The following is a 69,193-nucleotide window of genomic DNA, read 5'->3' as shown; positions in this document are numbered from 1 at the left end:
ATAAATGTTCCCATAACTTTATGTTTATGTCAATGTTGTGTTCATAGCTTCATGTTCTGCTGCCAAGTGGCCAAGAAGTCGGTGAATGCAGGTTTAAAACAAACATGTAAATCCTGTTTCCTCTCATTTATTTTTTCTCACACCAGGTTTGTTATTCTGAGGCGTCAATGTTTTTTTTGCAAGAAGCCATACACATTCCAAATTATATCTATTGCTATTGTGCTATAGTGTTGAGTCAGCCAACTCTAAATATAATCTGCTCTACTAAATGGTTGTTATTCATGCTTGAGACACAATCTGAAGGAAGATTCAGCCATGTCACCTCATGCCCTCAACGTTACACCCAAACCAACAGAGAAACGAATCAGACCAGGGAAGTGGCTCCGGCAGAGCTGCGAGCGTCTGCCAGACCACTGTCAGGGATACGGTGCAACGACTAATGAACTCGTGGTTGTGAATGAAATGGTGTGGTTGTTGTGAATGAAATGTTAAATTGGCATCTCAGTCATTAAAAAGTGGGGAAGCGAGAGACATGAGTCATGCAGCCTCGAGCACAATCAAAGCTTCCTGCTCCTCCGTCTCCACATATGGACCCGAAACAGGAGGCTCTGAAACAAGCGTTCAATGCGGTGAACCGGCATAACTCAAGAACAGGATTAAGAACACAATGCGAGCCATCCATGTTGTGTGTAAACATCCATCCTCTGCGCTGTTACAGTTGGCCCAGTGGTTATATAAAAGGTAAAGTGATATCATACTGTGGCTGCGGGGCGCAGAACATGTTTGGTTAAACACAGTCAAAGTGCATTTTGTGCAGCTGATCACATTTTTTTTATTTCGCAGTAAATGGCGTTTGCTTTACTGTTGCAATTCTCAACTCTTCCCGCTTCTCTTTACTGACATCATTTACCCTGAAATTAAGTTCAGAGTATTTAATCCTTTAGATTACAGGTTCATTATGATGCTATTAAAGACATGTTTTATGCTTTGTAAACTAACACTGTATAATAAGTAATTTTCTACCTATTTCTTCATAGATGTGTAAAAAATGTGACTCTGCTAATTAGTGTTTGTTACTAATGAGATGACCCTCTAGAGAAATGACTTCAGTGGTTTGACAAATCACCCCTTCCCTTCCAATAACGGCTCGATTGCAGCTGGTAATCAAAAATCTGTCAGCCAGTCAGTCCCTGCACAGATTAAGATTAAAGCTAAATACATAAAAACGATCCAATTTTTAAATTAAAAAAAACCCCGACTTTCATACAAGGATCTTGGCTGCTTTGATTTTTACAAAAGAGAGAATAACAAGAACATTTTAACATCAGCACCATTTGTTTTTTTTGTTTTTTTTAACATTTACAGCAGAGAGAAACTGACTGAGTCACCAAGTGTAAATGCAGGAGAGGCTGCAATTGCCATTCTGAGGTAATAATGGAAAAGTGATATATTGTAATTTACTGCTGATCTACATGGAATACTAAATAAAGCAGCGTTCTCAGACTTGCTGGCTGATAGGAGAACATCCTTGCTCTTATTAAAGTTAGATTGATTCCTTGAGGCTGTAAAAGAGTGATGATTGAGAATCTCTGTTAAAACCGAAATGAATCCAATAATAACAGAAATTACAGATGCAGACATAAAAAAAAAAATCAAATCGGCTAGTTCCCTTAATGCTCATCAAGCTCAACAGAAATTACCTCATCACTTTACAATTAGTAACGAGTAATCCATTACTTTACCAGTAACGATGCTGCTGTTGTTGTTGACTTTTTGAGGCATATTTTGCCCAGCAACTTTTACGGGATGACTCACCCAAGGCAGCTGTTACGCATGACAAAAAGAAAAAATCAAAGGATAAGGTGGAGCGAGCAGATGGCAGGAGTCAGATAAAAAGGTGTTTGGCGCGAGCTGAGCGACTATTTGAGACGGGGAAAGGGCCACATGCTGCCGCACATCAGGACCATGCAGAGCTCCAGGCTGCTCAGCGGGGCGCTCCTCTGCGCACTGCTGCTGCTCTCCGGCGCCGCTGGAGCCGAGGTGTTGGACGGCGAGTCCGAGGAGGAGCTGAGCCCCAGAGCCCTGCGGGACTTCTACCCCAAAGGTCCGAACCTGACCAGCGAGAAGCAGCTGGTAAGATTTACACCTCCGCTTTCATTCCGCAACCTTTTCCTTTTTTTTCCTCCTTCTTCGTTTCATTATTTTATCAAATCAATTTGTAATTTATTAAATTTCTTTTGCACGTTACTCACTTTGAATCTAAGTGACACTGTGTTAAAACACCGTGACCACCTTAAAATGAGCCAAATTTCTCCATTCAGAAATGCATGAATTTAAGATTTTCACCTTCATGTAACATTTCTCACTTTGTCATAAAAGTTTTGCCATTTTAACCAGAATCTCACCTTTTTGCTGAAATCTATTTTGCAAATGAAAATGTTTACCTTCACCTTCATACCTCCATGTCCTTGCCGACAGACCACAGATTTTCAATCGTTTTGCATTTCTCTTAATTGATCATATGACACTCTAATATGTATATGTCCGTTGTTAAAAATAAAATAAAAATAAAATCAAACAAAAGGTACATTAATGAAGCACGTTTGCTGTGTTTATGTTTCCTGGCAGCTTGGAGCTCTCCAAGAAGTTCTGGAAAAGCTGCAGGCTAAACGACTGCCTATGTGGGAGAAGAAATTTGGCCAAGTCCCCACGGTATTGTTCACATATATCCTATTTATTGATATTGATATTGGTGGCGCAGCAAGTAGAAATGACCCCCCCCCCTCTCTCTCTCTCTCTGTCAGTGTGATGTCGGGGAGCAGTGCGCAGTGAGAAAAGGCGCTCGGATCGGGAAGATGTGCGACTGTCCCCGGGGAGCTTTCTGTAACTTTTTCCTGCTGAAGTGCTTATGATCTGATCTCAACCATCTGAATGTTGCAGTGAGATGGAGGGTCGGAAAAAACTGTCTCTCCATTGCTTTGTAATTACTGTCATATTTTTTTATGATGCAGCCGAGGAGCAGGTGGGGTGACTGCCCCACCCTTACGAAATAAACTATAGTAGTTCTATGATAAGAATATATTTTAAAAGTATATTATCAAAGAAAAACTATACGGATATTGTGGTGATGGACAGGAGATGAGGAAACCATCAAGACCAATAAAGTTACTGTAAATATTCAGAGCCACTTTATGTCTGTAGGAGAACCACAGGATCATTGTTGTGATGTAGTAGGAGCTAAGAAATAACCCATAATGCACAGTAAATTCACCTGAGGACCACATACACACTGTAAAGTCTTAACAGCAATATTATGGGAAAATCATCGTGATTCTTCGTCAGGACAAATCCAAACTGTCTTTTGAACTTTAGTTTCAGATGAATGTTTTGTGTATGACAATAACAGTAATAAAGTGTGGATCATGTTGTTTTGTAAAGCAGTTGAGTGGCCGCTTGTTCTTTTAAAATGTAATAACTCTGCTGGCTTGGAATCAGTTATATAACGCGCATGTCTTGCTTTTTTTTCTATTTTTTTTTTGTTTTTTGTTCATTCAATATTTGAACAATGACGTTGCTGTGACCGCGATCTGTGACGTCACACCTCCCGGGGGCGGCAAAACTGCTCCATTGGGGAGGGGGCTTTAAATGGAAGCTCGTTCCGCTGCAGAGGAAACATGAACCAGAGAGTGACTGTCACGTCTCAGTCACTCTGTCACCACGCCAAAAAAAAAAACCAAAACACTGAGCGTCCCACTCAGGTTCAGAGTGATCTAAAATTAAATATATTAACGTCATATCAAAGATGTGTTTGCCAGTTTCGACTTAAAGTCTTAAACTGTGTTTTACTTTACTGCTTCCTTCACACGGATGTTGGAGCTTCACTGTGCAGAGTTTGTTTTCACATTCATCTGCTTCTTTGTGCTCACCTTAAATCTGAATCCATGGTGGGTATAACACATGTAGGATTTAGTTACATAACTTTTGCAGAACCAAGCTTAATATCAAAACAGGAATGATTTTAAAGTCATCTTGTGTCCAGTAGTTTTGAAATGAATAGTATTTGCATTTATAGAATTTGCATTGTTTTTCAATATGGGAGAAGGATTTTTTTTGCCATAATTTAAAACCATATCAGAGACAAATTATTATTCAAAGAGTATTTTCCCCTCTGGAAGGGATCTTTACATCTGCGTCCCTCCCACCCTGCAAATAACTGAACTACCTGCTCTACCTCCAGAGCTACAGCTGCCCTGCTGCCTTCACAGCGTACCTTATGATTGTAGTAGTGAGACGTCCATGTCCCATGTCTTTTTTCATTATAAAGCAGGTCTAGGTTCTATATTAATACTGTGAAAGTATCAAAGCGCTCAGTTCACAGAGAAATACTCACAGCCTGTGAGCCGAGCTTTAAAATGAACCATGAGGCTCAAAGCCTCCTCTCTTCTGATTGGTTGACTGACCTGTTGTTGCTAGAACTCCAGAGAGAAACCTGAGAGAGGAGATGTAAAACTACACTGATGTTTTTTGGTGCTTAAAACCACAAATATATTTACTTGTGGATATCAAAACTTAAAATATAGGACCTTTGAGATCATCAATTGTGGAATGTTTTCAAAAATTCAACAAAGCTGTCGCCAACTGTTTCGCTTCAACTCTCCAGAAATCCCTCTTATGAGGTGAAAACTGGCGCCCATATTGTGTGTTGTATTAAGTGCATCAACCGTAACGAAAATACAGTTCAGCCCAAAGGTGAACAAATACAATAAAAAGTATTTTCTGTCTGAAATGGTGAGTTCAGTGTTAAAATGGCAGAAAGTAACTCTAAGTAACACTAATTCACTCAAGTTGAGGACTGCAGTGCATTATCTTACAGCTACTGCGCAGATTAAGATTTTACATACAAAAATTACCATCAGTTTAAACCAGCCAGCAGTTACAACAACAACAATCACCAGAACAACATTAAAATTACGCTTACCTGCAATAATGATAATAATAATCCAATAATATATAGTAGCAAAAAGAGGTAAGTGAACCTTTTGGAATTATCTTTATTTATGTATGAAATTTTATGAAAATATCATTCAAAAATTCACAGTGTAGCTGCAAGTATGTGAGGGAACAACATGCAGCAGTGTGTATGCTGTAAAAAGGGCACTGCACACCAACATGGAAACATCATCCCAAAGGTGAAGTAGGGTGGAGGGAGCAGCAGTGTCATGATTTGGGGCTTTGCTGCCTCTGCGCCTGGACAGCTTGACAGCATGTCCTACAGGATAATGTCAGGGTGACCAATTAATGCAGAAAACCAGGTTTTTTTCCAAGGGGTAACTGACTTTTTCTTGTCACTGTTAATAATACAAACTGAGAGGGGCTGTTTTGCATAATGAGTCCTTTATTTTTGATGGTTGTATGTTTTGCTGCTAATATTTATTGCTTTTACTTACGTTTATATATGTTACATTTTGAATCCAGGGCTTTGATTCATAATGGGGTATTTTTTAAATTTAGTATTGCTACTTATACTTAATTAAGGGGGGGGGGGGGTGAATCATTTATCTATCTTTTATACTGTAATTGTAAATATAACAATATATTTCCCATATACCCCACTGACATTAGCTAAAGGCCTGCCTCACTCCCACCAGTGGCTAACATCCTCAAGTCTCCCTGACACTGAAGGTAAATGTAAGTAGCAGTAGCAAACTATCGAGCTTGTTACTTTCATACCTTCAGAGTTAGCTAATGTTAGCTAGTTTCTAACTTTAGCATTAAGTTGCAGTTTAGCTAACTGATGTTAGCTAGGCTAGCTGATAGCGCACCCTCTCATTTCCAGTGCCGGCTTGTCATTTCATTACTAATGTAAAATGTCAAATATCTCATTTTAGCGAAATTCATGAGCAGTGAAACAATGGAGGATTAGTTGCTGGATGCATTTTGACATCAATATAGAGTTTATTATTTTATTTTAATAGTCTTTTGTGTGTTTAGGGTGGTTTAGTCTTTTACCTTTTATAACAGGCTGTTGGTTGGGGAATTGAACTATATTAAAATGCATGTGTGTTGGGGGCTAAGTTATTGTATTAGTGGTGGGAAGTTATTAAGTACATCTACTCACTGTTAGTGCTGTTCTTCAGTACAATTTTGAGGTACTTGTACTTGAGTATTTCATATTTCATGCTACTTTATACTTCCACTCCACTACATTTCAGAGGGAAATATTGAACTTTCTACTCCACTACATTTATTTGACAGCTTTAGTTAAACAAGCATAATAGTGTAAGGACAGTTCACTGAAGCGTGCGCCTGCACCGTGCTGGGTTCCCTTTCCCCCCAGAGGAAAACTCGACCTCGGGATTGTCATTGTATAATTTGCACGCTGCACATGGACAACTGACACTAAAGTCCCTTCTGAGATTTGGTGATTGAAATTATTGTCTTAAGTTACCTGATGTTTTCCTTGACTCCTCACTGATGTTTCAGTTGACTTGATTTTTCAGGCGCTCTGTTTTTTGCAGCTTGGGCAGCATCATCGTATTCCACATCACTGTGCTTATCTCTTATCCAACCTTCCTCTGTCAGCAGTCATCAATAATACAGTGGAGACAAGTACAAAATGTTTACCTAGTCCGTTTTTGCTTGGCTGTGTGTGTGTGTACACTCGGGATGTGCGTGTTATCATTATGGAAGTACACATGGAGCCAAAGGCGGACTGCAGTTTGTGCTGTCGATCAAACTAACCAGACACCTTTTCCTGTTTGTCCTGTTATTTCCTGGAAAATAATTCTATATATTTAATATTTCCCTGACATATAGAGACAAACAACACATTCACACCTATGGGCACTTTAGACCTGCCATTTAACCTAATGTGCATGGCTTTGGACTTGGACTGTGGGAGGAAGCCGGTGTACCTGGAGAACACGCAAACTTCCCACAGAAAGGCCCCAGGGTTCGAACCCAGAACCTTCTTGCTGTGAGGTGACACTGCTAACCACTGTATCAGCGTGCCACATGACAATATCAGCTGGTGCATGTATTCACCAGTCCAACATATTGATCCAGAGTGAAATATCTCCCCAAACACAGGTCATTCCTGGCTGCTGGAGAACGAATCCTATTTGTTTTGTTGCCCCTTTAAACAGGAAATATCTAAATCTCATCAGAAGATTAGCATGGATTTTCCTGGGCATGTTCAAGAAGAGGTATAATGACTCTAATGACTTTTCATCTGGCACCATCATGAGGTCAAATTCTTAATATGTCCAACATGTTGATTTATGTTAATGTTTGTTTTTGTTTTGTCATTTTAGGTGAAATTTGTATGCATTTTTATAGGTTATTTTAATAAGTTATTTATCTTTTTTGAAAAGCATTCATATGTTGTGTGCATAAATTTAAGATTAATCAAGAACACATACATCTCTATCGTTCAGCTTGCCTGCATAAGATGCACACAGCCTCCTCAAAATGGGAGAAAATGAAGTAATAAAGTTTTATTACCTTTAGTGACCTGAGAGTTATTGGTGACTATTTTATATAAGTATAAGTATAATAAGTGCTAGGAAGCTGTCAGGAATGAAACTTGTACTCACTTGCTCCCACTAGATACACTCTCAACATCAGAGATTAGTTTGTGCACACAGCGTAAAATCTTATTTCGACAAAAAAACACTCATCCAGTAGCACTACTACTTGCATTGCTTTAGATTGTTTTGCTGTTGATGAAAACTTAACTTTAATATTGGTCATGTTCGCATGTTTTATATTCAGCCATCCACAGATTGAGAAAATCTCACCATCTTTCCTCTATGAAACACTTTCAGAAACCATTGAACAACTAGAAACATTCATGGCGGTTACACTGACAATAAGACTGTTTATCTTATTCCTGAACAGTATTACTTTCTCCAGACAGCGGGGATTTGTTATTGATTCCTCGGGGGAATTACCTCCAATGCCGATAGAGATTGCATGCGTGGATAAGGGCTTTTTTTCACACATTGACACAGTTCAAACCTGCAGCAATTGCCGATTGAGAGAAGAGATTGTTTGTGTGCGATAATTTGACAGTGAACTACAGAATGAAAAACCGGGATAGTGACGGACAACAGAGAGAAACTGAAAAAGAGGAAGAGGCATGGGATGATTGAGCGTGTGATGGATGGAGACACGAGAGCAGGTGACAAGTGATACAGTCTGAAATAGAGATTACTCTCTGAGAATGACGTTGTTGGGTGTAAACCACACACAATATATCAACACCAGACAATGCTTGAAGCATTTAAATTGATTTATAAAGGTGTGAACAATAATATGTGCACATGCTCACAGACCTCTTGTTGTGTGTCTGCATATACAGTACAAACCTCATGTAATGTGATGGCCATGACTGTTATTATCACTCCTCATGAAAGACACATATAAATAAATCAATGTTGCTGAATGTCATACCCCTCTCTTTACCTGTTACTACCACTATTCCTCTTCTTGTTACTCTCCAATAAATGGAAGATATAATGAAAAATATAATATTAAATCAAAGACAGGACAGTCCAGTCTCTAGTGTTACTAAAACAAATCACATGCAAGGTACCATAATGCACCTTTAAAACACCACAAATTACAATATAGGATTTCAAAAAGAATCATTTACTATCACAAAGCATATAAGTAGAACAAAATACCAAAAATAAACTTAAAGGTATCACAAAAAGCAGTAATTACTACTGACACTGAAGAAAACACAAGGTGGTGAATGAGGTATTACAAAGAATCACAATGTGCCCAAAGTGTACTAAAAAGTACCAATAATAACACACACTTCACAGACATACCAAAGTAACAAGGGCCACAAAGTTACAAAAAGGTGCACCAGAAACAAACCACACACCATAATCAAAAAGTGGCACAATCTGTACAAACTGCAATAAAAGGTTCTACAAAGAACCAAAATAAATAAGTTCTCTTTTATTAAGACTCATCACACGCTACTGTTGTAACATAATGTATAAAAACTACAACAATATGTGCCACAAAGTACCATAATAACACAAAGCGCCTCAAAGTGTTGCAAAAAAAAAAAGTACCACAACCACAAACTACTAAAAATGTTCCATAAAGCAAAGTTTCATTAAGCTGACCAATACACATCACAGGCTCCTGCAAAGTACTATAATCTACCAACAAATATCACAAAGCAAAACAAAGCCTTTGACAAAGTGTATTGCATGGTACCAAAAAAAAAAAAGCCAACGAATGTAAATAAAAGTACCACAAAAAAGTAGCATAACACATCACATGCTACTCCAAAATACCACAGACTATCATGACACGTGTATGTTGGAGAACAACAAGTAAGTACACCACAAAGAATCAGGGTAGATTGAGATACTGTACTTTATGTTACACTGCACTTTATCATTTTAGTATGCGATACTTTATATCAGCGTGTCTGGGTTGTTAGGTAATGTCTCTTTGTTTTGGGACTTAAAAGACCTTAGATCAGTTTACATGGAGATGGATTCATATTTCAGTGGAAATATTAAGTTTCACGTTTTATTACAAACAGAGAATAATCCTGGTGAAGTTACACCATACTGTGCAGAAGTTTGAGGCACTTTAGATGTTTAGATTCTTATCCACCACAAGAACCCATCAGGGAGGCGTCTGATTGGTCCCAAATTAATTCTGCAGCAGAACAACAAGCCCAAACAAACAGCCAGAGTCATAAAGAACTTCAGAGACAAGAAGAACAAGGAGCCCTTCAACAGATGGTCTGCCCCCCACAGAGCCCTGATCTCAACATCATGGAGTCAGACTGGGATCCCATGAAGACACAGACAACAGGAAGTCCCACTGTAAAGTTCAGAATCACATAATAAGCACTGCTGCCCTCTAGTGGTGCAGCCTGAGACCAACTGTATAAAACTATATAAGTATATTTCCAAAATGTGACCTCCATGACATGATACTGTTCGCTGTTTAGAAATTGAAAATACACATTCTATAAGGGTGAAATACAGACTGGGAAGCTTTAGTTGGAGCATGGTTTGATCATATTTATCAAACTGCTAAAAGCTACATTTTGGACATAAGGTAAAGATGCATGTAAAAAACCTTCTCTTTTCCTCACACAAGAATAAAAACTATTGATCTACCTCCTGTTGTGGAAATTTCTGTATAAGGCCGTCTATGAATTGAAAAAAATAATGAATCATCTGGCGAACGTTGATGTCTTCTGAGTTAAAGAGTAACAAAAAAAGCCACAATATACAACACCACAAGTCTGGTCATGTCTGTAGCATTCAATCATCCCTAATACATCTGTGCTCTCGTAATTTTATAGCCATTTAACAAGCTACCTGCCCTCTTCTACAACACTCACAGACGAACACATTGGCAGTTTCTACATTCTGTCATTGAACAGCATGTACAATATAGCAGATGTTTGGTCTGTCTATATCTGATTATTATTATTCTATAATATATTATTATATATTATTATTCTTTCTCCGGTCATACATGCGATCACTTGAGAGTTGCTCTTAAATGTGACTTTTACACTTGGCTGTAAGTAGGAGAAAGTCCCTTCATAAGAGTGTACCACTGCTCACACGCCAACCATTTTTTATTCTGAAAGTTGGTGCTTTAAAGTGTTGTAAGTGTCCTTATTATTAGTTTGATCAAAACAAACCCTGATTTGTACAATCCCCAATAATATAAGGTTTTTACAGGAAGACACTGACATAACCATAAGCTCCTCTTGCGTACACAAACGTGACATGTCCACCTGTCACCACAGAGTAGGAAATAGCTTATTTTAAGCATCAGCCATGTTTCCGGATCATAGTACTGCTCGTGTTCACATTGTCTACTGAAGAATCACAGTGCGGCCATGTGAATAAACAGCCGGGTCAACTGTGTTGATGAGGCCGAAGGCGTCCTGTTGATATAAACAATAGCTTCGTTTCTTCCGTGGGGGGAGGTCAGGCATGAATGTCACTCAAATCACTTAGTTTATAATTATTTGATCCGGCACCGCTAACATCTATTTAACCATCTCTAATGAGGAACTGCGTCATCCTATTCACGGGTGTCTAAACTTGCCAATCATCACTAATGAGAGGCAGTATGTGACATAATTCAACATATAAAACTCCCAAGAATTACGTTTTGCAGTTGTCGGCAATTCTCCAAGTGAATTAAGTTAAATGCTCTGTAAGCGACCGTCACTCCCACTAGATGTCGCACTGAACCACCAGCATTTCAGACCAAAACAAACGCTCCTTCAGCCAAAAAAACCTCACGTCCCCCAGTCAGCAAGGTGTTTCTTAACATCCTCGTGCAGCGGTAAAAGCTGGCCGTCAAACTCACAGCAAGAAGTGAATAAAGTTACCTCGTGTAAACCATCAGCTGACAGCACAGCAACACTGACAGTTAGCTAACTAGCGATAGCAACATGTGCCAAAACACATGCATAGCATCGGAAACAGTAAGTTTAAGCTAACGTTGCCATGTAGCGGTCACTAATGAAAACAGACATTTAGCATCATGTAGCCGTGAAGTTACTTACACGTGGAGGAGAAGAGAGGCCGGTTCCTTTAGCGGCTCCTGGGGCTGTTATAGTCCAGTATTGGCGCCACAGTTGAACTGGGAAAGAAATTCAGCCTTGGACTAAACTGCAGGGGATTTAAGAATAACACTGAGCCGGTAAAAACCATTTATATCTTTTTTTATTAGCCTTTATTAGGCCTTTTACGATTAAAACATGGTTTCTTCAGTGGAGGAAATTCTGGCAGGTAGCTTCAACCTGAACAGTGGTAGTTCACCGCCATCTTACCTGTGGGCGGTGCCTGAGTGTTTATAAACGTGGGAAGAGCCAATGGTTTAATGAGGGAGGGACTCTTACATGCACTAACATGCACGCGCCCGATGTAATGGGAAATAGGTGTAACTGTGACTGTTGCAGGCTGCAGACGGATCTTTTGAGACCTGATACCAAAACAAAGAACAGAGCAACTCAGATCACAACACATTCAGCGGGGGTGTGACTTCATTCTCTGCTCAGGAAGCCACTATATCTTTACACAGGAAATAGTTGTTTGCTGTTATATAATTGTTTAAAATCTTGTTTGGTTTATTTTTTATTAAATGTTCTTTGAATAACTGTGCAGTCATGATAATGCTTGGTGCCGTTCTCTGCAGAAGAAAACCAAATAAACGTGACTTGCTTAAATTATGTTTATTTAAAAAATATATAGAAACAGGACCACTGGTGTAAACGTACAGTAACATAGAACAGTGTAGATACTCACACTTCAATGCAAACCTGTTCAACTTCAACTGGACTGGAAATCAAGAAACAAAAAAATCACATCACAGCAGCACTTTACCCCCAAACACATCATAACTGTACACACTGGATTTAACTGTGTTCAAATGAATATTCTTAATTATGACACCCCAATATTTTCAACATAGTGTGGGTCTGGCTGTTTTGGTTTTTTAATCATTCAAATAATAATTATTTTAAATGAAATAAAATAAAAGCAGTAGCCGTTAGTACTTCTGTGTACAGTATGATGGGTACTGTAGCTGGTCAAGTCATTGAAAAGAACACAAAAGCTGAAAACTCTGCACATATGCAGTGAAATGAAACTCAAACCATCAAAACTTTGCATTACTCTGACCGCAGAAACTCTGTGTGTGGTTATTTGTTAAATCACTGTTCAGAAGATAACAACTGAACTCCTAGTTTTAATCAAGAACTGGACTGACTGGAGCTCGTATTACACAACTTGGATCACCACCATTTCTCTGGCTTAAAAAAGACAAGCAAGGCCCAGTCCTGTGTTAACACAATTAAAGTGCGGATCATTAGGGAATGCAACTCCAACCTGTCTCAAGCGACAACCCTAAAATTGACTGGGTTAATGGGAACAAATATTAAAAAAATATTGACATCTGACATTCCAACAGTCACTTATAGTTACAGAAACTAAAGTATCAAAATAAAGTTTGGTTTGATACTTAATATTCAGGTATGTTTGTATTCTCAACTGGTATGCACATAACAGACAAGTCCATCATGTTCAGGAAAAGTTACAGTGACTGTATTAGTTTTGACTGCATCCTGCTGCCAAAATCTGTACCATGGCAGAACGGCAGGTGATCAAAACTGTAAAAGACAAGTAATTAGTTTGTTCATGTGACTTTTGTTTCCCTTGTAAGTGAATAGTGGTAATCTAAACAAACCAAAAATGCAACAAAGTGAGTGGTTTGGAGTATAAAAAAAAAAAAAAAAAATTGGGACAAATAATCACATAAGTAAAATGTTCTAATTTATTAAGGTGGCATTTTAAGCTGCCTTTATCTTAACTCTTAAACTGTTTCGCCCTCTGACAGTTGAGCTTTTTGCCAGTTTATGGCTGTTTGGCTTTTAAATGATGGCACATGCTCTAATTCCACGCACTTTGTTACACTGTTGTCTATAAAACTTTGTAAAACTGAAAGAGGTGGAATATGTAGTCAATACCGTATAAGATTCTTGGTTTTTGCAGATTTAAGGACTTTGTTTTCCTGTTTTGGTGATTTATCACAGATTTTTGTCAAATAACGAATCACCTTTGTTATGACACTAAAGTAATGTGGGAAATGTGTCATGATAGTTAATGGTCTAGGTACTTAATGATTCTCAAGTCTAGTTGATGTTCAGCTGCATAACAGTTTGGTCCTGACACAGTTATGAATTCCTTCAGTAGCTCCATTCAGTAAATGCCACTTGTCGATGCTCCGACTGGGATCACAGCAGGGCAAATGTCACAGTCTGTCTTCTCTACGAAGAACCATCCTCCAGCTGCTCATCCAGAAAAGGGTAGCTGAGTGCAGGAGGAAAGCCCTGACTCCGAGGCTGCTCGTCCAACAACATCAAATCCTCCACATCTTTCCCTTTGTATCTCCGTCTACAGATCTTTACTGTCACTTTTCGCCCCTGAAAGACTTTTAGGGCTTCTTTGGAAGCCATGGCTCTAGCAGCAGCCTCATCCCGCCCATATCCTGTGCCCATGTAGACAGTCTGACAGCGAATTTCACACACGTGGCCTTCCTTCTGTGTGCGACCTGCAGGGAGGCCTGTGATGTCTTTCAGTGGCACAAACACGGAGGTCAGGGTCTGTTTACATGACTCTACACAGCTACGAAGTATTTCAAAATGGTCCAGGTTGGGACCGAAGCCCCCTGCCGAGACCAACTTCCATGCCACAGCCTTGTAGAGGCGGTTGAAGAAAGGCTGGTGCTCTGCTGGAGCTTGTGGAGGAGGTCCTGCTTTCTGACTCACTGACCGTGTGGCTGTCCTGCCAGGAGGTCGACTGTCAGGCTCATTAGACCCACATTTGGCTCTTTTCACACAGCTGTCAGCATCGCCTTCTGCAAATGATGACACAACAGTTACGACAGTGTTGATTGCACAAAGAAACAGTATTTAATGAGGAAACAGACTTCATGTGTGGGTGTCTAAACAACAAAAACTTGCATCTAGGTAATTACGTTGACATCCTGCTGTAATAGAAAAGAGCACTGAAACATGTCGGTGGTCCATAACAGGCTACAGAAAGTTTGTTGAGTCTTTCCTAGCATCTTATGTATTCATAGCTTGTAAGCAGTCATAATTCTTATAAAGGCTATTCAAGTTAACCAGAAAAACATCACAGATGTGTTTTTACTTTGGGACAGCTTTTCATTGGACTCATTACATTTCCTCAAGTGGAATGGCAAAAAGATTATGTGTATGGCAAATTATAAATTGTCACATGTGTGTTCAATAAACGACATAAGAAGCAAATTGCAGCTTTTAATAAGTTAGTAATATTATTACTATGTACTGTAGGTTGTTGTGCTCATGATAGATCATTTGTATGTGATTTGTTTAATATTATAAAAACATCAAAGGTGGGATACACAACAAAACCAAATATCACAATACAAACTAAAACATTAAAATAATAGTAGTGCGAACATTGTGTATCAATATAAACACCCAGTTGTTATTAGTTTTTCATACTGTGTCCACATGAACTGTTTCTGGTTAACTTAAAAAGATTTCAGCCACATCGTACACTGTACCATACAAGTCTGCTTTATTGAAAATGTGCACTACATTACCAGTTGTCGCACTCCGCTTTCCTTTGGCCATGGCTCCATCTTTTGTTGTTTTGTGAACTGGAGGGTCTTGCACAACTATCCCCTCACCCATATCCTTGATCTTGTCCATTACAGGCTGTGGATAACTGAGAGGGGAAGATAACAAAGACAAGTCACTCCTCACCCCAGGGCCTCAATCTGCGATTTCAGAAGTTCTGCTGTGTCTGTGTGTCTTACCTGCAGCCGAGGAACACGTGATTGGCCCAGACCATGGACAGAGAGAGCAGCCTGTCAAGACTGCTGCTGGGGACTCCAGGCTCCACTGTGGGGAAAGCCTCCATGTTTCTCAAGATAAACTCCCTCCGAGCGAACCACTGTTTGTTGCTCTCACAGTAGCTCCTGAGAGTTTCGACCCACTGGGCCAGCTGCGGGTTCTGGCCCAGGTACTCTGAAACTATTTCCTCTCCGCTCCTCTCCCCCGCCATCCCTGCAATAACAAACACTGGATATAAGAAGCATTGAAACCCCTCACTCGATCGTTTATTTGTGTAGCATTCAAGTGAGTACAGCTAGCATGAATCAGACTAATTAAGCCTAACACGTCTGCAAAAGACTTGATGTAGATGTGAACCTACTACTCAGCGCGTTAGACTGCGTACAGCTGTGTTTTGTTGCCTGGTTGTAGCATAGTTAAGCTAACAAGTAAATGTTTTCCAGAGAGAAACTGACTTTAGCAACTAACTAACAAACGGCTAGCCGAGGAACGTTAGCTCAACCAGAGGCCACGCTAACAATTACAACTTGCTGTCAATCGTAATAATAATGTGAGTAACAGTCTACATGAAGTCACCATTTTATCTTGTAACATACCAAGCTTTCTCTGTTGCGAGGTGTTCCTAGCTAGTTACATGACCGATTGATGACGCAGGAATTACTTTTTGTGCAAGGAACTACATTTCCCAGAAGCGCCGCGCTAGCTCAACACTTCCACGCTAACTCTCGCTTAAGATTCGTTTAAGCCTTAAATCAACAACGGTTCCGTTGCTATCGTCACTTAACGCCACCGATCCGAATAAAAAATAATAACAGCCGCTTTTAGTTTTGCGACACTTCAAAATCAAAGCAAACTATAAGGGAGGAAAGCACGAACCGGTGGTGAGTGCTAGCCACCAGCACTCGCATATATCCCGTGATGCTTTGGATCGTGACGTCTCTAGCCCGCGACAGCTCAGGCGGCAGTTTGTTTTGGTGTCTGAATGAGATATTGTATTTTCCCAATTTTTTTTTAATCAATTCAAGCTGAATTAAAATGATTCATGAGCTGTTGCTAGCGTTAAGCGGATACCCGGGGACCATTTTCACATGGAACAAACGCACAGGTTTGCAGGTAATACTGAAAACTGTGATACAGCTACGTTTCTGAATTAACTCGCTATGAATTAACATAGCATGCTAACGGTAATTTATAGTTTTTAATATTTATCTTTTTAACAGGCCTGTCATGTTGAAGTGACGATATTGTCTTTGTATTATAGTTAAGGTTAGAGAGGGAATACTTACTTCAAATACTATATACTTCTAGTAGGTACAGCTTGCTAAAACTAATGCAGTCTAATTTAATTTTGGAGGCTGCAGTTTGGAGTGCTTGCATTCATGAGGGCAGGTGTTTTTAGTATTCTTTGCATCACAATAACATTTGTGAATTAGAAGCACACCGAGTCTCTTTTCGAACATGAACCATGTTGTTTCACCTGCAGGTGTCCCAGGACCTGCCTTTCCTTCACCCCAGTGAGACCAGTGTCCTCAACCGGATCTGTAAACTGGGCTCAGATTACATACGCTTTACAGAGTTCATAGAACAACACACTGGCCATGTGCATCAACAAGTGAGTCCCTGTCCTACATGATAACACTTTTACACATTTAAGATGTAAACTGTAAGCTTAATTCATTGTATCAGTTCAGTTTTATTTCTACGGTTGGTATTTGGCTGCATCTGAAACGCAGTAAGTTATCTTATCTAAGACAGGGTTTCTCTGGTAATAATACAAACACATCTTACTCACTTTATTCTTCTCCATTAAGCAAATTTCCAAGAAAAACTGAACACATTATTAACCTTCCTTTGATTTCTCTTTCAATTAGTTTCAAGCATGTGGCTTTGTTTAGGAGTGTTGTTTAGTCCAATGCATAAAATGAAAAATTCACATAATGTTGTTGTGTAGGAACATCACACGAACCAGCCCAACCAGACTGGACTTCATGGAATTTACTTGCGGGCTTTCTGCACAGGGCTGGACTCTATGCTGCAGCCGTACAGACAGACCCTGCTGGACCTTGAACAAGAGGTAAAAATGATGACACAGCCATTAATAATGAATGGTGAAGCATGTGAGAAGATGCTCATTCAACTTGTGTATATGTTTCAGTTCCTTGGAGATCCACATCTGACAATATCCCATGTGAATTATAAGCTTGACCAGGTAAAGCATTATTTAAATGCCTAAGGAGATAAATTCTAGTCTCAGTTGAAAGTCTTTTACTTAAATGTCTTAACACCTTATTTTTTCTCTCAAGTTCCAGTTGTTGTTTCCCTCAGTGATGGTGGTGGTAGAAACTATCAAATCACAGAAGGTAAGGAAATGCAAATTAAGGGTGGTGTAAAGTTTTCACACGATTGGGAAAATATTTCATCAGATAAATTCATACAACCACAAGTTAGCCCAGTAATTCCACTTGAACCTTCTCCCAGATTACTTAAATTAACAGAGGGGTTTTTTCCAAGTATCTTGTGGTGAAATTGTGCACAATTCCATCCACCAAAACTGAGTAGAAATGCCAGAAAAAAAAGCAGAAGCATCATAAAAAAAAGTTTGAAATGTTGGCATATTAAAAAAGACAGGATGCTGTAAAGGCTGTTAGAAACAGACTTCTCAGATAAGACCTCCTTTTGCTTTTTCTGCCGTAGATGAAGCATTCATGTCATGTTGCCATTCATTGTTCCAGGGCTCCACTCCTCCAGAAAGCCTCCAGAATGCATGTTCACCAGAGCAGCTGATTTAAAAACACAACAGGATACACATGAATCAAAGAAATCCATAAAAAGATAAGACAAAACACAAGTTCTTTCCTAGGTGGGAATCAGCAGTGACATGCCATAATGGGCTTGTTCCTGGTGCTCAATTAATTATGTTATCTTGTCATAGTTGATGGAAATTCACACAGATTTTGTGGAAATTTGGTAAAAATTTGCTCAACAAGCTTGTAGTGTAACTCGTTCATGTATTTTATGCAAACTAAATGAACAAAAACACTGACTGAAACACAGCATAAAAGCTGGGGTTGCACTGAGGGAGTGCCTTGGAGGCCATGACTTGAAAACTAGATCTCCTTATCTAGAATAAAAGCTGGGTAAGAGACCTGACAGGTGTGTGCTCTCTGTATTGTGTGTGCTGCTGTAGATCCATGGCTGTCAGATCCTGGAGACGGTGTACAAGCACAGCTGTGGGGGTCTTCCTCCTGTACGCATGGCCTTAGAGAAGTGAGTCAGCTCCATTTGGACTATAAGAGTTGTGTTCTCTTGTGATGTTTTTACTGATGCAGGGGCATCAAATAACCTTGTTTTACTAGATGTTTTGATGGCGGATTTTAAATAATGGCTAATTGATTTTTATTGTTTGTCATTTAACATGGGTTGGTTTTTTGGCTACTCTATAACAACAGTAATATAATACAACGCCACACAATGTTGAACTAAAACACTTGAGCAATGAAGTCTGTAAATCAGTCTCAATATATGTCAAACACAGTTTAATCCAATGTTAAATGTTTCATAGGCTACATCTGTCCAGAAATAGGCTGGACTACTATATTAATGTTAAATAGAAATATAACTTAATACCTGTAACTGGTAAGTACAGCCTTGTAGAAGCATTGTAGAAATTGTATGTTTATCATTTTTTGTGTGGTTTTATTTATTTAATTTTCAATTTTTGCAATATGAGTTTGAAAAACCTTTTGAAAATATCTGAATAATAGATACTTTAGCTACTTTAAACTAGTTTAGCCTGTAGTTAAACAACAACAACAACAGAAGAAGAGGAAGGAGAATGATGGACCCTCACACTCACTAGTTTCCACTCTGGTGTCAGTTCTGATGACACATACAAGTCATGATTGACAGTCCACAGCACTGTTACTTTAATGCTAAGCTTAATCATTTTTAGTGAGAACTCCAAACTGTGGGTGATTCCAAATGAGTGGAGGAAGGAACTTAAATGTAGTGTAATATTGATTCCTGCTCTTTGAAAAACTACTTTACTATTTTATGGCTATGTTTGAGTTGCAATGTGTATTGTATTGCCATATCACCTTATTAATGCTAACTGTGTCACACTAAGATACCAAAACAATTCTGCAGGATTCTTGCAGTGTGCCACGGTGTGATGTACAAGCAGCTGGCAGCTTGGATGTTGCACGGGTTGCTGCTGGACCAAAGCGAGGAGTTTTTCGTGAAACAGGGGCCCAGCGCTGGAGGAGCTGCTGCCAACCAGGAGGAGGAGGAGGAGGACCTGGGACTGGGAGGCCTGAGCGGGAAACAGCTCAGAGAACTACAGGACCTGGTGAGAAGCACAGTCAGAGACACAGACCCATATCCAACACTGGGGAAGAGCTCAGCGCACAGTTTTAATCAGAGTCTTGATTATGTCCGTCTGTGTTGTTGTGCAGAGGCTGATTGAGGAGGAGAACATGTTGGCTCCATCTCTGCAGCAGTTCTCCCTGCGAACAGAGATGTTGCCTTCTTACATTCCCATCCGAGTTGCTGAGAAGATCCTTTTTGTGGGAGAGTCTGTCCAGATGTTTGAAAACCACAACCACAGCCCATCTCGAGCTGGTATTGTACTATAAATCTAAGCCAAAATCTTGTTGAAGCATAATTTCTTTTTGTCACTAAAACAATACCACACATGATTGTTTGTGTCTATTTCAGGCTCCATACTGAAGCATCAGGAGGACATATTTGCTGCTGAGCTGCACAAACTCAAACAGCAGCCTCTTTTCAGCCTGGTGGATTTTGAAAACCTCATCGATCGCATCAGGAGCACAGTGGCGGAGGTGAGCTCGTGTGGTACTGCATAATTTTCTTTTTTTAACTGAATGCCATGTGACCTACCACACTCGATGTGAACAAATTAAAATCTCACAATCTGAATGACTTGCAGCATCTCTGGACTTTGATGGTGGAGGAGTCGGACCTGCTTGAACAACTCAAGGTTTGTGCTCATCACACTTAATTCTGGATCGTGAATCAGAGCAAAATAAACAGTGTTGTTGACGTTTGTGTTTTTCCCACCCAGATCATTAAAGATTTCTACTTGCTGGGTCGTGGGGAGCTCTACCAGGTTTTTATTGACCTTGCCCAGCACATGCTGAAGACGCCCCCAACAGCCGTCACTGAGCACGGTAAATGTTCATATGTTTGATTAAAATGTGTCAAATGTTTTATCTTCAGTAGTTACTTTGCACAAAAAGCATGTTTAGTTGTTTAATTGTTGCCTTGGTCTTAATACCATGCTACATATTGGGAAACATAAAAATAATGTAATTAATGCTGGCTCTCATGGTCGCCATGGCAAAAAGGAGGCAGTTAACCCCTAAGTACTTAGAAGTAGCAGTGTCATGTTTTTATCTCAGAAGTAAAAAGTAGAGATTTAAAAAGTTGTTTGGATCTATTTAGAAGAGTAGAATAAGTGAAGGTTTGTCTCTTTAATTAGATTCCAACACATTGTCAGATAGCATTTAACTAAGGCTCAGTACAGACACAGCAATGTTGCAGCAATGATGCTAGCCCCCACCAATGTCTTTATACTAATGTGAGGGTGAAAGAAAACTTTGTCATGGCCATGTAGTTAGCTGCAAAACAATGTTCTTTCTCTAAAAGGTTATTAAATCTTATATGTTGAGAAAATATTGTATTCTATTTTTTTGGACTTGTGTCCACACCCAACTGTGATGCTTTGAATTATGTTTCATCAGCAGTGGGTGTGAGGCCGAGCATGTAGCAGCTGCTAACTGGCAGCAACAGCAGGATTCTTTAGTTATTCTCTTGCCTTGTTGAGCCGTGCCTGCTAACTGTTCAACAGCGTTTTAAAAATAAATAAATGAACAATAAATAAACTGGTTCCTGCTCATGGCAGAGAATGCACAGTGTATACTGATTATTCATTCAGCTGTTGAATTAACCAACAAACAATCGACATGTGCCATAGAATAAAGATGTTCTTTTTTTTTTTCAATTGATGGAGCAAATATGACACAAATCAAAAACATCTCACTAGGGACAATGTGTATTTCAGTTTTGACTCATCAACTAGCTGTGGGAACACTTGGAAATACAAATGAAAATAAAAATAAGCAAATGCATTTTAATGTCATGTGATTTCTGTTCCACAGATGTAAATGTGGCGTTTCAGCAGGCAGCTCATAAGGTGCTACTGGACGACGACAACCTCCTGCCTCTGCTGCACCTCACTGTGGACTACCAGGGCAAAGACAACAAAGGTGTGCAGCTGAACGAAGCTCGTTTGTATGATATGAAGCTTATTTAGGAGAGTGAGGGAGGGAAGCTTCCAGATGATGACGTGTTAACAGAAGTGAATATAAAGCAGGAAGTTATCTTTTTGCTTTGTGTTTAGAGCCATCCAGTGGTTTCATCATCGAACTGAGAACAGCATTCAGCCTTTTACGAACCTGCCAGCAAAATCAGTCTCCAACTGTTTTGATAATGATCAAGTTGTTCATCAAGAAGGATATTGTCCAATTCAAGCTTTTGATATGTGACAACTTGCCTCTTATCTCTCTTCTGTAATTGTTATTTCAAATATCTTTGTGTTTTGGGACTGATGTCCAGACAAAACACACAATTTGAAGACATCACCTTCAGCTCTGAGACTGTGATGCTCATTTTTCACTACTTTCTTTTTGACAAAGTTTAGTTGTAAATATAATCAATGGTTTAATTGAAAATTGAAAGAATCATTATTTTATCCCAGTTTTCTGACATAATGTTGCAGCTTCTGTGCACGAGATCTTTTCATATTAAAACAAATGCTTCAGATCAGTCACCAATCATTACAGCCAAACCAGAACCTTTACACACACTGGAAGATTATTATCTGACTCGTGTTGTTGTTCATGAGGCACAGTATCGATTCTGAGAACTAATTCTCGTTATCTCTGTCAACAATGACTGATTCAATTAGCATCCAAGAGCAGTTGATGATTACAGCTGTTTTTTTCAGAGGGGTCAGGCCCCAGAGACGGAGCCACTCCCCCACAGGACACCTCCCCTCGTGAGATCCCTCCCACAGGCTGGGCGGCTCTCGGCCTCACCTACAAGGTCCAGTGGCCGCTGCACATCCTCTTCACCCCTGCTGTCTTGGAGAAGTGTGTACCCATTTGGTTTCCTATTGTAGCTTTAATTCATTTGTCTGGTTATTCTGAGAACAGCTGGTGAGCGCACTCTCCTCTGTGTGGTCAGGTACAACGTGGTGTTCAGGTACCTGCTGAGCGTGCGGCGGGTGCAGTCACAGCTGCAGCACTGCTGGGCTCTACAGATGCAGAGGAAACACCTCAAGTCCAGCCAGACAGATGCTGTTAAGTGGAGACTACGCAACCATATGGCGTTCTTGATCGACAACCTGCAGTACTACTTACAGGTAACAACAGAGGGAGGGGCCAGGTGTATAAATGATGCGTACGAACGCACATTTCCCTCAACACAAGTAAGACTGTTTTCTCTTACTGGCTTTAAACCATGTGTACACTCGGTTTTAAAGAGCAGCCCTGCCTCCAGTTGTGGCCTCATATCATTTCTATTACATTACTTTACATTTCCAGAATCCACAAAGACTCTTTTGTTGCCGAATGAAAAACACAGTCCGCTACATGAAGGTTTCCTCCTGAGACCCCATTGGATCATCTAATGGGGGAAAAAAAGAGCCGTGTGCAAATCTGTACTCTCGGTTTACAAATCTGAGAGTGAGAAGGTTCTGGGTTTGAACCCCTGGGCCTCTGGCCTTTCTGTGTGGAGTTTGAATGTTCTCCCTGTGCCAGCTCGGGTTCTCTCAGAGTACTCCGGCTTCCTCACAGTCCAAACACATGCACATCAGGTTTTTTTCCCTTACTATACAATGATATACATGAATGTAATAAGTCATAAAAACTTCATAGTACAGTAAGGCCTAATGTGCATGTCTTGCTATGCAATGATCTTTTATGACTTACTGTACTATGTTTTTATGCGTTACTATACGATGATTTATTTATGGGGCGGCTCAGCAGTTCAGTGGTTAGAAGTGTCACCTCACAGGGAAAAGGTTCTGGGTTCGAACCCTGGGCCTTTCTCTGTGGAGTTCACATGTTCTCCCTGTGCTAGTGTGGGTTCTCTGCGTTCTCCGGCTTCCTCCTACAGTCTAACAGACATCAGACAAATAGACATTTAGACATACTAAAATACATGTTTCTATGAGCTAGACATATATGTCAATATATGATATTGTTCCAATTTTTTAACAGGTTTCATATGTAATTTTTACATATATAGGCTATACTTTAAATGCATATGATTTTACTTCACATGTACATATATTTCATACATGGAAATTCAACACATGTACATATATTAAATTTGCATATGGGAATTCCTGAATGTAAATTCAGATCTTATGTTAAACACTGACGGCATTAAAAAGTCTATCTCTTTGTTTTGAAGGGGTGGCGTGGTTGTTGTGTCCTTACCAATGCTGAGACCATACCTGCGCCCTCAGCTGAGGCGTTTTCACTGGGTTGTTTTCCTGCTGTTTGTCTTCAGGTGGACGTCCTGGAGTCTCAGTTCTCTCAGCTGCTTCAGCTGATCAACTCCACCAGGGACTTTGAGAGCATCAGACTGGCCCACGACCATTTCCTCAGTAACCTGCTCGCCCAGTCCTTCATCCTCCTGAAGCCGGTATAAATTCCTAAGCCACATCATGCTGGATTTTACCTTGCTACTAAAATTCATCCTTATTTCTGACAGAGACTGTCTGAATGCTCCTGTCCTCAGGTGTTCCACTGTCTGAATGAGATCCTGGAGCTGTGCCATAACTTCTGCTCACTGGTCAGTCAGACTGTGGCTTCTCTAGATGAGAGGGGGACGGCTCAGCTTGACATCCTGGTCAAGGTAGAGTCACTTCTGTCCTTATTTGTCTAATGTTGGAACATGTAAAAAATATCTCTTGTTAAACACGACTACGGTTGAATTTCAGGGCTTCAGACGGCAATCGTCCTTACTGTTCAAAATCCTGTCAAGTGTGAGGAATCATCAGATAAACTCTGACCTGGCTCAGCTGTTACTGCGACTGGACTACAACAAGTACTACACACAGGCTGGAGGCACCCTGGGCAGGTAGGATTGTCATATCTCAAACTGTCCTGGTGCAGAAAATTTAACATACCTGATACTCAAAGTAAAGCACAGTGGTGCACATGCTAACTTCTAAACTGAAAATAAAAGTTTTTTAAAATTCTCTCTTTTCAGCGTTTAAAAGCAAAAAGGATCAAGGTTTGCAGATAAGTCATCTGTGCCAAACTTTCACACTGGACAGAAGAAAATATTGTACATAACTCCCTCCAGTCTTCTCCGTGTTAATGTGGCATGTCTGTTAAAATTATCTTTAGAAGGATCAGTTCATCCAAAATTATGAAATCACATTTCCTCAATCTCTTCTAGTGGCATCTGACTGTGCATCCTTTTTATTTTAGATGATCAAACATCACCTCGATACAACAGGAGGAAGAAGAGAGAACAGCCAGAATTAGATTTTTTTTTTTTTTAAAAAGACAAAAATCTTCAGAAGCGATGACCCCTCACTGTGAACAGATGTCATTTCTTTTTCCAGTGTTACTCAGTTCTTGTGACATCTGTCCACAGTGAGGTCTTTGGATTATCAAAGCTAACTTTCTGTAAGGCTTTATTAAGCCTTAAAAACTGAACCAAGCTTGAGCATAAAATCTGATTTCAATCCAAGGTTTAAAACTTCTCTGTACATTAAATTCATTGTTCGTGGAATAGATTAATCACAGGAATATTTTTTATTTATTTTTTTATTTATTTTGCTTTGCAGCTGAGACTTCTGTTAAATATGAAGCTGACTCAGCAACAAAGTAAATAGGCGCATTTCCTAAAATGTTGAACTCAGGCCGAACTAATTTAAACCTGCTTTATGAAACAAACTTCAGCTGCTGTTGAATTTCTAAATGTCATTTTTCAGTGCCATGAGCAAACGAAATCCCACTCACCTCCACTGTTGTGTGATGAGGCAGAAAAAACACTTTTGTGAAGTGAAATCCCACGAGGATCATGAGTGAAATGTTTTTGTAGTTTGGATGATCTGATCTTTTGACTCCATGCTTCTTGTATAAACTGTAAATACTAAAGCCTTGTTGCATGTACCATTTTCTGTAGAGAAAATAAATTTAACTTGCATTAAATGAAACCAGGGTCACAATTTATTATCCCATAAAAACAGACAGGATAAAGTTATATACAGCAGAGGCATGCAACAGAACTAATGTTGAACATTTAATATGGTCGAAGGCATTTTGCACATGTGGAGTCAGATTAGGACGAGTAGTCGTGGTGATACTGAGGCTTGCTGTGGAAACCCACGCGCTCCCCACTGATGACACTCTGAATGAGCCACTCAGGAGACACCAGCGGGACTTCCTGCGATGTCACATTTTTCTCTACCAGTGGTGGACAGGCATGGTCTGTCACCACAACGTCGTACTTGCCAGCAGGAATGTCTGCAGACAGATGGGGAAACACAAAGTCTCACTTACAGCAGAGTCACAGGACAAAGAGTTTGACACATGGTCTGGACGTCTTGTTGTGGATTCTGTACCTGAGCTGTCCTTGTCTCCCTGGAAGTGTCGGACGGAGGAGCCTCCACCCATGGTGATCAGCTGGGCCCAGAGCTCCACTGGCTTCTCAAACACTAGAAGGACCCGCAGGGCTTTGAATGGACTGCTGCGGGGATGCCTGATAGGAGAGAACAAAAATATGTATTTAAAGCTGAGTAAAGATTCATCAATTGAAAGGGAAAATAATCAACAACTAGTTTGATTATCGATTAGTCATTTTTCAAGCAAAGAAAGCGAAAAGTTCAACACGTTCTCAGGTTTCAGCTTCTCTTTGTCATGTGTAATAATAAATTAATATCTTTGGCTATGTGACTGTTGGCTGAACAAAACCAGACATTTGAAGGTGTCACCTTGGATTCTGCAAAGTTATTTCCCATGGTATGTACACGACTTTCCTGTTTGGAACCACTAATCCATTTCTCGTTATAAAACTGTTGCTGTTTAAGAAAAAAAAACAGTAATTCAGTGTGGTTCGTGTAGGAGCCACATTTGTATCTAGTGTCGGCTCCATCGTTTCTTAAAAGCTTCAGGTTGTGTATCTGCTTGTTTTCTGACTTAAACATGAACACGAACCGCCTGCAGCAGCCTGCAGCAGCCTGCAGGAGCCTGCAGGAGCCTGCAGGAGCCAGCAGAGGCCTGCAGGGGCCTGCAGGAGCCAGCAGGGGCCTGCAGGAGCCAGCAGGAGCCTGCAACGGCCTGCAGCAGCCTGCAGCGGCCTGCAGGAGCCAGCAGAGGCCTGCAGGAGCCTGCAGGGGCCTGCTGGGGCCTGCAGGGAACAGACTGATTTGTCAGTTCAGCAGAGTGAAATGCAGGGAGGGCGTTTTTAATGATCCGGTTTACTGTCATGGGTCATCTTTGATGCTCAGTTCATTTACAGTGCTGCTTAACTCTTGAGCTGAAACGATTCGTTGATTAATTGATTAGTCAGCCAATCAAAAAAAAAAAATCATAATTTCAATCAAAATCAATGAGAAAATACCAAATATTCTGTTTCCATGTTCTTAAATGGCAGGATTTGCTGCTTTTCTTCACCATAGATCATTTTAAACAGACTTTGTTTGGGTCTTGGGCTGCTGGTCAAACACAAGAAGACGTCATCTCAGTCACTTTGGGTATTTAGACACTATTTGACATTTTACAGACCAAACAATGAATCCATCAATCACAAAAATAATCTGCAAATTAACTGATGAAGAAAAGAATTAGCTGCAGCCTTATGACACACCTGTGTTTCACCTATCACCAACAACAACTGATGTACCAGTGACAGCAGATGTAAATTTGTTTGATTTGTAGGGTGCATCAAGAATATTAAAGTTTATTAACATGTACAATCTCTACAGTATTTATTTGATATTTTCATGCAGAATAGTGATTATAATTTTATTGTGTCATCCAAAACAACAATGAGGACGTGTCAGATGGCTACAGTCTTTATGGGATTAAGGGATGAAGTGGTGGGAAAGAGTTGAATAATAACTTGTACTGTGTAACAGGAATATTTCTTGATCCACATGATTTAAATCTGAGGATTAAAAAAAATACCTTCATCACAGCAGGATTTTATCTTTCACTCTAATGATAACATGAGAGGTTAAAATCCACCCAGTGAAAAATAAAGGACCTAAAAACAACACAAGGCGAAGCTTCGTCGTACCATTCTACTACGGCGTCGTCCAGCCCCACACCGGCAGGCAGCAGGTAATTCCTGTAGTTGAGCAGCTTGTTCTCTTTGCAGCAGTCTCGCACCCAAATATGTGACACGCACGGCACACCGCTGGCCAAACACAACAGGTACTTCCTGGTACGGCAGTGCTGGTCTGCAATGAGCAGGCTCTGGTACGCTGCCTTACACTGAGGAGAGAACCAAACACAGCAGAAGAAGAATATGGAGACAAGTGCTGAGTATTTGTCACACTGAAATCAAGACCACATCTTCAACAATATGCATGGAGGGTTGGGTTAGTATAGAAGTATGGAATAATAAACATGATAAATCTAGACTAAGTAAGATGATAAATACAGCTTTAATTAAAAGTGTAAAATATAATGAAACTATTCAACAAGTATCGCGGAAAAATGTAACACTGTCATTAACTTGTATGTTTATGTTGTTGTTGCACAAGTTGAAATGAATGAGCAGGTAGAGGAATAAATGCTGATCTGACATCAGCTCCTTACAGTCAGAATCATTTACAGATATAAATACTGTAGCAATAATCTGTCTGTGCAAGTTCTCATTCGTCCAGGTCATAGTTATCTCTTTCTCAGATTAAATCGAAGGCAACTGGACTTGTATTTGTCTGTGGAAGACGTTTCGCCTCTTATCCAAGCGGCTTCATCAGTTCTTATGTATTGGTCTCTCTAGTCCGCACTAGTCTGACCAAGAAAGTGGAGTAGGACCCAGGTATTTAACCTCTTGTGGGTGGGTCCACCAAGGTACCTGTGAAAGTGGTCTCATGTAGACGACCGTCGTTAGGGTCAGGTGACCCTGTTGTTATCCCGTGTGAACGACAGTTGTTAGGGTCAGGTGAGCCCCTGGTGGATGACGATCGTTGAGAGTCGTCTGAGGTTATGTTGTTGACTCTCCTGGGTACCGATGAAAGGGCGACATTGTAGATGGGGGATAGATGGTGTCGCAGACCCCCTCCTCTGTTTAGCGAAGGCCTCTCCACTTTTACATAGATGGCTTCCTTGACTCCTCTTTCAAACCATCTGTCCTCCCTGTCCAAGATTTCGACATTGCTGTCTTCAAAGGAGTGTGCCTTTTCCTTTAGGTGGGAGTAGACAGCTGAGACAGGGCCTGAAGAGTTTGCCCTTCTGTGTTGGGCCATACGTTTGTTTAACGGTTGTTTTGTTTCCCCAATATATAGGTCATTGCACTCCTCACTGCATTTGACCGCATATATCAGGTTGCTTTTTTGATTGTGTGGTGTTTTGTCTTTGGGATGTACCAGTTTCTGCATTTATCTTTCATTTTCTCAGCATCCTCCGTGTTGGTATTTTTCCTGGAGCGTGTTGTTGTTTTGCCAAAAGTCCAACTCGGATAGCCACAAGTTTTCAGAGCTCCCTTTAGATGTTTATGTTCTTCTGCTTGGGCCCGAGTGGAGGTTGGTACGTTGTCAGCCCTGTGTTGCAGGGTTCTGATAACACCCATTTTGTGCTCCAGTGGATGATGTGAGTCAAAGAGTAGGTATTGGTCTGTGTGCGTGGGCTTCCTGTATACCCCAATGTGGAGGCTCCTGTCCTCAGCAAGGTGGACATCACAGTCAAGGAAAGGGAGGTGATTGTCTTTGACATCCTCTCTTGTGAAATTGATGTTCTTGTCCACTGAGTTGATGTGTTGGGTAAAGGCTTGTAGATCTTGTGTTTTAATCTTTACCCATGTGTCATCCACATACCTAAACCAGTGGCTTGGTGGAGTTCCCTTGAAGGAGTTGAGGGCCTTTCGCTCTACCATTTCCATGTATAGATTGGCCACAATGGGGGACACAGGTGAGCCCATAGCACAGCCGTGCTTTTGTCTGTAGAAGTTGCCGTTAAACAATAATAACATTTTCAACTACTTTGTTTTTAAGAGCACTCACCTGTTCTTCATTGAAGTCAGGCAGGATGAAGCCTCCACCTGCCAGCAGCTGGGACTCTGTGTACGCCTTGTTGTATGGACCTGTCTGAATGTAATCTGTGAGGGGGAAAATATACGAATTATCCTACAATAAGTAACAGAAGCAGGAAAGGAAGCTTCAGCCTGTTCAGCATGCTGCATGCTGGGATACACTGCAACACGGTCACTGTCTGCCTCACCCTCCTCATCATCATCGCAGGTGAGTTTGTTGGTCAGCCGGTCGATCTCCGACGAGGCCGTTAGCATGAACGCGAAGCCCATGAAGAGAGACGTGTTCTGGGGCAGCGGGCCGTGAGTCTCCGCCACGCCACACGACTGACCGGGGAGATCTGTGCCGCTGCCGGAGGTGTTACACACACCGACTCGCTGAGCTGAGGACAGAAACACACACGCATGTTGAAGTAGAAAACATGGGAACAGCAGGGGTCAGATTAAAAGAAAAGTTTGTTTTTTTAAAGGATCAGTTCACCCAAAGTACAAATGAAAACTATTTCCTCACTTAAAGCTTTATTTAGCCAGGAGATATGAAATGAGATATGAGACACTTTTGAAATATTCCCTGTGAAAGCTTCTGAGAGTGTGAGTCAACCAGAGGAACAGGTGCAGAAACATCTGGACAAATAAAAACCATTAATGTCAAGTTGGAGACAAGTAGAGAGAGAGAAAATGTTTTTTGTGATTTGACTGAACCGAACGTTTGAGCATCGAACATGTGAACAATGTATTAAAATAATTCTCAAAGCAAAAACACCCGTGAAATACACCTTGCATCCTCCCTCCACCTGTGGACCAACACCATGTTAATACTGGTGGCTCGTTATTAATTACCAATTCAGTCTCAGTAGCAGGCGGCAAACAGCAGCAGAGGACGGACACGGGTCATATGGAGGTCAACATGTCTCAGTTACACTCGGCACAAAAGTCACACATCATTGATTCCACACAATACATAACGATCTAAAATCATCACTACATCAAAAACTAAATTTTAAAAAGTATAATGATAAAATGTAATAATAAATAACTTTTCTAAAAACCCATTTAAAAACCAAGTCATCATTTCACCTACAAAGCGCATGAGGAAGTAAAACTTAAAAAACTTTATATTAAAGTCCATTCACACCAGAATGTTTCAAATCTAAAACCGACTCATGGCTCCACTGACGGCCGTCTTTACAAACAAGCCTCATTTAGCAAGAGTAAAAAATAAAAATAAACGAAGGATAAACTTCTCATAATTATCAACTGCAAATCCTGATATGAAAACAACCCCCCCGCCCCCCCCAAATCCCCAGTCAGATGTGGTCATGGTTGTGGTGATGAGGTCTCTGTACCGGCTCTGGCGCCTGGACCCCTGCGGCCTCTCTTGGCCGGCGTCCTGTTGTCCTCAGAGGTCATCAGCTTCCTCTTGCCGGAGGGGCCGGGGGTACGGGGGCTGCTGGAGGAGCTGCGGTTGGGAGTGTTCTGACCCCCGGGGGCCACTCTGCGCCTCCTCTTCCCCTCCACCAGGTTATCTAAGGAAAACAATAAAACCACATGAGATTAATATTCGTGTTTTGAGAAAAATATCTCAACAAGTGTTGGATGGATTGCCAAGTGACACCTAACGATAGTACAAAGACTGTGAAGATGATGATGTGAAGAAAAACAAAAAAATCTGTGCATTAATTAATAATGAAAATAATCATTACTTGTAGCCCTAATATTAACACACATTATAATAACACTAAGAAACATCAGACCTTCATATAATCAACCTGCTAAACATCAGCATATTAGCATCAGGAGCAGGTTTCTGATGAGCGTCTGTACTCTCTCTCTTTTTTAAAATCTAATTTGTAATTAGGGCGGATTAACCCACGCCGACACTGCTGTGGTGTCCTGTTGGCTAAAGGGTTCCCCTCCGCTCTGTTAGGACACTACCTGATAAAAGGAGAAACCCCCTCGGCACCGCCTCCTAAGTGCTCTTCATTTTTTGATTCATTTTCTCTTGACTGAGCCAAAAACACAGAAAAGCTCATCATAAAAGATGTGTCAAAATCTGTGTCCAGCTGCGGTCGTCTCACCCAGACTGATGTCGGAGGCCTTGGCGAGGGGAGTGGAGGGCTCGTAGGGCCCGAGGCTGTGCTGCTCCCTCAGCTTGTTGCCCTGCTCCAGAGAGAGGATGACTGAGGTCCTGTTGTACCACTGCCTCTGGCCGTCCCGCTCCACGCTGTAGAACAGCTCCTGGCCCTCTGTTTTATGGCCCCTCACAACACCTGCACACACCAGACGTTGATACATTGGTACAAACTGTATATCGATATTCCCCCACGGACACTGAATATGTCAATGCACGTTTTTGTTGAGGTAGAACAGCCAACTGAGGATCTGTGCAGGAGGAACTCACCTGTTTTCTGTTCTCAACAACCTCAATATTTTCTGTTCTCACTGAGCTCAGATGTTGTTCTGACCCATAAACCTAAACCTGGATCCTACACGCCCCTCCTCTCCTCCCTCACCTATGCTGAAGTACTCGTCCTCTAGCAGAGCGGTGACCTCCGTCTCCAGGGGAATGGGATCACACAGCAGGATGTCCTTCCCCACCACCTCGCACTCGTAACCGTCGTCGAATCGCAGGCGGAACCTGCCCTCCCCGGCGTCTTTGATGATGCGGCCCGAGTAGAAGTAGCCGTTGGACGACCACTTGGCCACCACCCGCAGGCCGACGAAGCTGCTGCCGGCCAGGCTCGCCTCCTCCGGCGACGACCTGAGGGAGTCGGAGTGGCTGGGGAGCTCGGCGTCTGTGGAGCTGATGGGGAGGCGTGGGGGGAGCATGCGGGTGTAGGGCTCGTCCTCTGAGGAGGACTGTGGCTGGCCATGAGCACCAAGTCTGTGCAACGGACCAACGCCACCTCCCCTTGAAGAGAAACACGGGGTCTGATCAGACACTGATTTACACGGCTCCTGCTGTGAGAACGCACTTTTTTCTCTGTTTTTAATCTGTCTAAAGATAATTAGTATTTCTCTCAAGTGGTTAAATTCCAGGTGATGTCTCATATGTAGATTGGTTTTTCTAATGGCTGCCTCGACTAAATTTATTTAACATCTAAACTGAAAAACAGCCATAACTCTCACATAACCCATTAGGATTTGTGCCAGAATTTTGTTTGTTCAGAATTCAATACATTCAATAAATAATCTTGAAGTGGAACCAAATGCATCGACAAAACATCTCGGTTGTGCTGTTAGAAAAATACTTTTGTTCTGTGATACGAGATGTGATTGAAGATTTATATTCCTAATCTGAATGTAAGTGCTGCTGGTATATATATGAAAACGAAGATTCTGTTTTCTGCACAATTAATTAACAAATTAATTAAGCATTTATTGTATATCTTCTTCTTATATCTCATATCTACCATGTAAAACTAATATCCGACATGTCCGTTAGTATTCTATGATATTCCTTTGTGGTTCTTTTTGTTTTTATTATTTTTTGTGATTTAACTTTTATCATTTATCACTCCACACTAACTGGCTCTAACATCTGGATTCAGCAGCGTCACAGTACAAGATTTTGCAGCCGTGACTCTTTGTTTTGTTTCAGGCTCTTTTTCTCCAGCAGCTGTTGAGTGTCTGCAGGCAGGTGACGCAAACACAATCTGCTCTTTATAATAAAATGAATAAAACAAGAGTATTTGCACATTTTCAAAGTGTTTGTGAGGTTTATATTGAAAAAGAAAACAACAGTAACAATACACTGCTGTTTTTGATTCGTAGCTAATTTGGAAAATTAATTCTGAAATCCGAATATTTGACTTTACTTTTTTAGACATTACTGTGGAACTAATTGGTTGATTAATTGATTAGAAAGTCATTTATCAAGAAAAAGTTTTACTGGTTCCAGCCTGCGCTTGTGTTGCTCCTCTCTCCTCACTGTTAACTGAATATCTTTGGCTTTTGGAAAGTTAACAGCAAAGCAAACAACCTGAAGACGTCACCTTGAGCAGCCAGAACTAAAGAATCGACATTCACACTAATTTAAGACATTTCACAGACAATAAGCAAAAAAGATGAATCAATCATTGTAAAATCTGACTGTCGAGATTCACTGACAGTGAAAATATTTATTAGCTGCAGCTTTGAGTGAGAAGATTAGGTACAAGGAGATTAGTGAAAAGCGGAAAAGGAGAGTGTTACTAGGGTTCAAGCAGTTTGCTTGTTATCACTTGGTTTCTTGATGTGCAGGGCGAGCCTCAGGGAGGACTCACCTGGACAGGGAGGAGCGGGACGGAGGTCGGCCCCTTCTAGCCCTTCCTCTGGGAGTCAGTGGGACGAAGCCCCGGGACCCAAGGGTGCCGTAGCCTCTGCCCTTTGTGATCACTGACCCTGCCCTTTGACCCCTGTGACCCCTCTGTTGATGCCCACCTCCCCTCCTGGGACTGCAGACACACAGAGGGGACGAACGGAGCCGGTCAGGTTGCACAGGCACGGATCTGGGGATGCTCTCAAAATGAAAAGCCGACCCGCTGAGGAATGAGGGGTATCTACCGACCCCAGACTCATGCCTGGAAGCAACTTGTACCTGCAGCAGGCACGGGTCAGTGAACCACTGAGAAATTATGGTGTTAGGGTTAAAGTCAAAGAAGGTGAAGGAGTGACACAGGACTCAGCATGCAGCTAGCAGACAGGTGAAGCAGAGAGAACGTAAGGACAGCACCGAAGAGAATCCACGAGAATTTGACTGACAGTGTGGAGGTGGAGGTGGTACCTGAAGGATCGGGCCCCTCGGCTGGGCGGCATCATGAAGTCCGGCCTGGTTAGACCGGTGCTGCTGCTGGTTCCTCCCGAACTGTGCTGCAGGCTGGAGGCCTTGGACGACAGAGAGCTGATGTCAGCCAGGTCACCGGAGTTCACGGAGCTGCTGCCCGTGCGGCATGGAGAGATGTCGCTGTCCAACACGTGGCAGTCCACCACTGGCTCCTCGCTCTCCTGGTAACATCGACAAAGATCAGTGATGCTTGAGCCACAAACATTCTGAGTATGTACATCTTCAACTTGCGACCACAGCTGCAAATCATATCATATCCATTTAACAATAAATGCCACAACCAGACAGAGTCTGCAGCCATGCTGGCAGCCTGCAGAGGGATAAGAGGTGTAGATAATGGATGGATGGAGCCAACAGGAAGTCAGCCAGCTCCCCCAGTCTCAAGTCTCAAGACACACAAGTGGCTAAAGTGGCTCAGCTGGAGAAGGACTCTAGTTCACATCCTCTGAAGTGAGGAAGTGCACACGGCGCCAGTTCTCCTTAATAAGGGTTGTGTTTATTTGACTATTTTGTTTTTAATATTTCTCTTGCCAATCTCCCTCCCAACTTTATAACAGTGCAATACTGAATCTGTGGAATATCATTTGAATTCTTAGTTTCCAGTCCACTAAGCAAAACTTAACGCAGTTTAATGCTGAGAACACACTGCATATGATGCGTGTGTGTGGCGACCGCATCACTGAACTGCTGCAGAGAAACGTACGTGTGTGTGTGTGTGTGTGTGTGTGTGTGTGTGTGTGTGTGTGTGTGTGTGTGTGAGAGACTGTGTTGCTGCTTCTACCAGCTCTATCTCTCCATATAGAGTTTGTTGGCTACTAGAGAGTTGGATTTCTTTTCATTCTAAATTAATTTCAGCAGCTGCCTGTGTCCACAGTCAGCTGCTGAAATGGTGCAAGAATATATTTATATCTGCTCATGCCCGTGTCATATTCAGATTCAGCCTACACATACACAACTATACTATATCATATGACATCAACAGGTCTGATGCACGTGTCAAGCTCTAACCATTTAACTTGGGCGCCAAAATGTTCCACAGCCACGTGCACGCCGCTCATCTGGTGTGTTCCTGGCTTATCCGACCAAAATGCAACAAATCTGACTGTGATGACGGTTATAATGTTCAGTTTTTGTTGTAGAGAGGTGTTGATTCAACTTAACGCTCATTTTTGCAGGATGTAGTTTGTGGTGTTGTTGAACTGAGAAGATTTTCAATGTTTAGTCCAAATACAATTCAACAGCACCACAACCTTTAAAATGACCACACGCCTCAGAGGCCTGTCGGTCGGACAGAGCCAGAAACGACCTGATGGTTACCTCGGTGACTTTGCGCTCCACCTCTTTGCCGTCCTCGTAATACACATCTGTGATGATCCGCGTGATGGTGGTCCGCACTTCCTGGATGGTGCGCACGTGTCTGCAGTGGGAGGGGCCTGCAGTTCTTCTGAAGGACGGAGACTCTGGTTCACCCTTTTAGACGAAACGAGAGAGCGTCAGATGGACAGTATTCACAGACAGACTGTAACTTCCTTCTCTTTATACACCTGGCTCTCCGTACCCTGCCAGCTGGGGAGCGCAGCCCCGGGGCGTCGAAGCTGGTCTGCTGGGAGACTGTCCGCTGACGGAGCTGAGACACACAGGACAGAGCGATCAACACCACCTTGACCTCAGACTAAAGCTCCACACCTCATGTTAGCACTGCTTTAAGTCTCATTTCTTATCCTGACCACACTGAACAACACTTGAAGTGGTTGTTGTTTGAGGGGAATTCACTTCTACGTATGGATGACAACTAACTCCTATTTCTATGGAATTTAAATGAACATACTGTAAGACACTGAACACAAAAGCTGTCGCAAAACTCCTGTGATGTAACGTGAAATGTGATTTCTTCAAAGTTTATAAACCATGAAGTCAAGATGAAATGTTATGAGCTCTAATTAACTTTATCATAAACTTTGTTTGTACAATAATTTAAGGTAAAGTAAATCATCAAAACAATGTAAAAAGCTTTACATCAAAACACCTGAGAACATATTCAAAACTCAAAATCAACCAAACATATTTCAGACTCTTTATGACCTTAATTATGAGTCAAAAGATAAAACATTTGTTTCATGACCTGCAGGCGACTGGGAGAAGTAAGTCCCACATGAGATTTGTTAAAATTCCACAGAAGTGTAAAAGAAATTTAAACAAAAGTTTCATCGACTGTTGTTTGTGTCTTATTTCCTCTGTTCAAGTAAAACTGTGGAGATCTGTGTAGATAAAGTGGTCACCGTGTCACGTGACCTATAGAGTGTTAGTGCTATAGAAGAATCTGTCTGCCTGTTGACAGTCAGACTAGTATGTTAACAAATTTTAATTAGAAAAAATTTAATAAAAATGATTACAATGCCAGCCTTTAATAACCGTGTTCAATAATCTTTCATTAGGAGTATGAAGAATATGAGTAGTCCACAGACAGCCTTTACACTGGCACTGTGAATCGTCCGTGCTGTGGTGTTGTGCACAATGACTGACGAACCTTGTTGGACGGACTGGAGGTGATGGTGTTGTCAGAGTTCTGCTGTGAAACCACCCTCTGCCGGGCGTCTGTCCTGTTCGGGGTGGGAGGCTCTGAAACTTCTGCCGGTCCTCGCCTCTCTTCAGACGGCTCGGCAGGGGTGGGAGTATTTATGGGCTTCTGCTGCTGCACCGCTGCCAATATTTCCTTCTGCGAAGGCTCTGATTGGCTGTTAGGGAGGCTGTTGCATCCGCCTGAGGACGCCTGGGAACTTCTCTGTGGTGAGGCGAACAGCTCCCCCCTGCAGGGATGTTAAAAAATTGACAGATGTGACACTGTGAGACATCTGGCTGATGACCAACAACAATATCAGATGTCAATATTAGAATCTACCCACAACAATGAACCATGTTATCCACAGTTATTTCTGTCAATCTTCGTGCCCTTCATGAGTGACTGTCTGAAAGTGTCCGGTGTTACATCCATATTGAAAATGATCATCACCTCTCTATGATGAGAGGTTGCCTTCACACATGGTAACTCTGCCCTTAGATTGATGAAAGTCGAGTTAAATCTGCTAAAGAACAGCTGACGCTGAGCTCGACACGGTGAATAAACCCTTTCACTTATGTAACAATACTGCTGTTCCTCCGGCACCGCCCCAAGGCCAGAGCTTGCATTTTTTGCCACAATTGTGAGAATGCATATCTAAATAAACTGTGGATTATTAGTATCAATCATTCTCATTTAGACCGACATGCAAAGAACACAGTTCTCTCAACCATTTCCTGCAAGAAACAAGCGGATAAAAGAGGCGATTCAGCTGCTGCAGACACTTTGTAAGACGTCCTCACTTTGCCAAAGCGTGAGGGCAAAACTACACCTTCCTGCTCCACATAACCCAGGAGAATATGCACATGGTGCAAAAAATAACAGCCTCACCTCCAGCATCCAAAAGTAGGTCTCACACATACAGAGTGTGGTAGGCAAAGTAGACCTATTTCTGTCTACTAAAATACATTACAACAGGGGAAATCTATTCATACTCCCCCAGGTCAAATGGACATGTGAGGCTTCAGCAGAGCAGCAGGCAGAATCTCACCAGACCACATGTGCATGGAGTAAGTCTGAACTACAAACCACACAAATACAAGTTACCCTCCTGTGTTAAATTCTTGAGGGTGAAGTCACAGTTTTTCAAATCCTGCACATGGTGGGGTTAAAAAGCCGACCAAAGTGGGGCAACACTGCTGAGAGCACGGGGCTGGCAGTTTCCTCTGGTACCCACCGTGTCTGTTATGTATTACATACAGTCATGTAGGATCAGGGACATGTATACAAACACACACACACCAAGTCTGACATTTCTTGCCCCTGTATGACGCCTTGTTAAGACAGCGTTTGAAAACAGGGTCAGGATGTGACAGAATGACATCGGGCTCTGTGAGGATGTGGTTACCTGACAGGTGTAGAGTTGCCTGCGGGATGGCTGTCCTCCTCTGCCTCCTGCTGTCTGTGCACCTGCCTGACTCGACTAAACACCGACGGGCTGCTGAGACATCAAACATTAGCACTGTTAGACTTTCATTTCTATCACCAGCATAATCAGCTTCTGCAAAGAGATTGAATGACTCATTAATACAGGCGACTGCAGGGACCAGGGCTTTGACAGTTTGAAGACCAACCTGAAAATGCAAACTAAAAATTAAACTAAACTAGTACTAGCACTAAAAACTAGTACTGAGCTGATATTTTAGAGTTGAAAAATAAACTTGTCAATGCTCCGGTGAACATAATGGAGACACTGTTTCTTAATTACCTCGGAGTAATCTTTGGCATTTCTCCATTACAATGTCTTTTTCATGGCCATCACATTCTCTATGTGAATATCAATATACCTGCAGTTGACAGAAATCAGCTGATAATATTAATCGTGCCAATATGTGAGTCTGATTCTAAAGGATTTGTAGATTTTAAAAAGACGCCTCCCTCCTCCAGACATCTGCAGTGAGTCAAGTCTCATTAGAAGAGGTGAGCATTTTCATCAGTGAATGGACTCCATTTATATAGAGCTTTTCTACTCTCATCGACCGCTTAGAGCACTTGACTCTACAAGCCACATTCAGCCATTCACACACACACACACACACACATTCATACAGCGCTTCTTCTATCACTCACACACAGATGATGAATCAGGGGCAATGTGGGGTTCACTAGTGGAGCCAAAATCAAGCCACCGACCCTCTGATTAGTGGGCGACCCCGCTCTACCTCCTGAGCCTAAGCTGCCCACCACTTGGACCGTAAATTATTACCCATGATTCTGAGTGCTGCTGAATGAGGCTGCGAGACATTCAGGGACATTCACAGACAGCCTGATACATCAGTGTGAACGAGGCTTCAGCGGCTGAAGAACTGAACTGCAGAACGCCCTTCAGCTACTTCTCACTCTCAAGGGACTGAAAGCAAAAGCAGAAACACAGTTACGAAGGAGCTCAGTTAATAAAGAGAGTGGAAAGTTACCTGGTTACAGCCTTGGAAACAGTGGTAACCTTGACGACAGATCCATCCTCCTCTGATAGTGTTGGCTCTGGTGGAAAGAAATATATTACTGAGAGGGTTACGAGAGAATGCTGCGTCTCCATGGATACCGTCTCGTCACTGCTCAGAAGATGCGCGCGCCCCGCGTGGAGCACGAGGTTCTTACTCTGCAGGCTGAAGCGCTCCGAGCTGCCCTCTTCAACGGGGGTCACCAGCTTCATCCTCAAACTCAGCTTCCCGTCCCCCTTCTCCGCCGTGTCCTCGCCGCTCTCCCCCGACACGATGTCACTGGCAGCCATCGCCACATCCGCAGAGACGTCACCCACCATGTCTGACTTTTCAGAGAAGGAAGTGATCTCTGGATGGAAAGAAAAACATGGACGTGGTTCGCCGTCAGATCACGTTACGCTACTTGACATTGAGTAGAAAAGTCTGTCGTGCAACTCAAGTTTGAACGCACCAATGGGAGTGCTGTGTCTCAGCGTCTGCTTCAGCTGGTTGATCAGAGGGGGTGTGGCACCAACAGCAGGACCAATCAGCTCCCCTTCTTTGGGAAGTGTGAAGTGGAAGGAAATTTCTGCAGTAGAAAAGCATCATTAGAAACAGATTTGATCTATTTCAGTATATTGTTCCCATTAAAGCCATTAACTAACAGAGACGATGTTTTTCCAGCTCTCTGGCTGTCACCTCTCACCTCCAACTCTCAGCCCTATTAAAATGATTCCTTTGATGTCACCACTACTCGAGGCTGATAAGAGCCAATCAGTGAGTGACTGTGTGTCTACTTCATTGTTTTCCAACGGTCTCTGTTTTAGGCGTTTGAAAACTCCAGAGTAGTGTGGACACCAGGAGTAAACGTAGTAACAGAGATGCGTTTTAAAACTAAAACGTAGTAGTGTGGATGTAGCACTAACCAAGTGCTGGGAATCACTCTTTGCTGACTGTGAGATACAGGACGTCTGCACCCAGCTCACCTCCAGAACTATCACCGAGACTCTTGTCTTTGAGCCCCTCTGGTTCAGGCCCCGCCTTCTCAGTCTGGGAGAACCTATCAGGAGCCGCGTTCGCCTCCTTCGTCTGAGGCCGGGACTCGTGGCCGTTGGTGGAGGCGGAGACAGTATCTCTGATTGGCTGGGAGCTGTTGTTCTTTGACTGTGGCGTCACGTCTTTCTTCTGAATCTGGGAGTCTCTCTCGCTGTCTGTCACCACGATGACGCTGTCCGCTCCCCCGTCTTCACTGTCCTCCTCCATGGGCTCAGGAGACAACAGCTGGCTCTGGGAAAGAGCCAGAGCCATTCCCGAAGCCCCGCCTCCCCCTGCACTCTCCTCCTCTTCCTCTTCCATCACCACCTCTTCCTCTTCTACGTCACCCTGCTCACGCGCACCCATCACGTCTTTGTCCGTCTGGCTGTTACCAACCTTTCCACACTGCTGTGATTCTACAGACTGGCTCTCTGCAGTTCCCCCTCCTCTTACATCCACAGAACTCTTCACCACATCCACAGCAGATGTCTGAGAGATCATGGACTGTGAGGGCAGACTGCAGGGTGTAGTGTCTGAGGGCGTCTCCTGCACACAGCTGTTAACAGTCAGATCAGAGGCATCAAGCTTCGGCTGAGAGCAGGACACCGCGTCAGCAGAGCTCACCTCTTTGCAGTCACTCTTACTGTCTTTTACATTCACATTTTGTACATTCAGAGAAGTTGCTGTCTTTTTGTGCACGTCGGACTTTTGCAACAGATTGGTCTGTTCAGCCTTGGCACATTCGCTGTGATGCTTTGGTGATACAGCAGAGGTGGAAGCTTTTGAACTGGTGGCGGTTTGTGATTGTGAGGGGGCGCCGTTGCTCTCGCTCCTCTGATCGCAGCGTGAAATCACAGAGTCGCTGGTGTCGACGCCGGGTGGCTCTTCCAATTCCTCGATCTGCGTGGCCTGACTGTCCTCTTCAATCTGTCTTGAGGTCTGCTGAGCCGGACTACACCTCTCCGTGTTCTCAGAGAGCTGCAAAGGCAAACTGAAAGGAGTCGACTCCAGATGTTGAGACGGTGTCTCACGAGGCAAAGATGTCGACTTCTTCTCCGACTGCTGTGGAGCCTCCTGGCTCTGTGTGGGAACAAATACGTCCTGGAAAACAGAAAAAAAAACAACACAAGGTAAATTATAGACTGAGGCTGCAACTACGACCTGACAGAAAGATCATATGACAATCTTTTTGGATAGAATCACAATCCAATTGCGAGTCTCCTCACAGATTTAGTTGAACTTGTGATCACATCAGCTGTTGGCCGGACAAGACAATCTGAAGATGTCACCTTTGAGCTCTGGGAAAAATTTGATGGGCATGATATTTTACAGACTCAACAGTTAATCAATTATTTTAAAATTTATCAACAAGGAAATCAATTATGAAAAAAAGATGTGTAGCAGCTCTAAAAGTAATAAATATATAAATAAAGATGCTAACTGATTAAACAGAATAGAAATGAAGCACATACATGAGAGAAATCTGGCTGGGAGGGTAAAGAGATATTGCGCTCCAACACAAAACCAGGGGAATTCTGGGATACAGGCGTAGAAGCGGATGGGTGCGGCTTAGAGGTGGTCTCCGTTTCCATCGGCTGTTCCTCCCTGTCCCCTGCTCCATCTTCTGGGGGCAACGAAGTATCCATCGGTTCATCAGCACCTGATGAAGCAAACAATTTTTATTTTAGCTCTAATCACCAGCCGACTTGCTCTCAGATTTAAATTCAGCCCTTTAATTTAGTCGTTTACCGTGTTCATTCTCCGGTCCGGTCGGCGAGCTTGGAACAATTAAGGGAGTGTGGGTGAAGTGGTCTGGGGTTGGAGCGACATAATCGACCGAGCTCCTGGGATAAAGGAGGCAAAGCATGAATGAATATCGTGTGATTTACTGGGCTGACCTGTGTATGGATGGATACCAAGCGTACAAGCACTCTCATGACTTACTGGGACAGACTTTCCTGCACCAGTGATCCCTGTCCAGAGAGATGCAGCAGTCGCAGGGTGTGGGCAGGTGTCGAGGTGGGGTGACCCTGCTGCTCTGGCTCGGACACTGTGCTGTCAACCGCAGCACCTGAGAGCGACACAAAGGTGACGCGTGACTATAGTCCAAGTTTCAACTACTATAAAAGACAGCATGTGGATAACTGGACTGACAACAGCACTCTCCTGTAAGAAGTAACCCTTAAAACGACACAGACACACAGGTTTTAGCCAATCTGCTACAAATCACTTGATCATTTCCACAGTTTTGTTTAAGTGTTTTTTCTGTCATTCTGATGCTTTTATTTTGGTATCAAAATGAACAAACCTTCTTTGTTTTTGTCAAAAGTTTGGTTATCCTGTATGTAATTTAAAGATCTGCCCATTTGATGTTCATGTGCTGGTGAAAAGCTTTGCAAACCAAAACTTCAGTGTCAGGTGCCAAATGACAAACCTTGTTAGAGCAAGAAATTATCACATTCCCTTGAAATACATCCATGTTTTCTCACCATTTGTCTCCCTGATTTAATTATCTCACAGTATTAACCCTCAACTCGGCTGCTGACTGTTAGGTCTCAGATGTTGAAGCCTCCTCTCGGTATATAAATACATCACACTGGAAAGCTTATCTGATCAAATTATTCAGACAAATAAAAGAATGTCAGTGGTCTTCATGCTTATCTCAAGTAACTCGGGTTGATTTTTACTCCACAATGAAATGACTTTATATTCAGTGAATGGTTAGAACGAAGATAAACACCAGCATGATCCTGTAAGTACCTTTGTGTGTGCCATGAATGTATGAAGGTACCTGTCTTGTCAGCGTCGAACAGGTCCTCCTGCGAGGACAGGATCTCAGAGTCATGCCGGTCCTGCTCACCAGAGGCCTGGAAGCCCTGCGAGTGCAGCAGAACCTGGACACTCAGCTGCCTGCCCGACTGACCCGGAGAGTCAGAGGAGCTGCTGGAGCTCACCTCAGATCTGAAGAAGCACAAAAGACTGTCAACACTCGCTCAGCATGTGCATCTCCACTGAATGTAGAATTTAAAACACCACACGGACATGTACCTCACAGACTTGCTGTCCTGACTCGCTGAAGTCCTGGAGCTGATGTTCTGCTCTGCTGCTGCTGCTGATGAAATGCAAGTACAGATTACACTGAGTCTTTTAAAGCTTTAGCAGCTACAGAGCTAGATGTCAGTATGAATACTGTGATCAGGTACCGGATAATGAACTGTGGCACCCTGCAGTCATGCTGCATCCAGTGGGATTTACAATTTATTTCTGCTCTAACCCACACACACACTGTACGTGTATGCATTTTACCAGCAGCATCATAGTATAAGTTAAGTGGTTGTGTTGGAGCAGGCAGGAATTTGTAGCCGTGCCAGGGGATATTTTAATCCTGTTTATACTTCATTTATGCATTATGAGCTGATGAAATAGTTCAGACGGCTGCAAAGCCAAGTGTAAATGACACTGAGACGCACTGGGAGGGTGACAAATTGAGAGAAAAAACACACTAAGTTCCTCAGTAACAATCTATAATGCTCCTTGTCACTGGGATCTGGTAACTGTGAAGGCCACAGCATAACATTCACATCATTTGCATGAAACCATAGAGTAACCACTTGTGTCCTATATGAAAGTTTCTCCACTCATCTGTCGAGGATTTTCCTTTTATCTGTCACACGTCAGTGGCCTTCAAACTGAATTTCTCAAATTACCCCAGTACCAGGCCCGACTGCAGCCCTATAAATGCTGAAATCATTTGAGATGTGCATGTTCTCTCTATCAGTTCAAATGAGATTAGAGAAATACAAACAAGAATAAAAAAAGACAACATCTACAAATAAAAGTCTTAATACCTGATTTGGTGCGTCTCTCACTGTCTGGCTGAGGAGTCATGTCCTCCTGACTGTTCACCTCTTCTCCACGCAGATCCTGACTCTGAGAAAGCTCAAGAAAACCAAACTGAGAGGTCCCTTCTGAAACACAGACATACAGACGTCGTTATGTTTAGTAACACATGAGATAAAATTTCATGCTTTACGTTCTATGATGTCATGCTTCCTTAATATGTGAGAAGACCTCCTACCCTCAGACTGAATGCAGTGCGTGGTAGAGTCAGCTCCAGAATCCATATCAGTTTCCTCTGGTGCACACCTGAAACAACAGGAAGCAGAATGAAAACACTTTATCGCTCTCTGCACTTGAGCAGCGTCAGTCTGCAAAAAATGCCACATACTTCTTTTTGTTTGCAGGAGGGCAGATGTCCAGAAGTTGACTCTCCTCCTGGAACGCTGAACTCGGGTTGGCTGCCGTGAGGATCCCTAAATAAAGAATACAGCAGTGTTATTTTTGTGTATATATATATATAAAATAAGTGATATACTGCATGTGTCTATGCTATATCCATGCTGTTATAAAAGCACTGACCGGGTTCAGCTAGGTTGTTACTCTGGGAGCTCTCTGATTGGCTGTCAGTCTGAGAGCATCTGCTTCCTAGTGGTGAAGATATCAGCTCCTGGGAGAGAAAAAAAAACCCTGGGGTTAACCCTAATCCTAACCATGTTCCACAGAGCAACAAACTGTCCAACACACGACACACCAAGTTAGTTCAAACAGTCTTTATTACATAAAAAGAAAAAAATGTTTTGCCCTTGGTCTGGTTTTATTTATTAGTTTTATTTATTTACTCGTGACCCAAAAAGGGGCAAAGAACAAAGTTTGGATAGATAACTCAGAGGCAAGCAGCAACATCACGTGCAAAACACACTCCAAGAGACATACAGATAATAACGAATGACAGTAAATAAAACAGCAAATTTAACTAAATAAGATCAAAGGGCTGCTGTGAAATGGACACTCTACCTTTTGCTTCCTCGCTGACAGGAGGGGGGGGGATCAAAATTTCAATGCCGATGAGCAAAAAGGCTCAGAGATTCAGATATAGCTAAAGGATCTGGCCATCTGGGGTGAGCACTGCCACCTCACAGCACAGCAAGATGGTCTGAACAACCAGCCTGCTCAGGCCTCCCTGTCAGGAGTTTGCATGTTCTCTATATGTCAGCATGGATTTCCAGGATGCTTTCAGAGCTCAAGTTTCCCCCCCACATTCAAAAGACAAGTAGGTTAGATGAACTATTAACCAGTAAATAAGTTTAAACAGTGCAACAAATACTGCTTATACACTGATGCATAAGTACTTACAACTCAAATATAGACTTTGTAATAATATAACACTCATAAAGGGCTATTGTTCTGCATAATGGCAACTTTTGCATTTATCACTTTAAGTGCATCTTGCCAATACGTCTGTACTGTTATACTTAATTCATATTTTTGGCTACAGGACTTTTACCTGCAGTGGTGCATGTTTGTGGTATCGATAGTTTTACTCAAAGTATGTGACCATTTCTTCCACCACTGCTGCCCAGTAACCTACATTTGTTTGTCTTATTGTGCAATAAGTGCAATTACTGTTTGATAAGTAAAACCATGGCTCAGCCTGCTCATAATCGCAAGAGTAGACACTGTAAACAAAGAGTCTTGGAAGTTAGTTACTTGGTACGATCAGTTTGCAGCTTACCAGAACTGGGCTGCGGGCGGTGGGCTGCAGGCTGGACAGGCGACGGGCCAACAAAGCTCGGTAGCTGCTCTCGGGGTCGTCCTCCAAAGCGACGCTGTCCGGCTGAGAGTCCTCCACGATCAGACACGGGTTCTCGGGTTGAGGCAGGCTGGAGTCCAGATCACTTCCACCGGGATCCATGAGGTCGGGCTGAGGACAGGAGTCGGGCGGGTGTTAGCTGCCCGAGCAGCAGTGAGACAACGAACGCAGGTATGTGAGAGCAGAGCAGGTCATTGTTACCACACACTACCCGGTGGTAGCATGTTAGCTAAAGTAGGCTAGCAGATGGTGCTCCGCCCAACAACAAAGAAAGTCTCTGCCCACTTCAGAGTCGGCGTGCACCGAAGAAACCTCACCACACATACGGAGCCGTGTCGTTTAACCGAGAACTTAATAAGTTACCAAAGTTTTAATTCATTTATTAATGTATCCAGATTCTTTCTGTTTTCTTTAAAAACTAAACACTTCCTCCAGCTCGGCTCCGCTTCTCGCGGCAAAACTTGCCGGAAGCGATTTCATTGGTCCATGTGGGGTGACGACATCTCGCGAGAATGTTGGTTAGTTTTAAGGTTGCAGGGTGCTTTTTAAAAAATGAATTGTTTATTTTAGTATTTGATATCTTTTTTACAGGTAAATATTGATTGTTTACTTCAGTGTCACTTATTTTTACATTTAATATGATTTGAAATGATGAAAGCACCTTGTCGCCTGCTGAATGATGTCTAGTTTAGTATTTTCTTAATTTCATTAAATATCAATATTTTTGTAATTTTAAATACTATGATGCGTTGCCCAAAGAGAAATCTTATGAAATAAAATAATCAGATGTTTTGTTTGTTTAACTTTCATACATATGTCTTACGTATGGTCGGCTATCCCTTTGTAAGTTGTCTTTTGTTCAGATAATTCAATAACCTTTTAACTATTGGTTTTAACTATTGGTAAATTACATGCAACAAGTTCAATTCTTCATTTATCCCATCTGCAGTAAATGCTCTCAATTCTAATACATCTTTAACTGCCTCTTGTTTCCTCACTTTATTTGATTCTTCATATATTTATGACACCCTGTATTCCGTAATGTCTTCAGTTTTGTTGTTTATTTTTCTTGTTAAAGACACTGCAAAGTTTTACATGTTATACTGTGCAGTTTTACAATCTGTAATGATAAATCATATAAAAGGGAGAAATCTAGGCCACTGCATCCCGCAGTGGGATCTGAGAGACCTTCATGGGTCCTTGAGGCGCTTCCAGGGACTCCAGCAAAATGATATATAGGTTAACTTTTTCACGATCATCTCCCTCAGCTTGAAGAGTCATTGAGTGTGTCTGCATGTTTTAGTGTTTTTGCACAGATTTCTTTCTGCCTGCTGTTACAGCTCCTACATATGCCCAGCTATCTGATTCCATATTTTAATCATTATTGAGGCAAATTTGAAAGAAAAATCTTAACAGAAGGGGAGTCTTGCAACGTAGTCACTGCATGAGAGTCTAAGGTGTAATGAAAGAGCATCTGAGCCACTCTTTATATGAAATACCAGACGGACACAAACTCTGATTGACAGATTTAAATCAGGTCCATCTACTCTATTTGTCTATCACAGTACCACAGCGTACCCTCCTCCTCTCCTCTATGTTGAAGTCATCACAGATATGAATCTCTGTCCGTACCCGTGAGTGTGACTGAGTCTGAGAGATTAAAATTGCCAACAAGCACAGGTTAGATTGGATGCATTTCCTAATGAGCTTTTAATGGTGTGATGTGGGCTCACAGCTTTGAAGATTAACAGGCGGCCTTTGAAACACGAACATTACTTTATCTTCATCATTTGACAGCCCCAGTTTCCATGGAGACACCACATTTCCTGTAACACAGCAGTCTATGCAAATACAGATCACAGACGTAGCCTACTATTAGCAGAGAAAGTATAAATCACTTGACTGATTGAGGCTACTGAGAGAGTGAGTTGCTGCTCAGCAAGTCTTAAAAATCTGAACCGAAAATCAAAGTTGCACTTTACCGGAGAAAACACCTTGAGTAAGTCATCACTGGCACAGATGCTTTAAACTTAACAGTAAAGTTTAGCTACCTGCTGTATGAATACATTTTAAAGGGGCATTAGAAGGATGCTGAAGGTATCACATGATATCCTATGGCAGGCACTGTGATGACAACACACGAGATCAATTACCATGATGCAGAAGGTCATTTTAACTCTGTACAGACAGAATTCAGCAACATCACTGTTTTTTTTTTTTATAGAAGGGTACAGATGGTAGTTTCTCTGCAGGTGTGTGCAGAACCCAAATTTGCATGATTTCAGCACACAGATGCTTCTCTCTTTGCAACCTGTTTGTGTGTTTTTCGCCTCTGGGTCTATTTCTATTTTGCTCCAAGTCAGCTGAAGGTGCATCCTGCCAAACAGCAGCCATGGGCCTGACCACAGCTCTGCTTTACAGGAAAGCAGCAGCAGCAGGGACATTACTGACCGGCATTTCAATATGGAAACACCAAGGTGGAGACATCCTGGCCGGCAACAATGCAATAATGAACACCTGATTCTGCTCAAAAGCCAGATGTAGTGGCTCTATTCATGAAAACAAATCTTAGGAAATATCATTTGAATGGATGCTGGTGGGCTTCAGCCTCCTGGAGGCAAACGTATTACCGACTGGCACCGCAAAGTTCAGCGTTACGTCGTCATTTCTGCAGGTCGAGCTGACACCCACATTAAGAAATGCGCAGCCACTACCCAAAATGTCTAATCTGAGCCACCTCTGCTGGAGCTAACAGACACTGAAACACACACCGGGAGCATATGCTGCTGTATACGCGGTCCCAACCAGCCACTGTTTGTCTCTATTTCACCGCAATGCAAAAGAAAAAAAAAAAAAAGAAACATAAAGAGCTTTACCTTGGAAATCAATATGTCTGCGCTTGGCTTTTCCCAATTTGTTTCACTGTCCCGTTGGTTGCAATAATAACGCGTCCAACATCGCTCAGTCCTCCCTTGCCTCTGTTTTGCTGAGAGTCAGGGTGTGGAATACACACGCATGGCACGTAAAGATGCAAAGGCATTTTTTAATGTAGATACCATGCTCATTTCCTCCGGAGTCAAACTCGGCTGCCTCACACGGACCGTCATTACGATTAGATTCATTTAGAAAAACTAAAATTTAACTCCGGCATTTTTTCCAAACTGTACTTCAGAATAACTTTTTTAGCAAAGAAATAAAATACATTCTACTGTCAGACGTTCAGTGTTTTTACGTGTGATAGAAAAGAGTCAAATTAAACTGAAACATATGAAATTCTTGCATTTGTAATCGGTCACCCAGCTATGTCCAATTCATATAAACGGCACGTTTGTATTATTCTAAAGGCAAATTTATTCCATGATTACATCTAATTGGACCTAAACTTTGCAGATCAATTTCATAATGTGTGTTAATAAACCGAAAAAACGGAGGGATTTGAAAGTAAAAATAAATAATAATTTATATGCCCAGCTCAGTCAAAGCAAGTAGAGTTTTTAGTGACAACAGTTAAAGTGTTCAGTGACCCCCCCCCCCCCATACACGGTTGTAAAATATTATTATATGTTAATATAACATACATAAAGATTTTAAACTGAATGTACATTGGTGCTAAATGAGCCAATAAGAATCATTTGCCAGTTTAATCATTAGATTTTCATAAGGTCACATCACACATTTTCTTTGTCATTGTCTCATTTCATAATCTTTTACAACCTCATTTAAAACAAAAACTCTATGTTTAATTTATAACAATGCTTCTTCAGCGATTCCAAAGAGAGCTGATTTCATCTGTTATCAAATTGTTTGCAGTTGAACTGAAATGATTATTATTATTATTATTACTATTATTATCTGTAATTGGGTTCTTGGTTTGCAAACTGTGGACATGTATTAGGGAGGGAATGTGCTCCTGTAGCTCGCCGTGTTTCCAGCAGAGGTCAGCAGACGCTCTGGAGTGCTGACTCACTCCTGGTAACACACACATCTTCCCGAGGAGGGAGATTTTCTCAAGGAAGAGCCAAATTAAAGCCCACTGTCATCCATCACCACAGCAGGAGATGTCAGTGCACATCAGCCACAGCTACAGTACCAAAGCCTCTGGAAAACAGGACATGTGAAGAGGAGCCAGCTTTGAAAGGGACAGAGCAGACGACAGACCCATTAAAACCCAGGATGTAAAGTTACTTGATGTAGGAGGAGATTTAAATGATTGAGACTAATCATACAGTATCTTTTCCTATTAGAGTTACATTTTTAGGAGAGGTTTCTTCTTAAAAATAAGACATTTTAATCACATGTATGTTGTGAGAATGAAAAGAAGAAGAGATTTCTGTATTCTGTCAAATTCTTGCCTTGATTTCTTTTGCAGAGGGACGTCCAGTAGCATCACGTCCATCATCTTGCAGGAGAAAAAGCAGGTTATCAAGTAGCAGTGGGTTCATGCTCCAAACACACTGTATTAACAGGAAGACAGATGATGTGAAATATACTGTAATCTGCACTTCAGCACACACTCAATCTCATTTTGCACAAGAGTCTACATGCACACTAGTCTCATTGAAAATGCTAACATACTGATGTTTAACAACCATGTTCACCATCTTAGCTTAGGGCATTAGCATGCTAAGATTTGCTAAATAGGAATAAACATATGGTACAGCTGAGACTGATCGAAACGTCATTAGTTTTTAAGGGATTTTTGCCATAAAACAAAGTCAGGTGATCACCGAAACCAGTCGATCAATCAATCATCCTCTGGTGACCATGACTGTTTGTACATGTGTGGACCAAAGTGGTAGACTGAGCAACACTGGATCCCTGGTGCTATAGCATAGGTAAAAGCTCGTGGCTTAAATCTTTATGTATATCTTATAATTAATGTAATGTTGACCAACTTTCCCTCAGACCCTTTGGACAATCACCTTCTCATTAAACTCTAACAGTGAGTAAATGAAATAATGCTGAAGGAAGTTTGTGTATAACGCATTGCAAGTTCATGGTAAAAAGCTTCAAGATAAAACCATCACAAAACCTCAGTGGGGCTATAAGTTTAAATTATGTGTCTAACAACAGCTGCTAACTCAAGAGAGGTCTCATATCAGCAGATGCTAGAACAAAAGAAGCAGTTTCTCCACCCTTGTATGTTCCTTCTCTTTGCTCCAACTTGGAGTGCAGGGCAACTGTCATCCATCAGCATCCCCATAGAAAATTTGTCATGAAGTCTCAAGTGCAAATATTTTTAGCGCCGTAGTATGAACATTAAAATGATCAGTCATAGGTTACTTTTCAGAATCAGTTTCAATCAGGAGTGCAGCTGTGGTGGTTGGTCCTGTGGTACACTGAGGCAGGTTAAATCTGTTACTGAGTGTGCACACATACACAGATTTATACTGCCCAATTTGTTTTGAATGTATTTACAACTTGCAGCTTTTGTGTTGTAGAATGAGTTTATTCAAATGTCTCGCAAAGCCTAAAATAACAGCTTTCCTCTGCTGACTGTGAGCCTTTGTTGTCACGGTTACTCTGCACAGATGAGGCATTGTTTTTACTCCTGATGGGAACAAAGAGCTGTCAGTTTAGTAACCAAAGCACATTGCCTGGTACTTGCAGTGACACTGATATAAATAGAACCTTTGTGTGCCACAAAACATCTTATTTTCAGTCTCTTTTGTCAGGCAGCGAATTTCAAAATCAGAACAATACGAGGAAAACTGTGACACTGTGACACTGGTGACACTCAGTAACCTCCAAAAATCATCTTTAAAAACAATTCCCTGCTGTAAGCGCTCACTGAGAGTCGTGTGGATGTTTTCACACATTTGATTCTTGATTTTTGATTTTTAATAAACTGAAAAGTAATTTGTCAGTTACATAGTTCATATAAAAACATCTTCACTGTCTTCTTCATCATCATCACCCTCTCCATTGTCCACATCACTGATAGTGTGTTTCAGCCATGTCATATAGAAAATATGATCCAACATAAATTTTCATATCCCTCTTTTCCTCTTGTCCAATAAAACGTTGTGACATCAAATAGCCACATAACCTGCGAACCAATCACATATTTACCAAGCATGGAGTCACGCCCACCACTCCTCCCTCCTCATCCTGCATTGTCATGGTGCTTGCTCCGGATGCAGTTGTCATGGAGATGGAAAAGGGCTCAGTATCCACTGGTGGCACTGTTACCATGGAAATCCCCACCGCAGCAGCTGCCTCAGTGGAGCGAGCGGAGCCGGAGGAGTCCGTTCAGCACCATGGACAGCACCACGCCGCAGCTGCATTCCAGCACAGAAACTATCGCATGCTGATTGTGATCGGAGAGATTTCCAGCAGCTATCACCTCGACACTGCCAGGACACAGATCACACAAGGTAGGTCAGCAGAGGAGCGGTCAGACGCCCAGAGGCTGCAGGGAGTAACTTCTAAGTCTGAGCAGAGAAACCATTAACATGTTAAATTCACTAAAAGCTTAACCCTAACTGTCAGAAAAAAAGTACTTTTAAGCAGATTCAGATATCTGAAAGTTTAAATTTTCTAACATAAAAACGTTATGCCAGTCATCCAATATTCGTAAAATGTGGCAGCTTCAATCCCCGACACTTTGATATTGTCAGAAAAAGGCTTCAGTTTCTTATAAGCTGTCAAGAAGAGGAAGAATTATTACTGATCCTTCACTAAATTAAAACTACAAACATCATCATATAAAAGACTCCGGGTAAAAGTCCTGATTTCAACATGTTAGTAAAGTAATAGTACAGGAAACCAGCAGTATTCATTACGCAGAATGGCTCCTTTCAATTTGATATTTTCTGTACTGTTTGATAAATTGTTTATTGTTACTGATTAATACATGAAAGCAGCATTTTATTGTTACAGTTTGTCAATGTGGAGCCACCTCTAGGTAGTTTATACACCACTGGGTAATTTAACAATATAGTTCTACATCATATTTTATAAGATCATCATATGTTTTACATGAAAAAATATTAATCTGAAAAGAAAGTAGACCTGCACTGAGTGAGCGAATACCTCTGCCCAGGCCAAATCGTACAAAGTCATAGATCTTAACACCATAAATATGAAGAAACTAGAATCACTACCTCGTGGTTGTATCCCTCCGCCAACCACCCAAGTTACAGGAAATGTGGTCAGAATCTCGCCTTCCTGATTTACAGCATTGAATAATAGCCGATAATTTGCAGAACATTATGATGTCACAGTGAAGTTGAAATTTGACCATTTGGATATAAAATGTCATCGCTTTATTTAATCCTTATAGACATTTCAGTTAGATTGTGTCATAATTAGTGCATAAATTTGTGAGTTATGGCCAAAATCATGTTTTGTGAGGTCACAGTCACCTTGACCTTTGACCTCTGACCACCAATGAAATTCCCTCTGGGCATTCCTGATATATTGCATTCACAAGAATGTGAGATCACTGTGACCTTGACCTTTGACCTTTGAACACCAAAATCTAATCGGTTTGTCCTTGAGTCCAAGCAAATGTTTGTGTCAAATTTGAATAAGTTCCATCGCAGCGTTCCTGAGATGTTGTGTTGACAAGAATATGAAGGATGGACAACCTGAAAACATAATGCCTGCAGCCCTGGCTGTCGCCTCTCTGCCCCTTTCACCAGATCCACACCAAAATTTACTGGATCCTTCTTTGGTCCATGTGACGGGGGAAGAAAAAAGTAGAACATTTTCCTTTGACATATTGTGAGGTTGAAGTATAAAGTATCATAAAATGAAAATACCCAAGCACTTAAAATCTGTATTTAAGTACAGTACTTGAGTAAAAGCCATCAACAAAATCCCATGATACTGCATCAAGCTGAGTCCCAAGCTCCCCAAATTCCTCAACATGTTTTTGGATATCTGTAAATAATAATTTTCACGAAACCTTAATTTACTGTGTGTAAAATGTGGCAGTGTTGCTGAATATTTCGTGCACCCCCAGTCAGACACTTCCACCGTTTCCCCTTTGTTTTAGTTGTAAAAGTTATTTCACTAACTCCCTGTGAAAACTGGAGCCTTGTGACAGATTCTTCTCAGACCAACAACTCCAATTTTTCTATGGAGATACATGTGTGAGTGTTTAGTTTAGACATGAGGTCACTCTGTTGTTATTGTTGTTGCATTGTTATTTTACTTACTATAAACTGAGGATAACGTGATATTCAAGGTATCAAAAGGAACAACAACTCCCATTCACCTACTGTATAAATGCACAATCTAGAATCAGTTTTAAAGGTTTTTAGTAGCCGACTGCATAAAATGACAGAGGACCTCAGATACTGACTAAGAGAAAGGGCCATAGGTGTGAGTCAGGTGATTCTCTGATGACAAAGGTACTGTCAAAAGAAGCACAGTCAGATACTGAGTATGTCCCACTTTTGATGAGCACTGTTCTTGTTCTTTTTGTTTTTTCAGGTTTGCGCTCCTGGAGTGTTGATCTGACTGTTTGTGACCTGAACAAAGAGCTGCAGCTGTTTGAGGCCAGGCACACCGCTCAGTTTTCGGCAGAGGTCAAAGGTCAGTCGGAGTTCATCAAATTTCTGAGACTATGTTCAAACTTGTTTTGCAGCAGTTATGTTCCAGCGAGTACAAGTTGTTTGTGCGACACGTGTCCACCACCATCGATCTGTTTTTGTCGCATGGGGACGGTAATTGCCAGCTCTGAGTCGTGATGGTATCAGAGTCTATAGACGGAGGGATTTAATATGTTGCTGCCTGCCTATCATCTTATCGCCCATGTCCGTTCCCCTGCAGCCAGTCTGCAGTCGCTCTGACACACAGAAGATCAGATTGCATTCAGTCTGAGTTTGACAACATGTCCTTTCTTCGCGGCGTCTCTATTGTCCCCTTTTGTCCACAAATGCTTTGGATGATATCTGGGGAGCTGGAGACGGTACAGCTTGTATTGATCAGGCTCTCATATGCAGGCCGCATGTCAGGGTGGGAATCAATGAGGGCCGAATGTGAGAATCAACACTATCTGCTGGGGGAATATGAGATCACGCCCTGCGGTGTGGAGTGAATGGAGCCAGTGGTGATGTGGATCTGTGTGTGAATGTGTCTGCTCTCTGGATCAATGCTCAGTATTTACAGTGAAAACACTTGTGTCACCAGAATTTACTGTGGCATATTCAGCACATACTGAAGCTTAGTTGGGTCACACAACAGCTCAGAAGAGAGAGAGGATGTACTGAGCTGAAAAAATGGAACTGAGTGTTCACTGAGCTCTGAGCAAGGACTTTTAAAAAAGCAGATAGATCTTGGTGCACATCTATCCTCCCACACGGGTCTCCGGCTGCTAGCGTTATGTAAAGAGTAGAAATAAGTGCGTCTGTTTGTTGACATCGGTGCTGTGTGTATGTTTGTAATATACAAGCTTCACGAATAGCAGTGTCTAAACATTTCATAATCAATCAGTGGTCGATAGAAATCTATCTTAAAGGTGTACTCCAGTGATTTAGTCTTGCACTTCCATAAAGATGAGGGACTTCAGAGAGACAGATAAAAAAAAAAAAAAAAGAGTCTGTCAGAGTCTGTAGTATGATGGATCCTACATGTGGATCCGCTGTGCCTCCGTCCGGAGCCACAGAACTATTACACAACAGCTGAGTAAGACTCAACCGAGCCTGATGTGTGAAAAAAAATCTGTGGAGTGGCCCTTCAAAGAAATGAAGGACTGTTTGAGACAAGGTTCTAGTGAGAGTAATGGCGTGAACGTTACAGGCGGTGATAATAAACCCCTAAGAAATTTAAAGGAATAGCCATCAGCTTTTAAGGTTGCGTGGTGAACTGATTCACAAACAGTTGCTTATTTACACATCTAGCAGTTACAGTGTGACATTATAATTCACGTGGAGTCGTGTTTGTGTCCACCTGATGAATCTAAGTCCAGTACTCTCTATTAGCTCTGTTTTTAGTCTCCACCAGCTCCTGAGGGAAATATCTAACTCTAGCCGCTAAACGCTCCACTATGTTCACCAGCTGCTCTCTGACTTTGTCCTTCTGCTGTTTGTAATGGAAACACTGAAAACAGCTGCATGATGCAACTGATAAAATGAACTGCAGATTCAGGTGTTCATTCATTCATTCTCAATGTGCATTTGAATTTTTAAGCACAACTGGCTTTTGTAGAATGAATTTCAAATGCGAGCAGCGCCACTTAGAGTTAGTTAAACTTGTGCAATTTGTAGTTGTAGCTCTGCATAATTTCCCATTATGTCATTGTCTCGGTATCACAATCCGCTTAGGGTGCATAAATTGACAGCCTCCTGGATCTTACACTTGTTTTAACACCACACACCAGCATGTTTTCTCTGTGGCTCCATGCGGCCTGTTTTAGCTGGAATATTTAACATATTTAACGGGTCTATCACCTTTCTAACATCCTCCAAGTAAAGGAATCATTACAGTCTGTGATTTCACTCTCATTGTCCTGCTTTATTCTAGCTTTCCTGGAAATGCCATGAATAATTCAGCATCCTCCATTAATTACCTAATTAAACTTTGCTAATAAATAACCCAAATTTCCATATTTCTTTCAGTCTCGCGTCTGTCACAGATTCAGACTGTTTCTCTGCTGTGAAGCCTCCGCTCTCTCTCTTTCTGTTGGCACGCTCTCTCTCCTCGTCACGGTGTATTTCTCTCTCTCCTGATGTGGTGATATCACTGAAGCACAGGAAGACAGAAGCTCTCTGAGTGAGGCAGAGATGCAGAGATGGCTGGCAGAGAGCATCATCCATGCTCCACACTCAGCAGGCGAACAGAAAGGCAGGACACTGAACTGTGTGGAGAGTTAACCCTGCCGCTGAAGGGACCTGTCTTTTTAATATACCTATTTGTATATAGGTGTACTTATACCTTGAGTTTCCTCTGGATCTTGATATATTCGCCATATTATCATTATTTTTAGCCATACTTTTGGCATGGCTCTATGTCTGTTCGTCCTGCCTGAAACATCTCAGCAACTATTAGCTTGATTGACATGAAATGTCATTCAAGGTCCTTAGAGGATGAACCCGAGTAACTCTGATCCCCTGAGTTATCATGCGGTGCTACCATTAGGTCAAAGTTTTCAGTTTTCTGGTGAGATTTCTATATTGGATAGATTGGTACAAAAGTCTGAACATTCATGATCCTCAGAGGACAAATCTGACTTTGATGATCCCCTGACTTTTCCTCTAGCGTCGCCATGAGGTTGACATCTGTGGTTCTGAATCAAAAATCTCAGCCACTGTGCCATTAAATTTGGTTCAGACATTCATGTGCCCACATGATGAATTATAATAATAATCTGGTCATCATCATCAAAATTAGTATTTGTCCAACATTCTGGTTTATAACCAAATATCTGTAAAACTAATGACGCTCCCATCAGCCTCAGTTGTACTGTGCTAAGTGCTAATTAGCGAATGTTAACATGCTAACACACTAAACATTATTATGATTAACATTATATCTGCTAAACATCAGTATGTTAGCATGCTGGCATTAGCATGTAGCTCAAAGCACCATTTACATTTCTATCTTCTAATACACAGATGTATTTCGTCCATCGTCTGTATTTCGACATCATATTTATTCCAATAGGAGTCAAATCTGTTAAAGAGGTTCTTATGCGGCCAATACGACCTTTTTGTAATTCCTATTTTAAAAATATCTTAGATGCACTAAAGTAATCTGGTTAGTGTCTGCTTCCTGCACTAATCGTATTTCGTAAACATCGTGTTAACAAGAAGCCTGATGTCTGTAACTGAGGGAGAGATTACAGGAAGAGAAACCCAGTTCCTGCAGAGAGGATGGATATCTTGGTCATGTTCAGAACTTAATCACATTTACATTACAAAGGGCGTTGGAGAGGTGAAGTGTTGCTGTGACAGCAGTGTGGCAGAATGACAGGAATGATCTTTACTCATTTTGTTCAAGTAATCCAATGCAAAGTCAAACAGAAACTGACAATGAGTTAAATAGGTCAGTTTACACAGCCAGGTTACTGGTTTCTCACTACAGAGGCTCAAAACAAAACCTAACAAACAGCAGCACTGTCATCTGTCAGAAGTGCACTTATAACGTACAGCTGTGTGTCTTTCTATGCCCAGCCAGTTCACACAGGTGAGGGTAATTAAAGCAATGCACCTGGCCACAGTGTGGAACCACAGCAAAGAGTCTAAATACGTTAGTAAATGAGAGATTTCAGTGTTTGATTTTTAATACATTTGCAAAAATGTCTAAAAATATGTTTTCACTTTTCATTATGCTGCTGAATGTACATTTATGGGCAATTTTTATCAATTTATTGAAGGGGTCTGAATACTTTCTGAAAACAATGCATATCAAAAATAAGGGAAGAGTGAAGCAATGAATCTAGTTACTACTGGCCTGCTGCATGTATGTTTCACATTAACCACATTATCATTATACATATAAACACTTTCTCTGATTTCATGTCTTAATCCGATTTATTGGTTTATTGTGCGTGTAAACACAGTGAATGAGGAGCTCTGGAGGATTAAGTCCGTTTCTACTACAGAAAGTTGCTATTGATTCTTCTCTCTTTTTGTCTTTGATTTCTGGTTCCAAACTGTTCATCCTGCCTCGCTGCTCACACTGACTGAATCTCATCCAGCTACAGTGTTGAAACTCTTTGCAGAAACCTCTGCGGGTAAACACGGAGCTGGATCAGCACATGAATATAGAGATGTGAGCAGCAGCCTAAAGCAAACACAGCGTGTCCCTCAGGATCACCAGCAGACTGCTGCAGTAATCTGCACAAGCACGCACACACACAAAAACACACACACACACATATATATATATATTGTATTTCATTAATGTAATGTATTGCAGTAATGTGCCTGATTTGTCTAGACGGACTGTGGATGCTGCACATCAACCTGTGCAGATTTCAACATCTGAGTAATTTAATATGATGTAAGAGATTAGTCATGCATTGTCGGGTTCCAGAAAACTGCATTAGAGCACATTATAGAGTCCATTCTCTTTCTCATTCATCCAAATATTATATCAAAGGTGTCGTCATAATAACAAACATTTTCAGCTAATGTTCATTTTATTCCTAACATCAGAAAAAAAGGTATTTAAAGTCTATAGTGCAGGTTCTATGTTGTTATGTTCTATGTCCAGAATAGCTGCTGCATGATGGAGGGATCAGAACAACGCAGCATCTCTGTGGATGCAAGAAATATATATATTTGTAACAACACCACAGTGATGCTGTGAGGCTGTACCTTGGCACAGTGAAGCTCTGAGTCCTAACATCCTAACATTTACCATGCTCACTACCTTACTTTGTTGTAGCTAACATTAACACAAGGTATGATGGGAATTCCATCAGTTTTGCAGGTATCTGGTCATAAACCAAAAAAACTGGATAAACTGAACATTTTTTCACCTGAAGAAATTCCACAAAGTTATTACAGTTGATTCTGAGGAAGACATGAATGTTGCAAGTATGCATCCAATTATTTGTTGAGACATTTCACTAAAAATCACAATTGCCAACCTCATGGTGGCAGTAGAGGCAAAGTCAGAGGATCATCAAAGTCACAAGGCTTCATCCTTTGGAAGACCATGAATGTCCGTACAAAATTTCATAGTAACTCATCTGATAGTTTGTGAAATAATTCTGTGTCTGACCGACACTGCCAACAGTGAACAAGACCCTAAGTCTTGATTTGCTCTCGACCCGAGTTGGATCTGATTTTGTCTCCGTCTGGATCACACCAGGTTTGTCTACAGCCAAAATAAATCATGGAATAAACGACATGAATAACCTACACTGTTGTGTAATCGTTAAATAAAGGTTTACAGAAGGTTGATTATGGCTTCAGGGATGCTGGTTCAGATCCGGTTCGGACCAGAGGGAAATGAGCAGGTACAGTAACACTTCAGTTTGACAGGGCCGGTCTCAGCTGTGCCATTTCCCGAGTGAAGTGTTCTTATTTTGTCTCTAACAAAGCTCTAAGACTTTGATTTCAGAGAGCTTTGTTATTTGACGGGAGTGATGGACACAGACACAGGGTCGAGAAAATAGCTTTAAGTAAAAATAAAATAGAGTGCAGAGGGAGAAACGAGAAACAGTCTCAGCCAAAGCAGCAGCAGCGAACATCTCTCACTGAAGTGCAGTTTTCTGATTTTGATTTAAAAGGATGAGGCTGGTTTTATTCTTCAGTACATTTCTCTTAATGTCGGCAAATCCCATGAAAAAATGATGCATTTGTCAGGGACTATCTTCAGTGGCGGACTTACTGCTGCACATCTCAGGCTTGAGTCAAAGTAAAACTATAGTGTGTGTGTGTTCATGTTGATGAAGGAACATGTCACCCAGTGCAAGAGGGTGACGGTCTTATTTCTTTTTTTTTAAGTAAGAGGAGAGTAAAGGATATCTGAGGAGCCTGTATTCTGGGGGAAGTGGGTTGTGCTGCTCTCCTTCAGCTTCCAGGGTTACACTTGGCTGGCTCTTATTGACATCAGTGGTTTGAGTAAAAATGAGTGAACTGAGACGCTAATCAATGTTTGTGTCAGGGGGCGGGGGGGGGGAGGGGGCACTGAATGTGGAGCGAGTAATAGCTCAGTAATTGTGGACCTGAAGGCGCCGAGGCATGCTGTTCTGATGCGAGAGGCCAATAAAAATATGCTGGTCATCCCTATTAAAAGGTTTCATCCAGTTCTTCCAAGAAGCCATGTGTTTATGCTTCACTGGTTTCTATATTGCATTTACGTTTGAGTGGAGCTCTGTTCAGCCCAGAGGAAACACATTAGCTCACACTTCTTGACGGTCGAGGATGAAGAATGAGATAAGTCGGTTCTGTGTTCGTGGGTTCGTTGACAATGCAAAAGGTCACATTGGAAAATTGATCAGATTCAAGCAGTGAAGTGGGTGCCCCACCCCCCTCAAATCGAAGGTCAGTCTTTCTGAGGCGTCCTCCAGCGGCTCTTCTCGTGAGAGTGATGCTCAGAGGATTTGGGGAATTCAGCCCTAGCTCGTGTTTACTTTGCAGGACTGGCTTGCCTGCCTGTAATTCTAAAGCTCCTCCTCGTCTGTGCCTTGAATGCTAATTCGCAGCTGGTGGAGGAGTGCACAGTCATCATGGCTGACAGGCTCATACACAGAGAACACAAAGGAAAATCTATAAGGCCTAGAAGGCAGGACGACAGGCTCCTGTGATCAAACGGGATCAACTGGCTTCCACTTACAGCAGAAAATGAAATCAGGTGAAAGATCAGAAGTTCATCAGCGTTTATAAATGATCTGAGATTGATGATGTTCTTATATTCGGACCGACTTCTGACAAATTCTCCTTCGGCGCTCACATTATCGATCAAAATTTGTACAAAGATCTTATAAATAGACATTAGAGAAGCCGTCGAGCTCGTCGGCAGAGATAGGACAGATTGGGTCCGGGGCAGAAAATGATCATAACAGACAGAAAAGCTTCCTTGCATGAGCCATCCCGCTGCTTTCAAGTGGGATCAGTCCTCGAGCTTGAGTGACAGAGACATTTTGCATCAGCATCACATTAGAGTGAAAACGTGTGTTGTAGGAAAATAACACCATTCAGTGCCAGCGTTTCCCTCCATGCTCGAGCCCGCGGACGCCGATGTGGAAAAGCTCCAGCAGCCACGACCTCCCTGATGGGTGGCATATGTGCTGAAGGACGGCCAGTGCCCTCGGGGTCTCACAGGCATCCTGAAGGCTTCGCTCAGCCTCTCTGCAGCCAGTGTGTGCATACACACACTGATCTGCCCTCACACACAGGCACAGGACAGACAGACTGAGGCATTGGGGTAAATGTGATGAGGCAGTTAAAGGAAACATCCACCCAATAAAACTGTAGAGGAGGAGTTTCAAACATCAACAATAAACTCTAGGATTCGATGTTACTCATTCCTTATCTGTAACCATCCGTTGTACTTCAAATCCTGTCACTGGGTACTAATCAAGGGCATTCTGGGAAATGTAGGAACTCATTAACTGTATCAGAAAAAGATCACACTGGCATGGCCACATTAACCTCCTCAGGGGTCCCTGGGCAAGAATCAGCTGTTGGCCCCCTGCTGACCTCTGTTCACAGCTGAATTGAAAAAATGAATTGAATTTACATTGAATTACATTGAGACACTCAGTGGCAAAAACTCAAAACACTCCTCGTCTTCCTCAGTGTCTCCAAAACGCCCCGACCGCTTTTCTCTTTCTCTTCCTGTGAATTTAAACCCCTCGCAGCCTCTTGTCAGATCCTTAAAGACGCTCACAGTTTCCCTGGGGAAACGGTATCGAGTCTGTTACGTCACGATGAAACAGATACAGTATGACACACAGGACATCAGTGCATCCATCACTTTATGTTCATTAGCGTCTCAGCCCTCAGCATCGCCTCTTCTCACATCAGACGGATGCCTGATTGATTGATGAGGCACAGGGACAGTCCGGCAACATGAAAGATCATGTTTTATCCCAGGAGAGGAGGAAGAGGAAGAGGAGGAGGAGGAGGAGGAGGAGGAGGAGGAAGGTGGCAGTAATGGTCTCAATGAATGCAGCTGTCGCCCACACGGTGCAATTAATACAGACTCAGTGGACCCACACTGCAGACTGATAGTTAATAAAGAAGCTCTGGGGCCTCTGGGGAGATGCCGTCAATAGTGGGCAGTAAACTGAGTGGATCCTATCACACAGGTCTGAACACACAAACATCAACACGCTCTGAACATTTTACAGCTTTTTTTCTTTTTTTACAGCTTTTAATTCATCCTCGTGTCAATGCATCTACCCTCTGGTCACTCTTATTGATCGGGCTGAGCATTGATCCAATATCACTGCTTATTGTTTTTCACTGGAGTTGTGTTCTGATGTGATGATTGTACAAAATACCTTCACACAAATTATAATCAAAACTAAGTTACAGTCAAACACTGTTACTGCCTTGAACTGAAAGCTATATTATTGTGTTGTGTTGTGATACATTGGCCACTTTATCACAGACACTAATATTGGATTATTAATAGTGATATTGTCTTTCCAAGCCCTAGTGCTTAAAGACAATGTGTTTGAATGAATCCCTGCATTTATTAACAGAAGTGGAGTTTGCATCCTGACTGTGATTCAGGCAACAAAAACGGAAAAAACTGAAAAGTTTGTTTTTGTTAAATGTAAATAAAGTCACTGTGGACTTTTTCTGTGTTAAACCAGACCAGGATCTTTATCTAAATTTAACTGAAGTGCTGTGAGAGTCTGAACAGAACCGTGACACAGTTTGATAATGCTGGAGTCACTATGACGGTATGTACGTGTATGAACGTGTTTGCAACTTGCCAAATATGTAAATTGAAAACATTATGTTAATAGAAAATTTACAGTCAGAGCTTGTTAGTAACTAGAAGATTAACTGTTACAGCTCTGTGAGGCTGTACAAAACATCAACTTATCAGGACTAAACAAGTGAAACAGCTGAGGCTATAAATGTTTTTAGTTTTGCACGTATTTCGTCATAAATTAAACACAAAACTAACACTGAACACAGATTAAAAATATTTATCACCAAAGCCAGTAGGATTCATCTTCCAGGGACCATGAACATCTACGAAACTGCATGACAATCCGTCTAATAGTTGGTGAGATGCGTTGCATGTTTCACATTCAACTTAGTTAATGAACGCTGAAGCGAACACGAAATTTAGAGAGAGGAGGATTCATGTCCCCACTACAGTAGAGCGTTCACAACGTGTGTGACACAATACTTGATCTCCATACAACCCACACCCCGGGGCTGAGCGGGTGTTCACAGCGCGTGACGGACACAACAGCAGGCTGAACCTGACAGGCAGAGATGAGTGATGGCTGCTACACAGAAGAGGCTGTCAGGAGAGCTGAGCAGCATTATTAAAGACCCTTCTCACACACACACACACACACACACACACACACACACACACACACACACACACACACTGGACACAGGTATAACATCATCTGCTGCTTCATTCCCCTCACGTACACACAACAGATATGATGCCTTGGAGACAAAAGCAAAAGAGGGCAGAGCAAATGGTATTCACAGAGTAATGGAGGCGGATGGCTCCTGCGTGGGCAGTAAAGTAATCCTGCTGTGTCAGCACATGTAGTTCCTGTGTGTGACAACTGCATTACAGCATTATTCCCTACATTTACAAGTCATGTAATGTCATTTTCTTTCATCCTCTCCTCTTTACCATGTACAGTGTTTTCCCTCTCTTGGGGATGTTGGTAACAATGCTGACCACACAGAAGTGCCTGTTATGAGTTTCTGTCTCACACTGCACACGCATGGCTGACACTAATCTGTTTCCTTATTGATCTCTGTCCGAGAGGGGCTCGAATATACAGCAAATCACAGAGACGTGCTTTGAAAGTCTGTTCAATACCCACAGGTCTCACCAGCAAGCAGGAAATGAATTAATATGCTCCAGAAAATAATCTACGGGGACGACGCGCAGTCTGTGTCATTGCCAGTCAGCTGGTGAGCAGTTAAAATTTTAATGACACGCCTTAAAAATGTCCACGCCTGGTGAAGTGCGTTTGTCCTGGGTGTGGTTTAGGAGAACGTGTGCTGATTAATAATTCAGCAGCCGTTATTGATCCGTCCCTCAGCTTCTCTGCAGTCAGGACTGTACATCAAGAGGGAGGGTCCCCTGCCACTGTGCCTTTCATCTGGACCTGATAACACACACTCACATTACTACAGAAGTATGTGTGTGTGTGTGTGTGTGTGTGTGTGTGTGTGTGTGTGTGTGTGACAGAGTGAGTATACACGAATGCAATAAAAGATGTGAAAGACAGTTAAATTACTGTAATGTGAACCGCACTGTGGAGGAAGAGTCTATAGGGATGTTTGTTATGTCCTTGGGAGTGGAGGAAGAATACACTGAATTAGGAACATCTATACAGTCCCCTGCCATAAAATCTGATCATAAAGTCTTTTAGAGGCACAGTGTTGCATTTATAGAAGAGTCGTGGTCAGGGAGGTGATTTTGAAGTTGTAATTAGAGTAGGATGAATCAACTGCATCATACTGACGTGTTTCTTTTGATCTTGTCCACCCCCGTTTACAGTGCACGCAGAAGACGATGGGGACAGGATAAATAATCATCTTATTTGGGGTCTAACTAACTTTCATTTCTTTGCTGATTATTGTGTCAATGTTCTTGTTCTGATTATTAATCTATTAGTTTGTTAAAAAAAAAAAAGTGAAAGAGGCTCAAGTTCCTAGAGCCCAATTCTCCAAAATCCACATTGTTTGTTTCATGATTATATAAGACAAAAATGTCAAATTCCAACATATATCAAGCTTGAACTAGTGGATGTTTTGTATTTTTGCTTAACAAAAGTGAAGAAAGTAGCTACACCTTTGCCATGTTACTCCAAAATGTCATCTGGAGACTAAGCCACTCAGTTCTGGTGTTGAATTTGCAGGAAGCACTGTTCAGCTGACTGACAGCTGGTGGCAGTGACGTGCAAAGACACGTAGCAAAGCACCGACAAAGGCAGAAAGAAAAAGACTGCAATCTATGAATCATGTATGTTAACGATGCATAACTGAAATTATTCAAAACAATTAGCTTTGCAAATATTTTATGAGGAAGGAAAAGCATTCGTTGTTTGGCCTCAAGGAGACACATTCTGAATGTGAACATAACTTATTGTGTTTAGCAGAAAACTCCACAAGGCGCCTTTAAAGGTCAAACCTACAACAACACCGCCAGCTCCACGAGGCTGCAGAGGCGCTTTGAGCTACTGTAAATGCTAACACTACTGCTAATGCATTAAAGCTCAAAATGACAATGCTAACTTTAGCAGGAATAATGTTCACTCTGTTTAGCATGTTAGCATGCTAACATTTGAAGCTGATGGGATGTTAGGCCATTACTTCTGCAGGTTTTTTACACGTGAACCACACAGAAGCACTAGAGGAAAAGTCTGGACCACCAGAGTCATCAGGTGTACAGTGTGATGTGGGAACAATGAATGTTTGTAGAACATAACTGTTGATATATTTCAGTGTGGACCACAGTGGTGGACCAACAGACTGACAGTGCCATCCATAAACTGAGCTCCTGCTGGTGCAGGTTTTGGCAAAAGCTGAGAGGTTAGAGTTTTAGTTTCATTAATCAGACTCGACTGATGAAACTGATGGGGTCTGTTGTCAAAGAGCTTCTTTACCATAAAAGGTTGCAACACACAGTATTTGCATATATATTGTCTTACCTCGAGTTATAATACCACACATGCTCACAGAGTATTTACAGCTCAGGCTCAGTAAGAATACAGTTACTGAACCGCTGCACAAAGAGAATAGAGTCTCTCTGAAAGCAGCCAGTCATGGTCGTAATGCTTAACAACCTTCTCAGGAACAAATTAGTCTGTGTGTGTGTGTGTGTGTGTGTGTGTGTGTGTGTGTGTGTCTGTACTTCCTTCCCTGAGTGAGAGAATTGAGAGTGATGTAAGGAGGTGGAGGGGGGAGGAGAGGAGGTTCTGGAAAAGCTGAGACATTCAGGGGAGAGAAAAGCAGCGCGTCTGGAGAGAAGGGCGCGGCAGGCCGAGCAACCGGGCTGTGCAGCTAACAGCTGTCTGACATTTAGAGGTGACTGCCGGTCATCTGAGATGATGCTGCATCAGTGCTGCTACAACAGAGTGGATATGATGCACTTTGGTTTCACTAACAGGCTTTTTGCAGAGGCATATACAATGACAAAGCCACTGTAACAACAAGTGGAGGCCAGGATGCTTTAAAGTTCCTCTCCAGACATGTTTTAAACTGAGTAAAAATACTCTGCTATGATTAATATTTTGTTTAACATGGTTTTCCCCCATAAAAAGGAAAAAAAAAAAAGGAAAAGTGGGGCTGGAAGCGTTTCCACTCTTACTTCCTCATTGACAAATCTGGATCAGGCCTTGAGCCCCGCCCACCACCTGCCTGCTCCAGGTGGACAGGTGAAAGAGCAGAGAGTATCAAGATGGTTCGAGGAGGAAACATCAGAGAGACTAAGCCACATGTTTGAGCCAGAACGGTTAGCGTAGTTAGCGTCGTTTATTTGTTTACATTGTTGGTTAGCTTGTTAGCTTGTAACTGGCAGTGGCTGACACAGTGTGTCTCTGTACTGACAAGGTTTCAGGTTTATTTTGCCCCGCCCCCCCGCCCCCACACTTTGACATGATTGGTTCCTTAGGTTTGTGACGTATAAAAACCCTGATGGTCTGAATCTGCTTTTATGAGACTGTCATCGATTCACTACAGTTCCAAGGTGGAAATACGCAGTCATGGTGTTGATGATTATTTCACTCACGTCTTGTATTATATAAAAAACACCATCATCAGTAAACCTACATGAACATATGAAGATCTCTTTCTTACTTTTTACACTTCTTAAAATAATAAGGTGTTATCTAAATAGTGTTATTCAATAGATGTATCTGGAGTCATGGATAAATTACTGAACGAGTCAAACTTTCAAAATAGTAGTTACGGCTTAATGTAACAAAACAACCACAAAGACAAAAATGACTAGAAAGAGAGAAAAAAAGAAAGGTCAGTATTTTCGATATCATGCTGTTACAATAGCCACCGCTAAAAGAAACAAAAAGAAAAGTTCTTTAGCTGTGTTTTAATTGTGAAGAACATTCGTCACACCTGTGACTGCCAACCAGTCTGAGGCGAGTGTTTTCTGTCATCCTGCTACAAAATGTGGTCCAACCTTTTTCTTTTTCACACGTTTGTCCAGTAATTTAATGTGATATAATCACAAACACTAAACTGAGAAAATGATTTCAAAAAAATAATGAATACTGATTATGGTTATTATACATACATATGTAAACAATTCTGAAAAGAGATATTAATATTTAGCCTCTTAAAGCTGAAAGCCTTTTAATTATAAGTACTAAATATTAATATATTATGTTCCCTGATGAAAACACTTTTCCTTCTTATAATCTGAAGGGGACCTGGAGGGTGAAGCTTTCTTTCACTCACTGCAGTTGGTAAATGTCTCATCATCTTTAGCTTTCACAAGTTTTTCTTCCCACCTTCATGAGCTATTTCTGTATCAAAGGAAATCATTTTCAGTGTGATCCAAAAAAGTTGAGATGGTATTTAAGGGACAAAGGGACAATGAAACGTCTAGACTGTCTTCTGTATGCACAATTTAAAGGTAACTGAAACACTGACATCCATCTCTCTCTCGCTCGCTCTTTCTCTCTCTGTGTTAGTCAAATGTTATGATTCATGGTTTACCATGGGTCGAGTTAACAGAGCTCAGAGTCTATTTTAGTTTGTCTCTGTCCCACCCAGCAGCTGCTGTTTGAGTCACAGCTGTTTGAAAAGTCCCTTCCCAGAGAAAATAATCCACTTGCTTCATTCTAAGTAATAAAATCCAATTTTATGAGTCTAGATAAACTTCATGTGTACATCATCCATAAACCTAGCATTTGGGATTGAGCTACAGATTTTAAATAGATTAACATTGTAGAGTATTTTATACATGTGGGTCAATGACTTGTTTCTAAAAGAGAAAAATACCTGACTGAAAAAAGAAACATGTTTTAAAGCTAATGATTTGAATGTTTTATCACATTTACTGCAAATTATTACAGGATACCACTGCTGAGCATTCAGCAGTTTTTCCTTTTACAGGCAGCTGTATGGTGGATATTTTATAAGATGATTTCAGTTTAATTCTTTTAAAAACTCTTTTAAAATAGTAAATAGGCCATGCATTTTATTCCTGGTGGTGTGCAGGAGACTTCATGTTGAAAAATTACATTTTCACATAAGAGCCTACCTGAACACTTCATAAACAGACTAAAATATCAAAAACAAAATCTGGGATATTTTATGTTGCTGGTGTTTTGAGTGGT

At 41.7% G+C, this 69,193-nt stretch overlaps 5 protein-coding genes across 14 annotated transcripts in view; 3 read left to right on the top strand and 2 right to left on the bottom strand.

Annotated features, from left to right (window-relative positions):
• Window positions 1-1,901: 1,901 nt before the first annotated feature.
• On the top strand, window positions 1,902-3,437 carry cart3 (cocaine- and amphetamine-regulated transcript 3). Its single transcript, XM_023408421.2, has 3 exons — window positions 1,902-2,133; window positions 2,629-2,712; window positions 2,805-3,437. The coding sequence occupies exons 1-3, from the start codon at window positions 1,945-1,947 to the stop codon at window positions 2,910-2,912; spliced, it is 381 nt and encodes a 126-aa protein (XP_023264189.1). The 5' UTR covers window positions 1,902-1,944; the 3' UTR covers window positions 2,913-3,437.
• Window positions 3,438-12,229: 8,792 nt separating this feature from the next.
• Window positions 12,230-16,138, bottom strand: cdkn2aip (CDKN2A interacting protein). Of its 2 annotated transcripts, none has more exons than XM_023408391.2 (4): window positions 16,012-16,138; window positions 15,379-15,628; window positions 15,163-15,287; window positions 12,230-14,427 (listed from the first exon to the last, which is right to left on the bottom strand). In XM_023408391.2, exons 2-4 carry the CDS (start codon window positions 15,624-15,626, stop codon window positions 13,838-13,840), a joined length of 963 nt encoding a protein of 320 aa, XP_023264159.1. In that variant the 5' UTR covers window positions 15,627-15,628; window positions 16,012-16,138; the 3' UTR covers window positions 12,230-13,837. The 2 variants fall into 2 exon arrangements, with proteins under 2 accessions (XP_023264159.1, XP_023264160.1); XM_023408392.2 differs by lacking the exon at window positions 16,012-16,138 and adding an exon at window positions 15,777-15,942.
• A 147-nt stretch (window positions 16,139-16,285) lies between these two features.
• tubgcp4 (tubulin gamma complex component 4) lies at window positions 16,286-25,676 on the top strand. The gene is made up of 18 exons (XM_023408389.2): window positions 16,286-16,528; window positions 16,899-17,027; window positions 17,367-17,489; window positions 17,571-17,624; window positions 17,719-17,775; window positions 18,603-18,682; window positions 19,562-19,763; window positions 19,870-20,035; window positions 20,132-20,256; window positions 20,364-20,414; window positions 20,499-20,604; window positions 21,595-21,702; window positions 22,443-22,587; window positions 22,682-22,859; window positions 24,014-24,148; window positions 24,245-24,361; window positions 24,447-24,586; window positions 24,719-25,676. Exons 1-18 carry the CDS (start codon window positions 16,451-16,453, stop codon window positions 24,723-24,725), a joined length of 2,001 nt encoding a protein of 666 aa, XP_023264157.1. The 5' UTR covers window positions 16,286-16,450; the 3' UTR covers window positions 24,726-25,676.
• tp53bp1 (tumor protein p53 binding protein, 1) lies at window positions 25,667-46,734 on the bottom strand. Of its 9 annotated transcripts, none has more exons than XM_087174551.1 (29): window positions 46,186-46,729; window positions 45,033-45,120; window positions 44,842-44,926; window positions 44,692-44,759; window positions 44,462-44,581; window positions 43,662-43,725; window positions 43,405-43,574; window positions 42,558-42,684; window positions 42,363-42,457; window positions 42,086-42,273; window positions 41,840-41,911; window positions 40,565-41,714; window positions 40,051-40,167; window positions 39,757-39,948; window positions 39,573-39,639; window positions 38,507-38,599; window positions 37,069-37,348; window positions 36,100-36,168; window positions 35,859-36,011; window positions 34,482-34,702; window positions 33,982-34,152; window positions 32,230-32,627; window positions 31,795-31,986; window positions 31,063-31,242; window positions 29,908-30,099; window positions 29,691-29,785; window positions 27,761-27,957; window positions 26,085-26,221; window positions 25,667-25,986 (listed from the first exon to the last, which is right to left on the bottom strand). In XM_087174551.1, the coding sequence occupies exons 1-29, from the start codon at window positions 46,363-46,365 to the stop codon at window positions 25,802-25,804; spliced, it is 5,346 nt and encodes a 1,781-aa protein (XP_087030677.1). In that variant the 5' UTR covers window positions 46,366-46,729; the 3' UTR covers window positions 25,667-25,801. The 9 variants fall into 9 exon arrangements, with proteins under 9 accessions (XP_087030677.1, XP_087030679.1, XP_087030678.1 ...); XM_087174553.1 differs by having other exon boundaries at window positions 38,507-38,596; XM_087174552.1 differs by having other exon boundaries at window positions 43,662-43,722.
• A 5,650-nt stretch (window positions 46,735-52,384) lies between these two features.
• Window positions 52,385-69,193, top strand: part of map1aa (microtubule-associated protein 1Aa) — a 40,488-nt gene continuing 23,679 nt past the window's right edge. Inside the window, exons 1-2 of the mRNA XM_023408410.2 lie at window positions 52,385-52,640; window positions 54,706-54,807. Coding sequence (XP_023264178.2) covers window positions 52,385-52,640; window positions 54,706-54,807 — 358 coding nt within the window. The remainder of the gene's footprint in view (window positions 52,641-54,705; window positions 54,808-69,193) is intronic.

The sequence above is a fragment of the Seriola lalandi genome, unplaced genomic scaffold, assembly GCF_002814215.2.
Source record: "Seriola lalandi dorsalis isolate HSWRI2012SDOR001 ecotype SW California unplaced genomic scaffold, Sedor1 jcf7180002054361, whole genome shotgun sequence".
Classification (NCBI taxonomy): domain Eukaryota; kingdom Metazoa; phylum Chordata; class Actinopteri; order Carangiformes; family Carangidae; genus Seriola; species Seriola lalandi.
The sequence above is the reverse complement of the archived record's forward strand: the minus strand, read 5'-3'. Positions and strand labels throughout refer to the sequence as shown.

Bases quoted from the DNA above. Each gene is read 5' to 3' on its own strand.
- cart3 (XM_023408421.2), top strand. From the start codon at position 1,945: ATGCTGCCGCACATCAGGACCATGCAGAGCTCCAGGCTGCTCAGCGGG. The intron at 2,134-2,628 runs GTAAGATTTACA...GTTTCCTGGCAG, and splicing joins TGACCAGCGAGAAGCAGCTG to CTTGGAGCTCTCCAAGAAGT. The intron at 2,713-2,804 runs GTATTGTTCACA...TCTCTCTGTCAG, and splicing joins AATTTGGCCAAGTCCCCACG to TGTGATGTCGGGGAGCAGTG.
- cdkn2aip (XM_023408391.2), bottom strand. From the start codon at position 15,626: ATGGCGGGGGAGAGGAGCGGAGAGGAAATAGTTTCAGAGTACCTGGGC. The intron at 15,288-15,378 runs GTAAGACACACA...TTCCCCTCTCAG, and splicing joins CACGTGTTCCTCGGCTGCAG to TTATCCACAGCCTGTAATGG. The intron at 14,428-15,162 runs GTAATGTAGTGC...CATCATTTGCAG, and splicing joins AAAGCGGAGTGCGACAACTG to AAGGCGATGCTGACAGCTGT.
- tubgcp4 (XM_023408389.2), top strand. From the start codon at position 16,451: ATGATTCATGAGCTGTTGCTAGCGTTAAGCGGATACCCGGGGACCATT. The intron at 20,415-20,498 runs GTTTGTGCTCAT...TTTCCCACCCAG, and splicing joins ACCTGCTTGAACAACTCAAG to ATCATTAAAGATTTCTACTT. The intron at 24,362-24,446 runs GTAGAGTCACTT...GTTGAATTTCAG, and splicing joins AGCTTGACATCCTGGTCAAG to GGCTTCAGACGGCAATCGTC.
- tp53bp1 (XM_087174551.1), bottom strand. From the start codon at position 46,365: ATGGATCCCGGTGGAAGTGATCTGGACTCCAGCCTGCCTCAACCCGAG. The intron at 42,685-43,404 runs GTACCTTCATAC...TGTCGCTCTCAG, and splicing joins GTTCGACGCTGACAAGACAG to GTGCTGCGGTTGACAGCACA. The intron at 41,912-42,085 runs GTATGTGCTTCA...AATTTTTCCCAG, and splicing joins CCCAGCCAGATTTCTCTCAT to AGCTCAAAGGTGACATCTTC.